General features: G+C 40.5%; 1 protein-coding gene across 2 annotated transcripts; it reads right to left on the bottom strand.

Moving 5' to 3' along the window:
• Window positions 1-31,827: 31,827 nt before the first annotated feature.
• On the bottom strand, window positions 31,828-71,775 carry CLCN4 (chloride voltage-gated channel 4). 2 transcript variants are annotated; one of them, XM_027735285.2, is made up of 12 exons: window positions 71,671-71,775; window positions 60,606-60,757; window positions 60,181-60,280; window positions 55,322-55,509; window positions 49,927-50,049; window positions 48,191-48,397; window positions 48,018-48,098; window positions 46,949-47,494; window positions 44,744-44,930; window positions 41,422-41,820; window positions 37,483-37,699; window positions 31,828-35,960 (listed from the first exon to the last, which is right to left on the bottom strand). In XM_027735285.2, the coding sequence occupies exons 2-12, from the start codon at window positions 60,747-60,749 to the stop codon at window positions 35,870-35,872; spliced, it is 2,283 nt and encodes a 760-aa protein (XP_027591086.1). In that variant the 5' UTR covers window positions 60,750-60,757; window positions 71,671-71,775; the 3' UTR covers window positions 31,828-35,869. The 2 variants fall into 2 exon arrangements, with proteins under 2 accessions (XP_027591086.1, XP_039235179.1); XM_039379245.1 differs by lacking the exon at window positions 71,671-71,775 and adding an exon at window positions 65,603-65,741.
• Between the last annotated feature and the right edge of the window lie 314 nt (window positions 71,776-72,089).

Here is a 72,089-nt window from a genome sequence, read left to right as displayed (position 1 = left end):
AGATTTTCCTCCACAAAGCAGCTTGGCTCAGTCTGCACCAGCAGAGAATTCATGCTTCTAGGCCATGTCAATACCTCTTGTGATGGCTGGAAAAAAATCTGTTACAAAACCAAGGCCACTTATAGAGAAAAGCCCTCCTCCTTCCCATCCCATGATCAGGGTATTTGTTCCTGTCTTTTTGTTTCCTCACCTAATTTTGAGAGGGAGAATGTGTGGGTGATGGGCAGATTGTCTCACATTGTCTGAAGGAAGCAAATTCAGTACTCCAGATTTGGAAGAGATAAGGAAGAAAGAGATTTTATAAAACATAAACTGCTTTTAGCCACCCTTTGCCTTCCATCCCTTCCCTGCTTCATCCCTCCGGAGCACAATCCTGTTGTTTCCAGGTGCGGGGAACAAACTATTTTTAGATGGTGCAGAGCACTGCCTGGGTCCTCCATGTTTATCTGTAGCTGTCCTGTTATCTTTCCTGATTGCAGAAACACGACTGTTTCTTTACTGGCTGCTCATAAAGAATTTCCCAGGCTGTTATGTTCAGCAGTGACTTCTACAATCCTGTCCTTTCTGTAATCAAGGTTGAGTTTGGTTGCTCCAACTCACTCCATGGATCAAATGGGGCTCAATCACAAATGGGGCTGCAGTATTTTTAATGTGACACTGTTGAGCCTTCGTAAGTACTCAGTCTGAAATACTGAAGGATGCTTTTTCTCTAGTGGTGTAATGGTTGTAAGGGAGATTGCATGGTCACAACATCCATCAGAGTTCTTGGGTATTTTTCTTTACAGTTTGCAAAAGTAATATAAAACCTACTACAATATTTAAGAACATGTCTTTTTAAGACAATTGAAGAAAGTAGTGGTGTCTAAATATGCTCCAGCTTATTTAAAAATTGAAAACAGTCCCACAGCTGCTTTTTTGCCTCCCCCCTCACACTTTTTTAGGTTGCCTACGCACAAAACATAGAGGTAACCCAAACCACAGAGTATTTAAATATTAATGTCAGCTCCTGCAAATAAGATGCTGAATCTCAAAAACCTAAGGCAAACACTTTTGTATGCAGAATTAAAATAAATAAATAAATAAAAGGACTCTCCAATTATAGGTCATGTGCAATTACCTAGAATGTCAGACAAAAAGCTGTTGAGAGAAACTTGTAGGCAGTGTGGATTGTTGGGGAAGGGATCTCACTTAATGGAGCCCCAGAGCACAAATGTGTGAGGCTCTTTGTGATAACCTTGGAGTGTTTGATAAGAAACATAAGATGCTTTTGCTCTGAGCTACTTCTGCAGCTCACCCCTAGTTTACCATGGAGTCAGTCCCCTGTATGAAAACTCTGAAAAGTACACAATAAATTGCATCCTTTCAAAGGTCCCCTGCAGCCTACCTGGTTGTTCCCTCAGGATTTGAAAGCTGTATAGCAAAAACACCTCTGTCCCCTTTCCATGTATTCTTCCCTAACACTGTCTGAAATAGCTTTCCTGACCAGCTAAATGAATAGAACTAAAGAAAATCAGAGACCACCAGCTTTGTCCCTGATGCTAACCAGAGGAATTCTCCAATCAATGGCGCTTACCGACAGCCAAGATACATGAAATTCCAACATCCAGTATGTGCTGGATATTGAAGGCATTTTTTCTGCTAGTTTCAGTGGAGTTAACCCAACCTTATTCCAACAGTTAATGAACTTCAGTCTTCAGGATACTCCTTTGAAAATGACCTCTTTTGTCTGGTGGGGTACCATGAGATGGAATACTGAACCATGGAACATGACAGAGGAAACAAATCTGGGCTCTATGTGCATGGGATGTGTAGGTCGTTCCCTAATGTTTCCAAATGGTTGCAAAACAGAGCTATGTGAGAACAGATCTTCCCTTTTCATGAAAAAAATCCTTTCAATTAATTTATTTTTTAAAAAAAAAGCTTTGGAACAATTTTCACCCTAATTTTTCTTCTTTATCAGATTAATTTCCATGATCCTTCATCTTTTTACTTCTCAAGAGAAAAGGAATCCTTTGTTGTTATGTTCTTTGAAGAAAAATAACCTTGACCAATTGAGGAGTAGAAGAACATGGAGTGTTCAAATGCAGTTCTCCAGAGACACCACTGCTACCTCAGATTTTTTACAAACAGTCTTCAGTACCAGATATACTATTCTTAATATGAACTTTCAACAGACATAAATAATCAACATTCTGCTTTTAAAAATATACAGATTAAAAATGTTGTTGATCTTTATTTCTTCTGGAATAATAGCTTAAGGAAAATTCCACCTCCTATTGCAGCATTTTCTCTGTGTCTCACTCTCTTACAAATTGTTCTTTCAAATTGTCAGAATTGTATGGCTTTGGCATAGCTGCATAATTCCTATACGATCCTTTGAGAGTAATAGGACTGGATTGCTCTGAGCAGTTGTTCACCCTGAGGAAGTGAGTGCTAGGTGGAATGAAGCAGAAGTGTCCATTTCTGGTGGCTCATGCAGGAAAACAAAGTGAGTGCAAAGTTGACAAGACACCTAAGTGTGTCTGATTTGCCAAGAGACTCTGCTGCCATCAGATAGCTTCCCCATCAGTCAATCTTGCCTGCTCTTACAGGGTTGATATCTCATTAATTTTAATAGGGTTGCTTGCTTGGCTGTGGGGGTCAACACTGATTAAAATTATTTCAGGCTGTTGGCGATAAACTGGAGCCCAGCTCTAATCCTAATGAGAGGTCAAGAAAGGTCATGAATCAGATCCTACAGTTTTGGACAACAGTTGTCAGAAGAGGAGAGACTGCAACCAGTAAGTTCTTACAAGTGACCCAATAAACAAGTTACAAGGAGGCAGCAGAAGTACCCTATATACAAGGATCACAGTCAGAAATATTAGTTATGAGGCCTGAAGTACCAGTACTGGCCTTTATGTTAGAAGGCATTATTCTAACACAATGCCTCTTTCCCCCTTCTTTGTTATACAAGCTGTAGCACTAGGTAATTACACCTCAGGTAAACATTCTAGATTCACCTTGCAGTCAATAGAAAGAATGATGTTCTTCTAAGTGCAATTCATCATTTTGTAAAATCTCAAATAAGCTGAATGAATCACACCCTAGATGATTTCTCTGTTGGCTGTAAATGAAGCTTAAGACAATTCAACATCTTCAGGTGCACATATCTTCATTGTTACTTTCCAGAGTCAGGAGAGAGGAACCTCACTCAAAGGTTCAGCACTTGTGAAGATGCTCAGTTTTTATTAATGGAAAGGCACAGACTCAAGCCAGAACAGACTGTTCTGGTATTAAAGACATTAATTTCTAGCCAACTCTGACACCCTGTATAAACATTGACATGAGGAAACATGTAAATACAGAAATAGACCAAGCAGTTGGAGAAAAATGGTGCTTCTGAACACCAAATTTTTGCACAAGCTCCATTAAAAAGAGCTGGGTGAACCTGGAGAGACTTTCACTGATAAGCCTATGAGGTTTGTTTTGCCCCATTTGCCTTCCAGAAAGCAAAGGCAGCATATAAAAAATAGAGGGTAAAAATACCTTTCATTGACATTACTGCCCAAATAGCTATTTTTCAGAGACCCATACCTTCAGGCTGAATCATAGCAAGTTGAGTTCCAGATGGGTAATTAATACATCAAAATACAAATAAGATTTTCTTTTCATGAGCTATTGTAAATTATTAGCAGAGTCACAAAACCAGTACAAAAAGTAAACTATTTATTATTCCTTTTTATTTTTTAAAGGCTAGGAGATGCAGAGGTAATAGATGGACTTCCGAAGGGCACAGGGTACAGTGTTTGGATGCTTTTAATTACACTAATTTTGTCTTGTGTGAAATAATTTATCTAGCCTTGACTTCACCCTCATTAGTTCAGTCACATCTCTGTTTTTCAGTAGACACCAAGTACCACAGAGGCGTTTGGGCCAAGCAATAATTTTATGATAAATTGATAAAATTTCAATGCAAAAAATACTTTGATTCTGATATTAAGAACAAGATTAAGTGATCAAAGACAAGAGAGAATGGGAAATGGGAAAGTTACCTTGCAAAAATATAGTAAAACCATTGTAGCAATGCTTACATTCCTTTAGGTTGTTAGTGTCTGATGTACATCTGGGGACAGTGATGTTTAATATGATGATTTACAAGACAGCTGCAAAAATGAGTTTCTCTAGCCCTGCTCCAAGCTGTGGCCATGCTGGAGGTACCAGGGAGCAGGATGAATATACCTGAATGAGGACAATCTCCTATGTTCTAATGCTTTGCAGTGATAGAGCACTATCATTTCCATATATCTGCATTGTTTGTCCATTTTTTTGCCCATTGTTAAAGCAGTAATATTTGAGAAATAAATCTCCCTTCCCTAACATTTGTTTCCAGTAGCCCAAAGTGACCTTGGAAGCTCAGTATAAACCGTGACACCAGACTTTTTCTGTTTGTCTTCTGCATCCTTTCTTTTGACAGGTTTATTAATTTCTAGTTATCATATATACACACAGCCAAAGTCAACACAGCTGGTAAGGCCTTATCCATGCCCTTTTCAGCACGCCCAGGTTGTTGCTTTGGACTCCTTTCTCTTCTCTGCCAAAGAGAACTCCAAGTCAGAGACACAGGGTCTTGCTTCAAAGTTGTTCCCTTGATCTGCTGTGCATCCATGTGACATTGCTCATGGTTCTGATAGCAAGTCTCCTCCTGCAGCTTTTGGCTGCTGTTCAGCAGACAACATTTATTCCAACTTTTTTCCTTTTTTCCTTCACATCAGAATTTGTACTTGAAACAACTGCCTTCAAGTATTTTATAGGACATAGGAAATCTTGATCAGAGGTTTAACAACTTCTGGTCTGTGTTGGTTTTTTGCATTTTTTTTCCCTCTTTTAATATGATACTTAAAAGAACATCCTTGATGTCCCTGCATGGATTTGTGAAACATTTATGGCACTAAAAACACTTTATGGATTCCAGCCACTATTGCAATATCTTTGATCTGGACCTGGGACTACTCCAATAAACACATTCTCTGTGCATGATGCACTCTATTTCTTTTTCACCTGGTCGCTTTCCTTTAAAAGTTTTCCTCTCTGCACATTGCTTTTAACTCTTTAATATTACTATTTTAAGTGTTATGCTCTAACCAGTCCATATTTATTTTTATCTGTTTCTTAGTACAGTGATATCAAGCAAGAAATAGTATAAAAAGTTTATTGGGAAGACGCGAAAAAAACTGCTTTGAGATGAGAAGAAAAAGTAGCCTAAATCTCTTGGGTCTTGCTTTGGAATTGTGTAAGGTACTTTTTGGTTCTAAAGCAGTGCACTGCTGTTGCAAGAAGTCTCAGTGTAGGATAGAAGTGGTTCAGTAGCAAGTGTTACAAAACATATAATGACACCAGGATTTGTGTCCAATACTTTCAGGGCAGGCACAGCAGCAAAATTGCACTCTATATGTTAGAAAAAGTATTCCACATTCAGAGACTATATGCAATGTGTACAACACTGATCTGTCATTACACCAACCATTTGTCTACTCCATTTGGATTCTGGGCTTTAAATTGAGACAATAATCACAAATTAAGGTTATCACGCAACAAGTCAGGAAAAAAAGAAAAGCTGTAGGAGAATAGGAATACTTTTGAAAAGAAAAATGATGTAAACAATTCAGGGGCACAACAGCCACTGATTCATTTCTTCTTGACGTGATCCATATCCAGGATAACATAAGACATTTTAAAAAATATTGAAATGCCTTCTACCAAGAAGGAAGACTTTTTTCTAGTAACTTGGTTTTTGTACTCTTAAATGAGGTAGGCATATTTGAAAATTCCAGTTACCTTCAAAACCCTTTAATCTTTTTGTAGACATCAGTGCATTTTTTTCCATACTACACCAGAAATTCAGTCAACAGGATGCTCAGATTTATCTGACCAGAGGCAGATGTTTACATCTGAGTTTGCCATCTTGCTGTATTACCTAGCAAGGATTTAGCAGGTGAAATTCATCTGGAAATAAGTACCTCCTTTCACAAGGTATGTTTCTACTAATACTACATGAGTCAAATGCTATGAGTGCCTCTTTCTTTTCTCTGACTGTGAAAAGAGGAATATGTGAGCAGGTATAAATGTTTTTATGACAGACATTTCAAGTCAGGTAGGATGAATCCCAATTCCAGAGTCACTTCCAGACAACATATCCACATTATCCATATCATACCTTAGAGCCACCATCAGTCTTCATTTCATGCTAAAACAAAGACAGGAGTCTTTCATGCCTACCTTTTATCTTTTTTAAGCAGTGATGGTAATGCCATGACAGAGAGCATATCTCAGACAACAAATCTCATTCAAACAAAACATACACCACTTTTCAGGATGAATGGTAAAAGCAGTATTATTTTTCAAATAGAAAAGTCTTCTTGACTCTCTCAAGAGTCTTCCTGCCTAATGTGTTTCAGGTCAAGGTCAAGAAAAATCAATACATTAAAGTTACCTACTACCAAACTTTCTGTCTTTGAAGCTATGGCCTTTATTTTCCCCCTTTCTGACAAAAACTATATGTTTGCCCAAAAAGCACAAACATAACAGGTCACCTTTTTTGGGGGGTTTTGTTTGTCTTTTATATTAAAGACATGGTAATACCAAATAAATCCTAGTGGATAAGGGGTTTTATGCCTTCTGGGACATTGCTACTATTCCCAGCTCCCCTTTGGTTAAAAGGTGTTCAGCTGCACTCGTTGAGATGTCTGCATCATTTCTGTTAGTATTCCCAATTGTTGCCTTTTAAGCTTTTTACCTCTTTTAGCACATTTGACAGCACTGTCTCCCTTTCAGCCTCAGAGCATTAGTGAGGTTGTTTTGTGCAACACAGTGAATTTCTTTCTGTTTTGGGATATTTCCTGCGTAAAACATATGATGATTTGTCATTCAGACTGTGCTACAAATTAGAAGCCTAATTATACCTGACAGCTGTTGAAGACGGAGGCTGTGACAAGAGAAGAGCTGCCTGGTGTCCCAGGCTTGAGGGAGAGACCCGGGGCCAGCCATGCACACACGGCCACACCTCACTCCAGGCTGATCCAGGGTTGTGGTGGTCCCACTACACATGGCTCCTGCGCCCCACTGCCACTGTGTCTTTTAACTTTATATATTGCAATGCATAAAACTAGGATTCCCTGTTGAACAAAGCAGGGACAAGTAGGAAGTACTCGGGACTGTTTTCTTTTCAAAAAGAGACTCTTCTTTCAAACTCAGTAAGTTCCAGATTTTTGAGAATATGATACACTTGCTAGGTCCTTGTTAGAGGGTAACCATTTTGTCCTTTTTCAAAGTAGGAATGAATCCAAGTATGAATTTTTAATTTTCCAGTAGTAAAGTGGCTATAAATATAATGCTATTCCAAACAATAGCTCTCTTTCTTTTAACTCAATGCCTTTTTTCCCTCTGCACTAACTGATAGGAATGAAGCTCATATGTCTGAAAAATATGATTATTGATACATGTATTTTTGGGAAAATATAGGTCCTTGAAGTAGCATATTTCGGATACACAGTAAAGCAACTGGGAAATGACTGTTTCTCTTCCATATCTTCTCTGGAATACATTTATTTCTCCATGCATGATTGCTTTCATATGCACTGCTTGTGATCTTGATCTTGCTTTAAGTAATTTATTCCCTGCTCAGAAAACATGTACATATTGCCTGCTGGCTGAGTGTTAATTTAAATACATAAAATAGAAGAAAGCTGAACAGAACAAAATAGAATGGAACAGATTGAATGTATCAATGTAATTAATACAGGTTAGTCTAACATTTATTACTTTTTAAAATGCACTTCAGTCATATGCATATTTTACCTTTTCTCTGTAATCATAATGACTGAAATACTATTTTCTCTTATTTAAAAAAATTCTTGCATATTGGATCATTTCAAGACAATTGTAAGTAGTGTGAATTCCTGAGCTCCATCAGAAATTGTGAAAGTTGGCAATGCAGTTTATAGTGCCAAGATGTCACTAGTTTTTTGCAAATGATAAGAAATAAGACTTCCTCAGTCTTCTTTGTTATTTGGAACATAAAAAACCTGAGATTATATGGTTTATACCAAACTTGTCTAAAAATGCAAAGGTGAAGATGTTTCTTAGGGAACAGTATTCTTTATTCCCAAATCCTTTGTCCGGTCTGCTGAGTGTGGCAGTGCTGGATAACAGAGTTTTTGCAAACGCTGAAGAAATAAGGTTTTGTCTTTTTTTCAAATTGGCTGATTTTGTCTGATCAGACTTCATCTGTATGGTCTCCCTTTGCATTCAGCAGAGAGAAATAATCACCTCCAGGCACATCCTATCATGTCAGCTGAAATGTTCTTGCTGGGTGCCTACATGTCTCCATGGAGGGTGGTTTGATGAGTACAGTGAATAGATAGGCAGCTTTTACAGAGGAAAAAAAATTAGATGAGAAGGATTCCTCCTAATTGTTCATAAGGGGAAAGAGCCCAGCCCCCATCCTGAGCAGTGAAACCTGCTACAATAACTCATCCAGGCTTTCAACAGTCAAAGTGCTGGCAATCCTGCATTCCTCGGGACATGATGTGGAGAGCTTCAAAGGGAGTTTGTTCTTCACTCAGACTTCAGCAAAAATACCAGGTCAAAGGTTGAGGGTTTGTAAACTAATATTCCCCAGATGACAGGACAGGAACCCTTACCAGTATTCTTTCCCTATTTTTTTTCTTATTTCTTTATTTCAAGGGAACTATGTCAAAAAATAGTCAAAGAAAGAAGAAGAGAATTTTCAATGAAAACAACAATGCTGCAAATATCTTTGTTGAGGGGGGAAAAATACATGCACATTTTCACACATACATTTTAGAAACAGAATATGCATGAGCCTAGAAGAGGCTTATGGTCCAACTCACTGAACAATGTATTAGCATTTGCAATAGTGTTAATTTTTGGAGTTTTCTGTCTATCTTCTTTTAATTGTCTTGGAGCCACCTGAATTGTGTAATAAAAAGAAAAAAGAAAACCAAAAATTCAAGGAATTCAGCTGATATCCCCACTTTTTTTTTTTTTTTAATGAGCTATTAAAAACTACACAAGACAAAGCAGATCATGGATGAAAACTTCCGTACCCAGTCTATACACAGGTCTGCTTTACTAGCACAAGGCTTATAAGTTTCATGTGGGAGACTTTGTAGGCAGGAATATAAGGACCTGAGGTGCTGAAATAGTCTTCAGGAGAGCAATTTCCAGCCAGAGGTATCCGCTGTCTCTCAACCAGCAATCCCAACCTGTGCAAGATCAGAAGTTTATCTCCATGAAGCTTTATCCAGCTCAAGTTCCCACAGCCCAAGTACCCCCAGCTCTGAAGAAACATGAGATAAAGCAGCTCACTCCTTCACCCCTGGTCCTTCGGTACTTGGTCTGTGAAGGAATTTCTTTAATGAGGTTTCTATATATGTGTATAGATAATAAAGACATTTACAACTGCACTAACTGGAAGTAAGCAGCCAGAGAGCGAGCTGTGTGAACAGCAATGCTTTCCCAATGTACTGTCACACTTCTCAACACATGTAAGGTGCTGCAGAGAAGAGCAGGAGAGGAGGACAGCCACTTCAGCAACTATTGATGTCAGGAAGGCATGAAATTTCTTACCTGTCCATCAATAGGACAGAGGTCAAAAAGATTGGACTGACTAAGACCTGACAGCACATATTGAAAAACACTGAATTCTCCCCACAGCTGGTTTTTGACTCCCACCACAGACCAATCAGTGGTGTTCCCCAGGGCTTGGTTCTGGGGAAAGTCCTTTATCGATGATTTGGATGAGGAGATTGAGGGCACTCTCAGTCAGTTTGCAGATGACACCAGATTGAGTGGGTGTGTTGATCTGATGGAGGGTAGGAAGGATCTGCAGAAGGATCTGGACAGGCTGGATCAGTGGGCTGAGGCCAATTGTATGAGGTTCAACAAGGCAAAGTGCAGAGTCATGCACTTTGGTCAAAACAACCCCATGCAGAGCTACAGGCTGGGGGAAGAGTGGTTGAAAAGTTGCCTAGCAGAAAAGGACCTGAGGGTACTGTTTGACAGCCACTGAATATTAGCCAGCAGTGCACCCAGGTGATCAAGAAGGCCAACGGCATCCTGGCCTGTATTAGAAACAGCAGGACTAAGGAAGTGATTTTCCCCCTGTTCTCAGGCCACATCTCAAATCCTGTGTTCAGTTTTGGGCCCCTCAAGACAGGAAAGACATTGAGGTGCTGAAGCATGTGCAGAGAAGGGCAGTGGAGCTGGTGAAGGGTCTGGAGAGTAAGTCATGTGAGGAATGGCTGAGAGAGAAGGGTTGTTTAGCCTGGAGAAAAGGAGATTCAGGGAAGATCTTATGGCTCTTTACAACTGCCTGAAAGGGGGTTGTAGGAGTTGGGGATCAGCCTCATCTCCCAAGTGACAAGTGGCAGGACAAGAGAAAACACCCTCAAGCTGTGCCAGGAGAGATTTAGATTAGATATTAGGAAAAATTTCTTCACTGAAAGGATGATCAGGTATTGGAATAGGCTGCCCAGGGAAGTGATGAAATCATCATCTGTGAAAGTGTTCAAAAGGCATGTGGATGTGACACCTGGGGCCATGGGTCTAGCAGTAAACATGGAGGAGCTAGATTAATGGTTGGACTTTATGATCTTAGAGGTCTTTTCCAATCTAAATTATCCTATTATTCTATGATCATGGATTCTGTCTATGAGAGATATACAACTGTCACTCTGCATATGGGATTCACCAAGTCAGCTCACAGGCTTTCTTGTAGCTAGAAATATGAATGAAAAATGGACATAACCATACCAGTTTAAAAGTTAGATGCCCAGTCTGAGCTGGTTATCCATACTTTACTTAAAAATACAGAGGTGAAGGAAGAAGAGAAAAGAATTTTTTTAGTAGCTCCTCTCGTGCCATCTGGGAATTATTAATTTGTAAGCCTTCATACTTTGACTGAACTTGTGCTTAAGTTTAAGTGGGGAATAGCTGCTTTGAAGCTCTTCCTCAACTGCTATGACAACCAGATCTCTATATCTCAGACTGGCTAAAGCCCACATGAATTACTGTAGCAGGCTTCATCAGTTTGGGACGGGTTATTTATGCCCATACTGCTTGCTCCAAGTGGGAACCATCCTCATATGCCTAAAAACGGGCAGGCTTAACCTTTCAGTCCCTGCTTAAAAGAATGCCACAAGCCTTTAGAGGGGAATTCAGCCATTTCTCTTGAACACCTGTTTTAGGATCTGCTGAAACTGCCCTCGAGTTGCAGCTCTCTGTCCTTCTGTCCCTTTTGCATTGACCGCAGGCCAGCTGTGGGACCCAGCTCAGAAGAGTCATCTCCTCTGAGGACTTCAATGAAACACTCAGAGAAAATGGTGAAAAAAGGTGTAGAAGAGGAAGACAAGAAGAGTGGGCATAAAGCTGAAGAGTAAAAGGGTTATGACATGTAGTGTTTCACAAGAGGAAAAAAATAAACTGTTCATCCATTCATTTAATCACATACAACTGCTCCCTATGCAGTGCTGCTGGTTTTTCTGCTGGAGGTTTTTTTCTATTCTCCACCCAAAGAAAAACACATCAGTTTTTCATAGAAATAGCTTTGTCTGCAAAATTTTTGTCTTTGTATGAAATGACCAGAAAAAGTCGAAGGTAAAGCCACAGCATAGTGGTCCCCATCCACATATTCTACCTCCAACATAGTCAGTGTGGTTTTCCTTAAGAATAGCAAATTTGCCATACAGCAAGTACATGACATGCTCCTTATGGCTTATCATAGCCAAAAATACATGACAGAGAAAAGAAAGAAAATGCTTAGTGTTACAAAATTAACAGACCTCATGCTCAGAAAAAATGTAAGTAATTTATTACTAATCTACCTGGTATCATTCTGCATGATTGTAAGAAAAGAGGGGAGTTTAATTGTTGGGAAAAAAACAATCAATCTTTTACTGGAATTTGAAGGATCAAGGCAAAACATGGCATCGAGCCCAGCTTTAATAAACTCCAATGACATATGAGCCTTAATTTTCTTTAGTAGAAAGGTATTTTTTTCTTCTAGTACTTTTTTGCTTCTTTTTGACAGATATTTGACTACTGTAGAGCACATAATAAACACAAGCTGCCTTCAATCCATTTATTTTGTAAAATATGTGGTGTCCAGTTCTGGATTAAGAAGAACATTTTTGGAACAACTGGAGAACTCTAAATGTACACTTTAACTTCTTTTTTTTTAGAATTTTCTAACCCTTCTCTGAAAAAAATATATGAATTAATTAAAAACTAATTACATTGGCTTCTAAGGAAATAATGAAATTCCCAGCTCTCAAGCTGTAAAACTGCATTGCCCAGTATTTGATAGATCTGTGATCTTTAATTATTTTTTCCAGTGTCTCTGTCCCAAATTTCCCCTCTATTTTTTTTTTTTTTGCACTGGCTTATCTCCTAGGAAAATCCCAGCTGTTGTTAAATCCAAGTACAAGTGAAAAAAACAGACCTTTGCATTTTCCCACAACACTTTGGCTTCTGCATTTCCTAAATGATGGATGAGGATTGGTTTCAGTTCAGGAGTTTTCCTGTACACTATGACATGAAAAGGTGGGGGTGAAAAAAACAGGAGAAATCTCAGCTAGGTTTTGTTGTTGGGTTTGACCCAACAAAATGGACGGCTCACACAAACAGGATAATTTTAAACCCCAGGAAAACAAAAGGCAGCACAGAGAAATGGAAAAATGTTTTGCAATAATAGTGTTATATTAATTCTTAAACCAATTGATTTCAGCATGATTGTACCCCCATAAAGTCCAAAGACGTTATCTGATAGTATATTCTATATGTTCTCTATTCTATTGTAGTAAACAACTACCAACTCCACATAAACTGACCAGTTTGACAGCCTCTGTTTTGAAACCAAATCTTTGGAAGGTAAGCTTTACCACTGCTAATTACTGCCCTTAAATTCAACTGAAAAAATGACATCATGCTCTCATAGAGGCAATTATCAATGTTTGTTCCAGGGACCTTTGACTTTGAGGAGAACTAAATGATATGGTTGTTTGCATGCATAGTATCCTAATATTTGCACAGGCTATATATATATTTGCACAGAACTGTGTTTATATAGTCCCTGTCTGAAGTGGCTAGCTAAAATCAAACTCTCTTCCCAAACCTATACATTCGTGTCAGCATGGAAAGATGCCAGGTGTACTTTGTCAGGCAAGGTACTTCATAGGCTTTTTGGATCGAAGCTGTTTTCAGCTGTTTTGGCTGCCTCAAAACAGGCTTGGCTGCACTTCTCTCTGCAGACAGGCCCCAGTGGTGTAGGGAGAGCTCTTTGGAAGCACCTTGGAGAAGGGGTACAGGCTGCTGTGTGTTCCTGTACCCCACTTCCAGCTCGACCTGGGGTGTGACCAGTTTAGAGGCAGCCATTACGTTTTCACTGGAGGCTGAAATTATCTGTAATGGCTTACAGATTTAGCTTGGATTCTGTGAACACTGAAACATTTGGGAACAGTACATGATAGTGGTGATGCTGGAGCAGCTCTAGTGCCTGCTGGGGGTGCAGGGCCATGTGAACAGCAGGGACAGTTGAGCTCCACATTCCATTCCTCCAGCCCAACAAGTGCTGATCTGGTGCTGAGTGAAGAAATGAGCACAGACAACATCCCAGGAGGTGAGCCCGGGGAGGTGTACTGGGGCAATGTGACAGCTGGCTGTGGTGGGGAGCTCTTCTCCTCTCCCTCCCACTGTGCCCACCAGCTGTCTGGCTGTGCTCCTCAGAGACAGACACCCATCATCTTGAACTTGTTAAAAATGCCTTCATCTTTATGGCTTTTTTTCCTTTGCACAAACAAACAGTGTTTACCCTTCCTTCATCTACAAAACAAGGTGGTATCTAGAGATCTGGTAACCCTGCAAGATATTGATTTTAATACACTGGCCTTTCACCTCTGAAGCTTAGGGAGTCCTCTAGGGGCCAAGAAAATCCTGACAATGAAAATCAAAGGGACCTGGAAATGCTTTGGTTGAGTTGGACCTGCTGGAGTGGGTCCAGAGAAGGGTCATGAAGGTGATCAGAGAGCTGGAGCACCTATGAGGACAGGTTGACAGAGTTGTAGTTGTTCATCATGAAGAAAAGAAGGCTTCAGGGAGACCTTACAGTAGTACCTTCAGTACCCAAAGGGAGCCTACAAGAAGACTGAAGAGGGACTTTTTACAAGGGCACATAGTGACAAGATAATGGCTTTAAACTGAAAGAGGTTTAAGAATATATATTAGGAAGAAATCTTTCACTGTGAGGATGGTGAGGCACTGGAATGGATTGCCCAGAGGTGTGATGGATGCCCCATCGCTTGAACTGTTCAAGGCCAGGTTGGATGGAGCTTTGAACAACCTGGTCTAGTGGGAGGTGTTCCTGTCTATGGTAGGGGGGTTGGAATTAGATGATCTTTAAGGTCCTTTCCAACCCAAACCATTCTTGATTCATTACATATCTTCCACATGTGAAAGATTTTATTAGTTTTTCCAGTAAGACCAACACAGCACATTGTCTTCTGGATTGGAGGCATTTCTTCTGTTAAAAACATCTGTCTGAATCATAGGCAGATGGATGTTCTCTCCATTCCAAGACCAAATACCCAGTGGGGAGGGCTATGCATTGAGGGAGGTAGGGAAAACTCTAGGGGACAGTATAGATCATCAGGATGTGTCTAACATGTTCCATGGGCAACTTTGCAAACGTGCCCCTCTGAACTCCCAAAATGCAGGGAGCAGCACTGGCTCCAGGACAGCCATGGGCCCTGAGGATGGATTCCTTCCCCAAGCCTCCCCTGCAGCCTGGAGGCAAGTGTGCAGGCTCTGGTGGTGATGCAGGAGGGACTCTTCAGAAACACTGGAACCGTTTTAGTGTTAGAAATTGCACCTTTTGGAAATTAAAGCTGTCACTGTTCCTTCTCAGCTACAAACATTTCAGGTAATGAGTTTGGCAGGAGCAGGTACCCAGCTAGTCAAATAAAAGAGAGTTTGAGGGCCCCTGCATTCAGCAGAGATACTCAGGCCAGGGATGAAGAAATTCAACACAGTTTAAAAAGTAGTTTTGGAGAACTGTAAATACATCTACAAAATCCCTGGCAGATTCTCTGGTTAAGAAATTAAGATGCCTCTTTGTCCCCTGTAAAAGCTTTATATTGTTTCTGTCACTCAGAAAAGCTGCAGAGATATTTCTTTTTTAAATGTGATATTAATAAAACAGAGTCAAAGGCACATTGGTGGCTTTTCTGTCTGCCTGCTAAATGGCTTAGAAAGTATGCAGCTCTATTTTTAGGGAGGAAATGCTTTTAGGGATTAAAATTCAAAGGATAAGGTAAACAATTGCACATAACTCTTTAACGCAAAAGTTGATTTTTCCCTTCAGTGCAGGTTAGTGCTTTCACAACAGGCTGATGAAAGAGGCCCTTGCTGATTTTTTTCCCCTGCATAGGCTACAGAGGATCTCAGATGAAGTAATGAAATATGGAAGAGCAGTACAAGTGCATATGGAGGAGCAGGGACAGGGGGAAGGTAAATCCAGCAAAATTAGCCTCTGATAGTCGACTGCCCCAGCTGGAATTAGATTCTGTCATTTGTGAATATTTCATAGTTACCAGCTGAAAGACATCTAGTGAAGCAAGTAAAGCCAATCAGTGGAAGATCTGAAAGTTTTGCTTCTCAGCCAACTAAAATAAGCCACAAGTTTTATTAACATTTTAAGGAGGGAAAAAAAATGAAAACCAATATCCTCTTTCTCACTGGCAACCTGAAGGAAATGCAGGTATAATTTTGTTAGTGAGTGTGTGTTGCTGATTGGTAACATTCTCCCCTGGCTGAGGGAAGAGCTCAGGGACTCCTGTGGGAGGCAATATGCCAGGGGAGTGTGGGTGTGGGTTTATGGTGCCTTGGTCCATGCAGGGGGGCATCAAGGAAAACTCCCTCTTCCTACCTGGCTAAAGCATATTGGGTTGTGTTTGACTCGCTCAAGGTCTTCCCCTAAATCACGCCTCTATGCTAAGGTCCCATTTATGTCAAATATAATAGTCTGAAGGAAGCAGCAGAGACAGAGCTTCATGTTGTAACCCAGTCCTACGTTTTTCTCCCTTTTTTTCTGATGTGATGCTAGGGCTATGGAACAGATTGTTTCTGCTCTCTACTGCAAGCAAAGTTCTTGTTTCCTGAGCACCAGGGCATCAGAAGAAATTAAACCTAAAGTTCATTTTCTAGAACAGCATTAACTTCTACGTAGAAATGGCCTCTTAATCTAGATGACAGTTTTATTACAATTAAAATATCACCTCTAGGAGGCCCTTTGTTTGCATTTGACAGATTTTATTGTGTTTATATAGGCTAATGAAGCAGAATTAAATTATGCAGCTTATATTAAATTTAAATGACTGATTTATTGTATTTAAAATCCAAAATTTATCATGCATGTTCTTTAATGCCACACAAACTACATTACTTCATGCTGGTTTATATTCTACTTTGGTGTTTTGCCCAATTGAATGAGGTTTTGTAAGCGCACTGAAATGTGGTGTCCAAAATGTCCAAATAGCTAAAACAGGAAAGACTGTCTTTAAGCATTTTAAGCATTTTAAAAGAGTAAAGACATTGTGATGCTAGATCTAGCCTGTGCTTCAGGTCAGTGGTTCTGATTTCATGGGTTACTATTGGTGATTTCACTGAAGTGCTTTAATTTGAGCCTTTGCCAACTGAGATCAACTATCCGCATGCTCGTTTCTGTTGTTGAGATTTCTTGTTACTTATTTTTATTGATCTAGCAAACTTTGTTATTCCCTGTTGAACATACTGCTCAAATAATCCCTACTGCATACAGCATTCAATAGAAAGGAGCACTGAGTGCTCAGATTTCCATGTAAGTAAAGAGCTGATCACCTATAAATCTGAGTGTAACCTGATTCACGTTAGTCTTTTTATTTTCTGATCACAGAATTCCTCTCACTTCGCTTTAGATTTCTGTCCCATAGATGCTTACAGCTCACCTCATTACTCCATGTTTCTTCCTTCACTAACAGAAAAAATTAGATATGTGGTGAGATTCACTGGATATGTATTTTAGATGCTGACTTTAGGATGAGATGTGTTGTGCTGTAATGCCTCTATTGCCAAAGGCAATTAGTTCAGATACAGCAGACATCTACAGTGCAGATATCTGTTTAGTTAGATTAATCCCATGGCTAATATCTGAAATATTGCTAAGATAGATTCCAATTACTGTCAATATTGGTGCTTTTTTTTTCTTTTTTCTTCTCTTGACAACATAAGGACAAATGAAGGGCTTGGGATAAATTTTTTTGTAAATCAATGTGAACAAAATGAACAACTGGAATCACTGCTCTTAGGGTATATCAGACAATTCTAGGAAGCTTTAAGTAGTCCAAGAAGCCCTATTTAAGAATAGCAATTTTGCTGAAAATTTGACTTTCAGGATAGAAAGTAATTCATATATCAGTTGGAATCTGATAATCAGTTTTGGCCAGGGAAGTGACAGAAGTAGAATTTCAGAAAATCATTTTTCTTTTTTAACAACAATGCTTGGTGAACTCATGACATAATGATTTATTTTACTTTGTAGTATTGCTTGTCTTCAATTTGTCTTTCCACTTTGGCTATAAGCTCACAGACATATATTGTTTCATATGTAATACTATGGGGAAAGATATTGGGGCTGTTTTTCTGCTCAATTATTAAGATGGTATCACCAAGGGAACAACTTAAATGATTTCTGTGATTAAAGATATTGTGTAATGACACAGATGTTTGTGGATATGATTAAATTGGAACTAGGAACCAGTTTAAGTTTCTAGGGCTTTATGCACTGCTTCATCCTTCAGCTCTCAGTTGTCTGTAGGGTCTCTATCATATGAATTTCTCTTGCCTGTGGGTGTCATCCACCAGATTCATCAGCAGAAATCTTCATGAAATCTTCATGACTCAGCTGCACCTATATCAGTTTCCATTCAATGTAAGGAAAGATTCATTAACTTGCATCCTTTTGTGATGTGTATTTGAACTGTAGAAAAGAATGTCTAGGCAAGAAGCAAGGTGGGAATAGGCTTCTGGCAGAACAGTCCTACATGTTGCTAGCTCATTGTTTCAACCACAGCATCATAGAATGGTTTGGGTTGGAAGGGACCTTAAAGATCATCTAGTTCCAATCCCCCTGACACAGCCAGGGACACCTTTTACTAGACCAGGTTGCTCAGAGCTCCATCCAACCTGGCCTTGAACACTTCCAGCCATGGAAAACATGTAGGCTCACAGACTTGTTAAGTACCTATAGTGTACTGGGATTTGGCAACTGCCATGCACCAGAGGTAGGGAATCCCAGCAAACAGGATCTTCTTTAAAATACAGAACCTCTGATTCTGAAATACCTATTTTGTTTATTTTACACGGGGAGCAGCTGTAAGTTCAACAGGAATTTTCCACTGCATGACTCACTTTAGGAAAGAACACTTCTCCCTTCACAGATTTTCCATTGAGAAAAGTTAACATATCATGTTAGAATACACAGAATCCAATACTAAAAAATACAGTTGCCACAGTCATCCTCCCTAAAATCAAGGTGACAGGCTATGGTCCGTCCTGCAGCAAGGGTCTAGGCCAAAGTCCCATATGTCTCCCATTTCAAAGTTTCTAGCTTGAGGATTTATTCTTGTCTCTAAGATGGGTCTAGGGTCCTGCTATGGATTGCATGAAGAGTCCAAAAGCCCTGGTAATTCTGGAAAGTTCACTAGTGAAGAATATGAGTTGCCATGGGAGCTTTTCTTATATATATAAAAAAAACCCAAAACCAAAACAAACTAATATGCCTTTGAGTATGACAAAAATGTATTTCCTCTCTGGAGCAGCATCACCTGTTCCTTGCTCTCTGACTCATCTGGCTTTTGTTCTTTTTGCTATACTTAAATCACAGTGATGCAATGATCCTTAAAAGCAAAGTTGTTCCTGTGTGCTAATGACACGCTTGTCTACTTGGTGTTGCTAAATGATGCCTAGGTAAGTTGTTTTTTGCAGCAGATAAGTGGTTATAAAATAGATATCAGTTTGCAATGTGGAAAAATATGCAGAATTTGTGACAAAAGAAGGAAAGCTTGTGTAAAGAATATCTGCCAAGGAAGAGTCTTGTCTCTGTGTATGGATCAGCTATAAGTTGGATACTCCAACTAAACTACAGGAGCAGAGGACCACAAAGATGATTAGGGATCTGGAGCATCTCTCTTATGAGGAGATACTGAGAGAGCTGGGCCTGCTTAGTCTTGAGAAGAGAAGATTGAGAGGGGATCTCATCAATACATGCAAATATCTCCAAGGTGGGTGTGAGGATGGTGCCAGACTCTTTTAACTGATGCTCAGTGACAGGGCAAGGAGTAATGGCCATAAAAGAAACTACAAAAAGTTTCACATCAGCATAAGGAAAAAATTCTTTCCATGGAGTATGGAAGAGCACTGGAACAAGCTGCCCAGGGAAGTCATGGAGTCTCCCTCTCTGGAGACATCCAAAACATACCTGGATGTGTTCCTGTGTAACCTGCTCTAGGTGACCCTGCCTTGGCAGGGGGGTTGGACTAGATGATCTCCAGAGATTGCTTCCAACCTTAACTACTCTGTGATTCTCTACGATTCTCTCTGACTTAATGCTGTAATTTTCATTTTTCATTAAGTAATTTGAATTAGGAAAGGAAAATATTCCATTCAAGCAGAAATCTTTATGTTAGCGCATTTAATAGGCCTGTTACAACCCTTGAGACAATGCAGCCTAGGTTGTATATGGTGAGACTATATAGAGCAGAAGTGAATATGCCAAAAAAGCAGTCAGCCCCTACAGTTGCCAGAAAAGGTGTTAATATTTTTCTCCATTCTAGTAGAAGCTCATTGGGATATGCTAAACTCATTCGTTAAGTAACGCTGCAGAGTGACAGATGCTGACATATATAATTTGACAGCTGCAAATACCAGGTACTAGAAAGTGTCATTTCCCATAAGTATAAAATAATGGGTCATTATTCCCTGACAGATTAAAAACCAAGTACTATGAATAAATGAATTGGTAATCCTGCATACTTTAAAAGAAAAATAGAGCATTATTTTTCTTCTTCCAGAAATAAAGGAGATTTCCTTTGTTCTCCTCTCACCTGTGTGTGTTGCGTCCAATTGCCAACTCACTGATGAGGTGGAGCAGAGGAGGGAGTCTCCCACACAATCTACTTAAAGCATTTAAGACCTTTATGTTTCCAGACGGGGGATGCTGCCTCCCTAGGAAGCCAGTGCAGAAACAGTATGTGCATCCAGCAGACAGCTCAGAGGAGAGGCTTACTGTCTCCTCGATTGCAAAAGGATCCCAGGAGGGCAAGCACCCAGGTCAGGTGCCTGATATGAAGGGTGCAAATACTTGCCTCTCAAGGGTTATCTGTCTTGCCTTGCACTGATCGATAGGATGCATGTTGTTATGTGGCCCCATAGGAGGGCCTCAGCTGTGGCTGCTTCCTGCCTTTAATTCTGAGCCCATTTTCCTACTGCTGGGGCCACAATGACCTTCCCCAGGTAGACTGCTAACAGCAGGAGACCCCTGAGATTTCAAGAGCAGCAGCACTAGAGATGTTTGTCTTCCTCAGGGCAGGAGGAAATCTGCGCACTGGCTGAAAGTGAAGTGCAGGAGTGCAGCACAGACAGTTCATTCAGCAGAGCTCTGCTGAGCCTGCACTTGCTGGGCTTGTTGGAGGCAATATATCTCCCTGGGGTCTAGAGTGATGTGGCCTGAATCCTAAAACAATTGGCACCATTCCCAATATGAATACATTTAACAGGAATCTAGTTGATGTCAAGTTGATTTCCAGTGCCTGCTGTATTTAGCCAGCCTTGCACCTACAAGTATGGTTATACTGTGCCCTGCGGCTAGCAGTTAAAACATTGCTATGATATATCTTCTGTCCTCTCTCCTATCTGATTATCAAACCCATCATCACCATAACATTACATTGCACTAGATGATGCTGGGACCAAAGGCTGTTCTCCAGTTGAGACAGTGGATATTGTCCAACTGCAGTAACTTGAATGTTGTTATAGAAAGGAGCATAGCAGAAGCTATGCCAGTGCCTTTGAGTCATTGGAGACACCACTTGAAGAATCACAGAATCGTTTAGGTTGGAAAAGACGCCTAAGGTCATAGAGTCCAACTGTTAACCCAGCACCACTGTGTTCACCACTAAACCATGTCCCCAAGCACCACATCCACATGCCTTTTGGATACTTCCAGGGATGGTGATTCTATCACTTCCCTGGGCAGCCTCTTCCAGTGCCTGTTCACTCTTTCAATTTTTTCCTAATATCCAATCTAAACTTCTCCCAGAAGGAGGACATCTCTTGACATCTGACATCTAGTTAGGCAGGCTCTGATAATCCTTCCTAGCAGCTCTGCAAAAGCCAAATAGCTGTTTGCTACTCAAGAAAAGTGCTTTTTGATGTCTCTTGGGACAATGTTTCTTTTGTGTATTAGGTACTTTCCAAAAGAATCAGTATTTATTCATTTATTTCAGTTTCTTTAAATCTGCGTGCCTCATATGTAACACAAGGCCATTATAACTGACAAGTTTGCACTCTTGTATAATGGAGGACCAACAGAATTTCACCCATATTTCTGCATTAGGGACTTGTTCTTATTATTGCTCACATTAAAGACAAAATAATGCCTTCGCCCCTTACTTATTGAACCTGTAGTTGTAAGATTTTTAACAAAATACTTTTCAAGTATTTTATTCAAGCTTTTCAATGAATTTTAAAATGTAACTTGTATTTAGATGCTCTGGCAAATCATGCATTGTTTAAGATCTGGTTTTTGTTGATTTTTAGTAAACTATGCTTGCTACTGTGGTTTTTTGTAGCAGATTAATTAGAAGCATGATAAACCCAACTGGAAAAACAACACTGGATTTTTTGAGTGGATTTCCTAGCATCTTTGTGGTTCGATATGTTTTTTTGCAAGTCTTCTATATTTAACACAGTAGCCTTCTGATCTGTGACTGGGCTCCTAGAAACTATTATCATATAAATAATTAGATGTAAGTTAAAAACAGCATGACTGTACTGAACAAATACACATGATTAAAAATGTGTTTGTATCAGTGGGAGAGAAAGAAAGTGAATCTGCTTTGAATGTTCAGGTTTTTATATCTCATTACTCAGAGACAATAAGTTATTGTTTAATGGATTGATTAAATGGAATTTTTCCCCTTCCTCAATCCACTTGTTTCTTCTCCTGTATTTAACAATTGACTACAGTTCAGAGACCTGCTGAATTTGTTAAGGTTTTCACATATTTCATTCCTAGAGGGTTTTATCTTCAGACTGCCGATCATCAGGTTGAACTCATTAAAGGGAACATTTCTGGGTACCTCACACCAGTATTTGCAAGCTCAACCTGATGCTATCCATAGCATAAGACGCAAGTCTTCCAACACTAGCTCTGTTTAAAGACAGGCACTTGGACTGTCAGCAGTAGGGTGTATTCTTGGCTTCAAGAACATACTTTTGAGGTCTTTGAAGACAGGAAGTGTCAGAACAACTTTGCAGATAGGAGATTATGGACAAAACTGTGTAACCAGCATTGCAGAGATGAAATGAGTGCTTTTCTCAGTCTCTTAAGCTACACATTAATCAAGTCAAGTATTAAAGAGCTGTTAAATATTGTTATCAACAATCACTTAGGCAATGCCAAACTTCTATACATTTATAGTATATGTGGAGTTCATGCATTTACAGTAACATTGGTTAGCTTTCAGGGAATACAGGTAACTTTTTCTTAATTCCTATATCATAAACAATTGATTTAGGGCCTTTTTATCCCTTCAAGAGCCAAGATTTAAAAGGGGAAAAAATCAAAACAAAGTATAAGGTTAAAAGTTTTTATTGAGGGGCCTGGGATGCATGCCTACATACTATAATTTTCTTCTTTTAGTTCTAGGTGTTGGTAACTGAAATTTCCCTTTGGTGCAGCATATGGCTGTAGTAACAATATGTCTGTTTCCTTAGTATTTGCTGGCAGTCTAGTTTTCTTTTGTTTGTATAAAGTAGAATGGAGCTTTAAAGGCAGTAGCTCAGGATGTGTGGTGCTTGGAGCACTAGTAAAGTGGTTGAGACACTGCTGGCAGCAGGAATCTGCAAAGAAACCATCAGATCGGAACAAAAACAGCTGTCTGCCAGCACCATAAACTTTAGGAAATGTTGTGGGTGATTAGTTGCTGCTCCTAATGTGTGAAAGTTGGCCTGTCTGCATATAGGCAAAATAAACTCCCTTTTACTTCTTGCCACTCATACATAGAAATCACAGGACATTATGGGATTGATTATAAGCCATAAAAGACAGGAAGTTCAGTCTTAGAGTGAAAACCATGGCAATGACTGTCTCTTTCTATTTGGATGTCATTGCGTGAAAAGCTAAGGTGAAATGAAAAGGAACAGGAAACAAACCTCAGATGGGAATGGGACAAAAAACTCTAATGGGAAAAGTTACTCGGTCAGGAAGGAACACTCAAGCATATAATATAAGGCACCTGGCTTCTCTGAAACTTTGGGGCTTTTAAGTAAACTTTAGTGGTTCTGGAACAATAGTACAAGAACAGTCCAGCAAACACACTGAGTGCCACAAAGACTTTTTCCCCAAAGAAAGACATCCTTCCCATTTCCACCATCCCACTAGCTGGAATATTCTAAATAAACACCATTTCAACAAAAGCAAAAGAGAATATAGATTGATTGCAAAGAAGAGATTATAAAAAGGTACTTTTTTATGAAACTCTTCAGTTACATTTGTTTGGGATAAACTGTTTCAAAGGTCATTTCAAAACTGAATTAACAGTGAGTGTAAATCTGAGAATTTAACATGAATTAAAATTAGCCTTGTTTTGTGCTGCAAGGCAGTTTGAATATTTTCTTTCTGTGAGAGATTTCTCTTGCTGAATTGGTTATGAAATAGATGTGAAAACTAAGGGCAGAACGTGGGGCTATTTTATTTTTTCTTTTATATACTTCTGAGTCTTCTGCTTTATGCAATCATACAAAGATAAATATTTATATAGCACCTGCCAGTATATGGCTTAAAAGCACTTAACACACTTTAATATATACTATTGCTCAGAAATAGAAAAAATACAGTTCTAGGGCTAAAGGTAATTTCCAGCTGATAGCAATGCTGGAAAACGGAAAGTAAACAAGATTTAGAGCAAAGTAAACCAGAATTAACTCCTAGTACGAATAAGCAGAAGAGCAAAGCTAATACTTCCACTCCTGCAAAATTTGTCAGTGGGAATTTCAAAGCCTGATTTTTCTTATCTTTCATAAACAGCCTGTAAATCTTAGGCCCCACAAAATAAATGGATGGTTTAGTACTTACTCTAACAAAGGACAAGACTTTATTCCCACAATTTAGTAAGATACAGCCTTGGCAAAAATAGGAAGATCTAAGTGCCTATAAGGGGTTAAGAGGAGCTGTAGAAATGACTTGTGCTTTTGCCTAAGCAATAAAACCACATTCTTGGGTGGGGGGAGACTGCAATATTTTGGAGTGCTTTTTCCGCACAAAAACGTCACAAAAAATTTTTTCTTTCAGAATGATCCACTTAATTGTATTTGCAAGGAAAGTAAAGGAAATGAAGGCTTTTGCTCTCAGAAATGCCATTTTTGCTTTTTAATCCTAGTCAGCAGCCCAGTGATTTAGGAGTTATTCTCAGGAGAGTACCAGGATTAGCAGACGGGTATCAAAACTTTGGTTTTGTTTTTTTTTTTTTTAATCTTACTGGTCAGCATTGACTAAATAATTAAAAATTTACTAAAGAAATCTAGGAAGCAGCAGAACCAGAAGCTTCAGGTTAAAGTCCTAGAGGTTTCCCCAGAATCATAGAATCATTAAGGTTGGAAAAGACCTCCAAGATCATGGAGTCCAACGTTTGACTGAACACCAACATGTCAACTAAACCACAGCACTAAGTGCCACATCCAGTAATTTCCTGAACACTTCCAGAGATGGTGTCTCCACCACTTCCCTCAGCAGCCCGTTCCAATGCTAAAGTCATTCTCATACTGTGAAATGCATATTAAGCATTTGTGGAAAGTAGGACACCTCCAGGAGGAAGGCATGAAAGAGCCCTGCCTCCAAGTGCTCTGTCTCATAGGACAGATTTATTTCATAAACATAAGCAAACTTCTTACTTTTGCATGTGTAACCTTAATTTTTGCAGAATTTAACTTTTTTTTTTCTTTTAAGACAGTTAGGAGATTTTCTTCTTGCTGGAGAGACTATTTTGAGAATCAATTTAAACATCTTCAATGGTTATGCATATATAGTATAGTATCGCCCATCTTCGCGAATGAAGATTTGGGAAAGGTCTTTACCCTTCGAGCCTGCACAGTGGATTTTTTAGGTGAAACACAGTGTGTGCTGAACTGAGCCCACCCTTTAATTCTAAGGTTCAACTGCCGGGGCCGAGCGAAGGTCGGACAGTGGCAGCGAGGTCCTCAGGACGTAGGTTTGTTTAGAGTGACCTTCTCTTGGATGGATGGCCTTACAGGGCTGACGAGCTCCATCTGCCCGGAGGAGTTCCCTGACCGGGAATCAAACCTGGGCCGTGGAAGTGAGAGCGCTGCATCCTAACCAGTAGACCACCAGGGGGCCCTGCATATATAGTACAAATATGTTAAATTTAACCTTTGAAGTAGTACTTAGCTCTTTCGCTGCTCTTTCACTTCCAAAATGAAAACAAATTAATAAAAATTGCTCTGGATTAAAGAGGCATATTCTGTGTTCCGTTCTTAGCAGAGAGATACCTCAGCCCAAGGTTGTATAAGTACCTATTTTGTAATAAACAGCTTTGGTCCATTACAACTTCAAATGAAGTTTCACAAATTCTTCATCATCTCTCTCAAATCCCTCGGAGTCAGTAGAAATGTATTTACTCATTGCCAGATACATTGTTCCAAACAAGCCGGTACAGGGCAATACGTACTAGGTTAAGACACTAAACCTGGTCCTGGGGTATTCTAGTTCTGTAGGCACAAATACTGCTGATCTTTTCTCCATACTTTCTAGGAGGGAGGGTTGTTGCTAGTCCAAGTTGCCTCCTGTTATGTAGCCATATATTTCAGAGCCAGCTATAGATCTCTAAACAAGCCACGACTCCCTAAGCTTATGGAGTCAGCACGTGGGAGAGCTTAAACCGGTCTGTCTTAGCCTCCTGTCACCCACCTCATGCCTTTTGGCCTCTCCCCAGCCTGAGATGGTGCTCTGGCACTGCTGGATGTCACAACCTACTTACTTTCAGGTAAGTGATCCAAGGAAGAAGTGATACCCTGGAAAAGCATCACCTGGTTGTAAGATCCTCCTCATCATGGAGGTCTCAGCAGCCACAGCTTCGTCTCTCAAGGGACTAGCCCAACGTTCAGGCCAGGAGCAGAGAGAAAAGCAGTCTTTGCCCATCCTGTTGAAGATGAGCCAGAGGAATGCATGATGCTGGGCCTCAGTATGCAAAGGGAAAATCTCCAGCCTAATTGCTTCAGAGGTGGGAAACTTCCATTTTGTCTCTGTTCCCAAGCCTGGTAATATATTGTACATTTAAGAAGAGTAAGTAAAATACATAATCAGAGTTGGGAGAAAGGGTAGGAATGCAGAGCTTCCTTCTCCTACTAACTGCAGCAATTTCTCTCTTCTCCCTCCTGCCTTTCCCACGTTAATTTTGCCAGGATTTGAAGGATGGTGTCAGCCTCCTTAAAAATGGAGGGTGGAAAGACCTGAGCCCTCAATTTCTGCTTCCCTGCTCAACTTTCTAAGCACCACAGCATCAGAAGCATTTCCACAATTTCTCAGACATTTTTCACAAGAAAAAGAGCAAGTGCTCTGAGACTCCTGTGATCACCAGTATAGGGAAAAAGTAAGATTTTAAGGTCTTCTCTGGCATTTTTCAGTAGCTAACATCAGCTGTTGCCTATTCTTTGCAGTGGCTATAGTAGAACCTGTTCCTTAGCACTTAATTCTCATTATACTTTTAAAAGGATATTTAAGCACCTAACTTGGGGTTGTAAATTGCACAGAAGCCTAGAGGTTACATATGGCAAAGCTGCCCACCAAGGAGTCTATGCTTTTTTTCAACATCTGACCAAATGTTTTACAGGGAAGGCCTTTTACTCAATTCTTTAATGTTGTTTACATATATTTTAGAATTGTCATTGCAAAATAAGACCTTTCAGTGTTCTAAGGGCCCTTGTGTATTCCCTACACAGATTTTGCTATGCCAGGGGAAATGCTTATGCAAATAGGAATGATGGTAAAGAAAGTGGAAAGAAAAATATCAGGTCAGGAGAACAAAACTACATTTCTTCTAGCTCCGTCAGCTTGGCTATATTTTCTTCCTGACAGCAACTTTGAAAAGGCAAAGGAATTCCTTCAACCAACTCTTCCTGTGACCTAAATGCATAATTGATGAAAATGTATTGGTTACATGAAAGCCTTACAGAAACCACCAGGAAAGCATTGCAGATTATTTTTTCCTCCTTTTGCCACTATGTTTTTACAGATGTGATATGTGGTTTAAAGAGCCAAAGCAGACAGTCATGCTTTAGCCCTGCCAAATAGTCCAAACAAAGAAAAAGGTTTCTGTCTTTCCTCTCCCTTTCCTTTTCCCACCAGAATATATCAAGCTAAAAAAAAAAATAGATTTTAATTGGCATATCTCAGAAAATTCATGAGAAAAATTACACTTTTAGAGCAAACAGTTGTACAGCTTTGCTTCCTGCAAGAATCAGAAGTCAGTGGACAGCAAGGACACCCTGGTGGCCTCTGTCAACCTGAGCAAGCTGGTGGCACTGTTGCTGCCTCCCGGCCATGTCGAGGACTGGAATGCCACCTAGTGGCCCCCGCGGCCCGAACCCATCGGAGCTACTAAATCCCTGCTCATTTTTATCCTGACGCTGATTAACAAATATTGCAGCTGAATTTAGACCCTGGAGCAGTGGATCACTAAATACCTCGAGCAATCGGTGAAGCACGGAATGGAATCATAGAACCACAGAATGGTTTGGGTCGGAAGGGACCTTAAAGATCATCTAGTTCCAACTCCTTCTGAGACAGCCAGGACCAGACCAGCTTCTACTAGACCAGATTACTCAAATTTCATTCATCCAAGCCTTGAACACTTCCAGGGATGGGATATCCACAGCTTCTCTGGGCAACCTCGGTGCCTCACTATCCTCACAGTAAAGAATTTCTTCCTAATATCTGACCTAAACCTGCCGTCTCTCAGTTTAAAACCATTACTCCGTGGGGAGTGTTTGCCCCAACATGTTGCAGGGGTACCTGCAAGTGTTGTCTGCTGGTTCAGAGGCAGCACAGATCACCCATGTGCCACTGCTAGCTCTCCTTATGCACATGAGGACTTTGGCCTCTCCCAAGTGTGCTCTGGTACTTGAATACCTAATAACTGATAATATCTTCTCTTTGAAGCTCACAGAAAATCTAAATGTAAAGACAACTATGAGGCCCTTTGGGCACTGCAGGAAAGATATGAGGATAGACTATGGCTGGCTGCTGTGATAAAATGCCAGCCTATTGTGCTCAGTGGAGATGGAGCTGTGGTAGACACAACAATGGATTTGCTTTTCATTGATCTGAGAAAGGCCGACTTTGTGCATCTGTAAAAAAATAAGCTTACTGCAGTTCCTGGTGCAGCTGTGACATGTGATGCACTCACTCACTGAATACTCCTCCCCTGACAAACTGTGAGCTTAGCAGGAGGGAGCAGTGGGAAGGAAATGGCCAGACAGACTTTCTGAGGACCAGTTTAAAAGTCAGTCCCAACAGGGTGGATCCTCAGCCAAGTATCACAGTTCTCCACCTTTTTCCTCTGTGCATTCCTGTTCCCAGAGCCCCACAGTGCCAGGACAATGGAGATGGGAGGAGATAGTGGTGGCAGCAGCCTCCAGCTCTGCTGGGGAGGAGGTGTCTGCACTGCTGCTCTAACTGCTGTTTGTATATCACTGTAGAGCACCTGGTATTTCTTGGAGTGCCAGTGGTTTGAGGGAAAGGAATGGTGTAGAGTAAACATCTGTAAGAGAATGAGAAGAGAGGGCTCATCCTTTCGTGGAATCACACTGTGGGATCCGCAGAAGAGCTGATCCTGTATTTGTCTATGAGCAGCTGGCCACCAGGCAGCCACACGTACTCCACGCTGGAGCCGCTTTGCCGTAGGAAAACATTTTAGTCTTGCCCTTCACTCCTGTGTCTATCAGCCAATCACAGCTACTGCAGTTTTTTACACTAGAGAGGATGGTCGGTGTCAAGATGCAGATGTGAAGACCTCACACATCCTATATGATGTCTGGTGTAACTCTGGACACCTAAAATAGGAACTGTAGGATCTGGTCATCTTGTTGGAGTGCTGCCTGTTAGAAACATGGAGAATTAATGTGTATTCTACCTTTCCTCTCCACAGGTTGTCCTGGGCTGAATGTCCATCTGCATCTCACAATGCCTGAGTTAGGCACTTACACCACCCACTTCTCACAGTTCCCTCATTTCCCTGCACATACAGACTTACTTCCCTTAATATAAAGTCTCCATGATTTCAGCAGGAAGGCGGATGGCAGGCAGGAGCCTTGGCTTCAGTTCTCGCCTCTCCATCCAGTGAGCAAACATAACTGCTGCTAAGAAGGCTGTTTTCATCCCTGGTCTAATGTATATGTAAAGAATGGAACAGCTTTAGTAAGAGAGGCAAAAAAACTTCATAGTCTCATGAATGGGGCATTCTCCTGAGGGGAGGGATCTTGGCAAAGGAACAATTCCTCCTCTCCCCTATATTATTGAAGCTTGAACACCAAGAAGGCAGAATTCTAACACGGAGTCAGAAGAGGAGCAAATAAGACAGTATATGTTACTGTGGTTTGTATGTACCAGACCATCAGATGAGCAAGATGACCTCTGGTTCTGGTCCCTCAACAGCATGTCTTTCACAATTCACCAGTACTGAATGTTTATACAGTGGAAATAATGCTGGGAACTAGACTGTAGCTTAGCTAATGACTTTGTTCCTGAAAAATTTGCATTCTGTGCAGAAGTTCCATGTGTTCAGAGAGAGCAGATGTGTGGATTTGTTTGTGGGGTTTTGGGTTATTACAGAAAAGCTGCAGGAAAGAGGTAGAATGGGTTGGGGCTAGAGGTGGAACAAGGAGAAAAACAGGGAAGTGAGAAAAGGAGGATGGGATGAAGATGTTGGTTACCTGCCTACCTGGTTATCCTTACACAGAGGGAAATCAGGTACTCCTTCAATGGTGCCTGTTTATCTGGAAAGAGACAGTGTGGCATGGAGAGATTTACTCAACAGGAGTTGCTGTAGCCATCAAATATACAGGGATTTCTGTTACCTAAACCTGGCTTTAAAGAGAGAAAGGTAATAGTTTCATGTGTGTTCCCACAGGCTTGGAAAGAAGAGGTGCAGAGGAGATTATGATTTATTCTTTGTCTTCCTGTGACTAATGCTTTCTAGTAGTGTTCCTTAAAAGTTGAAAAGGGGCCAAAACATAATTCAGAGTCAATATTAATTATATGTGATGTGGAAAAATGTCAGTCAGACCATTTATACCTTTGTTCTACCTGTAATTATAGTACCACTTGAATTAGTAAATTGGGAAATAAATAAATAAGATTATGAAACGAATGCTTAAATGTAGGAAAGAGATAAAAATCATGAATTAATAAAGTAATCTAAATGATGATTGATCTCAAGCAGTGACTGAATAGAAGATGGTTAAATATTCTGGTCAATGACAAATAGATGTTAGGTTTCAACTTCACTTACATGAAGCTAAGTACTGTGTTCAGGCTACAGCAAGGCCTAAAAATGTGATGAACCCCCCAGTATGCTAATTACAAGACTATAAGCAGAAGCCTAAGTTCCCTATGACATTCAAGATACAGAATCTGCATCTCAACATGACTCAGAATAGCCAACTGAGTTATCTTTAAGTAGAAGTCTACAAATGCTTGTAGGACAATGCTCCTTCTGGCTTGCCAGAAAGACAACTAGAGCAGCAGTTAGCAAAGAAGGAGCTGTACCATAGTAACTAATTGAACTGCACAAGACCTGTATTGTGTGACTTAGGACATTCACTTAACATTATAACTGGATTCCAGCCCTACCAGATCCAGAGTCTCTAACCATGAGGCTACTGTAAAAAAGGAAAGGACTGGTGATGGCACCTCCTGTGCTTTGTTTTTTTTTCCTGGAGCTCACTACTACCTAGAATTTATCTTCTGACAGAGATTTAGGGGATGTTTCATCCAATTAAATGGGTATGATTGAACCTGTCACTTTAAGTCTTTGATCTTAGCTCTGAATTAAAGTGCAACTGAAAAATATATCCAGAAGTGAAACCATAGGGCCTTTGCAACATGTAGTTTTAAAGAAGTTTCATGATTATTGTAAACAGAACAACCTAGTAAGATAACTCTTTTTTCTTCTCTTTTTAGATATCTAAGGGATTTATGATGCTGAAGTAAAAAACATTTTTTTCTGAAAATAAAACAGCCAGCTGTCAAGGCTGATTCTTTGAAGTCCACTGTATGAACTTTACTAACTCCTTACTTAATGTTACCTAACCCATAATTGAATTGGATATCCTAAATCATTCATCAGGCTTGAGTTAGCCCTATAGGTAGAAAAGGAAACATCAAAATCATACAGAAGCATTAAGTGAAATACTTCTCTAATTAATAAGATGACCAAGAAATATTTCCAGTACTGTCAGTTTTATTTAAAAAATAGAGTCCAAACATCATTTTTATAAGGTGCAACATACACACTGTTTTCTACAATTAAAAAAAAACAAAACCCAACAAATAAAACCAAAGCAAAACTGTAGTCATAATTATAGTGTCATTCCAACACGGAATCCACGAATTTCTGGTACTTCTTAAATATTCTTTTTCTGCTTCATCAAAGCATAAGAATTAATAATTAGTATCACTGTGACAGCCAAAGTGTCTGTCTAATGTCTTTCATGTTCTGTACTTTATTATTAAACTTTCTGGTACAGATTGCTTCAAGTACACACCAGAAGCTAAATGTAACTGAACATAGTTCATGCAAAACAAAGGTACAATACTGAACTTGCATCATTTAAAGGTTTTCATTCTCTTGTTTAGTTCAACACTTTTGAAGGCCACCTGCTTGAACACAAGGATTGAGCTGAGGTTGCATGAAGTGAGCAGTATATACTAAAGTACTTATGTAACTCAGATTGATCACACTATGTGACTATCTTGAGCTCTACAAATTCAAATATGTAGTTAAGGCTGAGATCTATGCCTCTTGGAGTCTATTCAGTAATTTCTGAGACATATTTAGGAATACAGATGGAAAACAGTGACTGACAATGGGCTTGTTATGGGGAAATAAATTAAATAATTATATCATAACTGCATTTTTTGAGAAAAGCTTGTTATTCATTTATATTAAGAGTGTTTTCCTTTCAGACACTCATGTGAAGAGCAATGAAGACTGTAGCATGGAGAAAGTTTTCTAATTAGCAAAGTCTATCCAGTTTCAAAGCCCTCCATGTCATTCTGGCATCAGCCTTGGCCTTGATGATAATGCCAAGCAAATGAAGTTAGCCATGACTGTGCCATTTCTGGACAGCTAGATATCAGACCCTGCTCTAAGGGGGTTTAACATATTTTGAAAAGACACTGGAACAAGGAGCAGCAGTACACAGTTACATATCTAAAGGTTTTTCCCTTGACTTCTTAGATATTTTAAAGCATTCCATCTAAAAATGAACATGTTTGATAGAAGAGAGCTGTAGACTCATTTACCTGCTTTTTACTTGAGTGATAGTCCCAGGGTCAAACTGCACCCACAATAACCGCATGAATCTCGATTCCTTCTGTTGTTGATTCTTACAAACCACCATGCCATTTTTTGGATCCTGTTTTTAAGCCCTGAGGGCTCCTCCTAAATAGCCTATTAAGACAAGGTGACAAGCTATCACAAGGGTGACTCTTGGTTTTAGTAAATCAGGCCTCTGAGTATTAATGGGAATTAACCACACAAGTTTATGCCTATGCATAGCCACTGAGTTTAAGCTGATAAATTAAGTATGTGAATTCATATTCATAGCCAGATTAACCTCAGTTAGGCAACTCCATGTCTTTTTCTCAGAAAATTATAATGATTTTCAGTGTTGATACGCCATCCTGGTTGTTCTTAGCAAACATAGCCCTCAGTAGTATGGATGCTCTTCAGAGGTAGCCTTCCATGAACTACATTATAATGCTACAAGGACTGAAATTTCCTTCACTAACAGAGAAGACTTTAGACCTCTGCTTTTACCTGAAGCCTTGAATTTGATTTCAAATAGTAGTTGAATTCACTTACCAACTTACTTCTCTTGGCTTATGTACAAAAGTATTTTGGATTGCTCAGATGGGGAGAATACACTACATAAACATAAAGGAAGATGGAGAAAGTGTTCATCAAATGTGTGTATTAACATCAACAGCTACAAATGTGGAAAGTAGAACACAGTTCTACAGTTTTAATCTAAGAACAAGATCGTTCTCAAAAGTCAGCCTATTCAGCTTAGTCCAAATCCCTTAGATTCTAGAAGTTTTGGGTAGAAACTGACATTTGTACAAAGCCTCACTTGGGTCTAGTTGTGGTAATGAACTGATTTTATTTTATGATGGCATCTCTGTTCAAATGAGGGAATCCAGTGTTTATGAGCTTTGTTGTTGACTTGGTTGGTTTTTTATGAGTTTGACTGCTCACAGCTTCACAGAAAAACATAAGAAATAACCATATTATGTTGTATTTCCTATTTTCAGAAGGAAGGATTTGCTCAGTTCTATAGTTCATATAGTTTTAACAATATCCCTTTAATAATACATTGTACTGCAGATGTTCAGTTAACAAAAAGTATACACTGAAATATTTATGGGCTTTGGCAAGAGCTATATAAATTTATGTCAATCTGTTGCAAACACTATTGTTAAATGGAGTACTTAGCAGATTAAAATTATCCCTTTACTTCCGTTTCTTTTACTTCAACAATTTGGGCCATACTACGTGTGAATGCAGTGGGACACATGCCAGAAGGAAGCAGGGTCATGGGAGATAAGAGGAGGAATTTGTGACATGTAACTTCAGCCATCTAACTCAGGGTGCACCTGACTAGTTCTCTCAGTTCAGGGACACAATAATCATGTACCTTGCCTACATGTTAGACCAACAGTCTGGGTTTGGTCTGGAGTAAGCAACAGGTTGCTCTGGCATGAAAGGACATGGCTCGTCTCTGTCCATGAAGACCATCTGGACACAACCAGTTATCTATATGAAATTGAACAAAAATACAAGAGGTTGTAGATGCCTAAATGAAGGGACCAGACTCTTGGGAGATCTGAAAGGGATTCAGGGCATCCAAGTTAGGATGCAACCTTTCTCCAGTCTTTAAGCTCATAGCTATAAAGCAAACGCTGGGCAGCGAACTGAGAGTACAATTTGGTATTCTGTTATTGAGAGCAGTATTGACTAAAGGGCTGACTCTCTGTATCTCACATAGGACCAGAACAAACGTTTAGGAAAATTTAGCATTTTTACCTGAGTGACTTAGAGTTCCCTACCAGGGTCTGTTAAATATTTTGCTTTGGGTGCAAACAGATAAATACTTAAAGCTTTGTTATCATCATTTGCATTCGCAGTCCCTCTGATCTTATCCAGTCATAGTGTTGTAGAGAGGAATTCCACAATCCTATGACTGACAGATGGATAAAGAGTAGATCTGTTACAGAATAAGTGCCAAGAAAGAGCAATGACAAAAAGGACCTAAATGGAGGACCAAGAATCAATGCAGAACTTCATCAGTTTGTGAAAAATGATGATGTACACAAGGAGACAGGTGAGGTATTCAATCTCTTGTCACTAACACTGATGAGAGATGGATATCAGCATCCTTTTAGTGCTTTAGAAAATTCCTTCATGGGTTTCTATGTTTTACACTAATTTTGATAGTACCTGTATGCAAAATTGCATAGAGAAAAAATAAATCCTTACAAATAAGTCACATTTTAATACTAGTAAGGGGAGTTGATTGAGACAAATGCTAAATGGTATAAAATTCAAAGGACTAAAGCAGGGAGCAAGGGACACTACATTTTAAAGTGAGTTGAAGTGTACTCTTACTCCCTTCTGAAGACTTAGCTACAGTCTTAATTCACTTAACATTTACAAGATAAATGAAGATGACAAAATCTTTCCTTTAAAAATATGACAATTTTTTCCCTTATGAAAATGGTATAATTCAGTAGCAAATAAATAGCCATGATTTCAGTAACAAAAGCAACTGACATTACTCAATATACACTCTCTAGCTTGGAACACAGACCTTTACCTCTCCTGGCAGCTGGTACATAAACAGTGTCTCCTACCCTTCACACCTGCCTCACAAGTTACTGTGAACTTGAAGCATCCCACTGGTGCTTCTGGCTCTTTGTCTCTAAGCACTGCATCACTTATACCCACCAACACTCCAACTGAGCTGTTGGGAATCTCATTAAGGAAACACAGCTTGATCTCTGCAGCTGCTCAGAGCTTCTAAACCGCCTTCCTCATTAAATAAGTGCTGTCCTGCATCCACTCCCTCTGTCAGAGGCATATCAGGCCATTCCTCATACACATTACCTTTTTCTTTTTAAACAAGATGAAACACCAAACATAGCCTTTGTGTTAATCTAGAAGAGATTCCTTTGGGGTTACTTTCTTCTTCCTTTACCAGTCTAGTTAAACATGATAGATTCAGGGTCCTGGTTTGCCATTTGAGCCATATGTCTTAATACATCCTTTTTAGTTATGATACCCAGCAGCCTCCTAGAGGAGAAAAGGAAAGGAAAGGTCAACAATCATCTCATTTATCATCCAGGGTTTTTTTCTGTTCAGCTGCAGGGACATTTTGTGCATGCTTCCATATAGCACTGTCCATCTCATCCATTCCCCAGTGATTATCTTTTTATAAAAGTATTTTCACCTCATGTATTTCTACTACTCTGGCCATGATAATAAAGTGAGATACTTTGGCTTGTTACCTCTTTTTGTTGGGAACATGACTGAGTGAGGAGCTACAACAACTAACACTTTGTGCAACAAAATAATGAGTTTCCTTAGGCTCAAGCCGCAGAGGACCAACAGCACAAAATGAAGGCATCAGTGCTTGGTACTACACAAAGTAAGCTAAAGCACAGAATTTCTGAAGCTCTTGCTGTCCAACAGCATAATTCCTTCAAATTTAAAGGGTAATTTCTCATTTATGTGAACCTAAATGTACTATACCCATCAAGAAAGACATGGCCTATGGGATGTCTGATCCCAACAGTCAAAAATTTCATAACCCTCAGTATTCAAGGGCTTTTACTTCCAGTCCTTGAAGACCATTAGGCACTGAATTTTGAAACAATGTCATCGTTATAGTTTTTCCACTTTTCATTTCATGTAAGTACCAAAACTCAAGGTCAAAATTTCCAAATCCAGGCACCTAAAATCAGGACCTAAATCTGCATCCTAATAATGATTCTTATTTTCTTAATGTTGAGGACACTGCATCAATAATAACAACTGACACATGATATTTCTGCATAACAAAAAGTTATCTTGACAGAAGAATAAATTTTAGTCTTCCATATTTGAAAGCGACGGTTCTGGCTTTGTTATCCTGTTCTAAAGTTTCTTCTTACTACTGGATCCTGGGATGAGCCACAATGCCCAAATATCTCAAATCCCATTGGAACTATGGGATGTTATTTCTACTCCACATGGTGCAGCTTTTTACTCTCCTAATTTCATGTTTGCCCACCTCCTTCAGCTGTTTTTTTTTTGAGGGCCTTTGGTTTATACACCTTTTCATTATCCCATAAACAAAACTGAATAAGTTAATTTTCCGCCAGGGACACCTTTATCACACTCTTCACAAGCATCTAATCTAGCTGGATGTCTAGAAAGAGACACATTCTTTCCAAACAATACTACTCGCCGGATCTGCCTCTGTTGAAAACTGAGTGATAGTGGGAGTCAGAACAGTTTATTTTGTATTTATATTTACTTTATCTAAATACACTAAGGATTTGGGAAAACAGAATGAAACATAAAACCCAGCAAACACCATTTTGGTTCTGAGTCTGACTTCTTTTGCTGCCTTGGAGAGACTCTGGGTGATGTTCCCTTATTCTTCCATTCGTAAAATAAGAAAAAATAAAAATATTCACTTGACTGTCTCAGAGGTGGTGATCAATTAGCTACCGTCTATACTTGCCTTTAAATAACAACAATGGTGGTTTTGTTAATGCTGAAGAAAATCTCCTCAGGTTCTCTAAGTGTGCTTGACTCAGCAACTACTCACCCACTGCGAGTGACAAGACACTGCCGGAGTCCAAGTTTTCGGAAAATATCTACCACAGTCTCCATTGGTGTGTGGTCAGTGACAGTGAAAGGGCTCAGGTTGAGAATACGACGCAGTTTCAGTGGATGGGGACTGTTGGGTGGCAGTTCTGGGGGGTCCTCAGTGAAGTACACAATGGAGTTGCTCACCACCCCATCCTGACGCTGTCTTGCATTCTCTGTGCAACAGAAAGATCAATGTAGACAGTGAATTAGGCTTGATAACAAACAAACAAAAAAAGTCCTCCTTTGGAACACAAAGGTAGTAGTTTGGTTTTGTCTTTAACATACTTAATTCCCAGAAGCTGGGGTTACTGAGCAAACTTGAATTTCCTTGAGACATTGCTCCCTTGAAGCAAATATAAGTGATATTTTCACAGGCACTTACTATTCCTTGGTTGGCATAATGCTTTTTCTGAATAAATATGCAGTTCACTGCCTTCATGAACATCACTAATCCAATTTCTGTCAAATTCAAATGACCATATGTGATTTCCTCCATTGTGAGAATTGCAAAAGAAATTTTATTATATGCCTGAATGAGTGGATTCAGCAGCTGTTGTGTATGGTCCCAGCTGGCTTGGAGAAAAACTTCTCAGTGGAGTTGGGAAAATGTGGACATAGTGAATGGATTTATGAATGCAAAGCTAGGGAACTACAAACTCACATCCCAGGGATTCGAGGCGGCGTGGTATTGTTCTAGACCAGCACACCTCTCTGGCATGCAGCATAAATTTTGTAGGCTTACTCTCAATTCCTTAAATAGAGTTTGCATATATAGATTTTAAAAGAGAAATGAAAAATACTGTCCTACTTAAAGGAAAATAGTAAAGGGAGGAACAAAATATAGGGATGAGTTTGATACGTTTTTCTCAATAGCATATATTTGACCACTTTTAAAAGTTCAAAAGCTATCATTAATACTTTGATCAAACTACAAAGCGAACATCACCCTGCATCTGGAGTTTACGTCATCAGTATAAGCCTTTTACTTTAAAGTATGCTCCAAGAAGAATTCTTAGCATGGGAGTAGTTTATTTTCTTTGTAGCGTTTACCTCATTTCTACTCAACACTATAGGGTATAAACAATATATGAGACAGATATCCAAACAAGAGACAACTTCTCTCTCCCCAGAATAAGCATATCACATGTTTGGCTCTGCGGGTTTAACTCTGTCTCCTTTTCCTTTTTTTTTTATAAATTCTTGTAAATAGTTAGAACTACTATCTTTGATAAACACAGGTTGCTTCTGTTCTTAAGAGATATAGCAAATCAGACATACTCAAAGCATATGTATATATTCTTGGAGCTCATTGCCATCAATCAAAGTGCAGAAACCTGCTCCTGTGACTTTTAATGTGTAGACAGTAATTGTTTGCAACATATTCCAGCTGCAATTTTTTTTATGTTTAACGATCATTGTCTTGTAATATTTCTGGAACTGGAGCAGTGCTGGCTCAAACCTAATATCAGCACAGTATATGATTTTCAACCTTCTCACCCTACATATTACAAGCCCTATTGCAATTTATAGAAATGATGCTAGCTTTGTCTCAGCTTGCTTCGATTCATACATCTTATTTCAAGTGTGAATATGCCTGCATAGTTCTTTGATGTATGATCTGTGCCAAGAGGTAACATTAATCAAACTGAAGGTAACTCCCACCTTTGATAAAAACCTTTGACAGCAAGGTATTTCCTTCCCAAAGCTGCACCCAAAGAAATAAGGCCAAGCGCTTCAGTTACCACATTGCTGTTCCCAAGACAGCAATGACCCTGAACAACAGTGATTAGCCAAAGCCATGATTTCACTCTTCCATGTCAAACATCTCTCTGGAGAAATTTGAACGATGTAGTACTACAGAGTAAATTCAGTGGCATCAGAAAAATGGTGGATTTTGTACACAGTCTCACTGGACGGGGAAGTAGGAGTAAAGTAAAACAGAATGGATCACTTTTGCAGTTGGTGGGTAGGAAAAGCAAATACAGATTAACAGAAAGAGCAAAGCAAATGGATGACGATGTCTAGTTTTAAAGAGTAATCGATGCAGAAGGTTCCTGTCGCAGCTAGAGAGTGAATTAGTACTCCCAAATGTGAAACAGCCTCTCATATTCAGGAGTTCACATTTCACAGCCTACATCAAATATGTTGCTCTCTCAACTCCACGCTGGGAAAAGCATGTTATACAGGCCACCTGGCTATTGTCCAAGGCTCTGCCTTTTGTACAGTGCCTCTGGAGCTGGCCAAATTTAAGAAAAGCTTTACAGGGTCAAATACTCCCCTCTGTAAGACTGTAAAGTAGGTGCCATCTAAAATGTAGACACCTATTCCCAGAGGGTGACTCTGCCCACCTGACCTGCCTATCTACTCAACAAGGATCAGTGGAAAGATGCAATCCTCCTGAGGATTCTTCTGAGCAATTGGAAATGGCATTGCCATTAACTCTACAGGTACTGGATGCATTTCTAGAGCATGCTCAGTGCTCTGCTCAGTAACAAATAAATTATGTAGGGGCAAATCATGAGGCAGATAGCTCTGTGTGAATGGGTATTTGATGCAGGACTCGGTAGCTATCACCATCATCCAAGAATTCAGATGTCTGAGGGAATTGGAGTACTTCCCCAGAGTATTCCTTGGACCACCAGGGAATCAGCATACTGCTGATGCACAATTAATTGGGCCTGAGAGAGAAGCTGAGGATTCTTGGTTGAAACAGTATCTCTGTGAAATCTCTGTCATCTCTTTTCTTCTTCTGCATGTAGTATTGATGACTTTATTCTGTGAGATGAGAAGAGGGGAATCAAGTAATAGTTGAATGTCCTTAAATAAATTAATATAAATTTTAGGTCTAAAGACTTAGACTGAGTCTTTTTTTCATCCCAGACATGAAAATAAATAGGCATTAAAAAAATGTCTTTAAAGAGCATTGTTATTTCAAATTTTATTTTAGCTTTGTGAGAAGAGAGCTGTAAAGTTACCTTCAAAAATAACCCAAATTTTCCATTTATTAATTTTCTCATCTGAAAAATATGGGAATTTTCATCTGAGAAAACAATTTTTTAAAGGTGCCTGAAGCAGAGGGATGAAACAAGTCCAGGCAGAGAAGAATAATTCCAAGTCATGGAGATTTGGATATACCAGATCTTCCACTCCCCTGCAAAGTACAAGGCAACCATGTCCAGACAGCAGCTTGCCTGCCTGCCCATCTGGGCCTCAACAGGACTGCCAGAATTGGGAGCAGACAGTGGGGTTGATTTGGCAGCCTTGCAGACCTCTGCAGTTCTGGATGCCCAGGATATGGAAAAGCTGGGAAAACTTGCTTTCATCCAATACACCTATTTTTCAGTTATCCCTACTTAGCCATCAGACCAACCAGAAAAAGGCCTGCTGGGTCAAAGCCTTTGATGGCCTGGATGTGGGCTCTCAGGTAACCAGCCAGCTATCCACTGGATGCTAGACAAAACTCAGCAATTTTTACCAAACATCCTCCACTGAAAAAGTTTCCACCTGTAGGGATAAAGGCCTACATGTGAGAAAAACTGAGATAGTACAACAAAAAGAAGCACAGGGATTTATATTTCATCACAGGGTGACAAAAGTTTATGATTGCTCTAGCTTCTTCTGGTAGTCCATGGGGACTGCAGGAAGTTCAGCATTGCACTGGCTTTTGATCTACTTCTGACAAAAATTCTGGCCATATGAGTTGAGTTTCTCTCTGTTGTCTCTAGCAGAATTGTATTGTACTGGTTTTAGTGACAGCAAAATTAAGCCTACAAAGGTCAAGCCCACAGAATTCTACTAGGTGGTATGAAGCAATAGAAAAGCTTCCAGGTCCTAGCAACTAGTAAATTAAAACTCCTTTCAAAATCAAACTTCTGCACACTGATACTCTACTCACTTATTGCAAGAATCAGCTCTCGTCTCTGTGCAAATCCAATAAGTCTCTCCGAGTCTTTTGAAACCACTACTGGAAAGCCATTGTAGTCAGTCTCTTTGATAAGCGTCTCAACGTCCTCCACCGTCATGCTGTCCTGTGTCAGAACAGAGAGAGGAGCTTCCCCACGTCTTGGTCTCATCACATCAGTTGCCAGGGTTCGGTGGGTGAATTCATCTTTCACGTCCAGAAATGGGTAGCCATTCAGATGAATGTGAGCTTCATAGATCCCTTCTTTTCCAAAGGCATCTGCCACCCACTTGCTTGTGACAGCTGCAGCCATAAGAGGTACAATGTACTCCAGGCCTCCTGTTAGCTCAAACATAATCACCACCAGAGAGACCGTCATTCGAGTAACACCACCTGCCAACAAGGAAAAGAGTCAAATTTCTCTCAGTGCTGGTATACATACTAAGCAACTCATTTATATTTTTGAGTCTTACACTTGTAAAGGCATGTAATTATTCATACTGAGTACTTTGCCCTTATACTTTGTGAAGTATTTTTGGGCTTATTTCACTGAAGAAACATATTTTTCATCTACTGCAATTTTCATCAAGAAGGTTGAGTGAACTTGCTGATGCCAAAGATGCTAACATTGAAAAGTAAACAATGAATGCCAAGACAGAGACTGAAAACCAGAAAGGATGCCAAAAAAATAATCTCAAACTTGAGAAACTAAAATTAAATCCTGCCATTACCCCTCTAAAATGACTCCAGGAATCACGTTAAGTACCATGGCTGAGGCAGGTAGGAGCATGGAGAGGTGGCTTTCACACTGGCCTATCTATAGGATTCATGCTGAAGAGAAAGCTAAGCATTATCTTTGGGCACAACACGGTTACAAAATCCTATGTTATAATAGCTTAGGGCTACTGCAAGAGCTATGTTATAGTTAAAGCCTAGCTTTTGATATCACTATAGTAATACAGTTTGAACTGTGTATAACTTGGTTTGAGGCCATCTAGGCATGCAGCCACAGACAGGGTTGTAGCTATATTTTTCAGTCTAGTCTTTCTGTATTAATTTCATAAGCAACCTCGTTGCTCCATCAGTTTACATTAAAGGATAAAAATACCCACATAACTGCAGACAAGTGTGTATATATCCCTGAATTATTAGGTAACATTTCTTTGCCTCTGTTCAAAAGGTAAGTGTAATGAATTGCTATTTTTAGGCCTCAAAATGAAGTACCATTTTAGATGAGAGAAATCAGAAACAGGTCATTAAAAGATGCTGTTCATCTAGCAGCATACAGGAAAATTAGATTGTTGATTACTTAACACAACGATCCAGATATGACTTTCATCTGAGGAATGCCTTAAACTTCTGGCTCTGAAAAGCTGAGAGCAGATACCAGAGTAAGGATCATTTAATACTTACTCCATATCTTTTACTCTAGACAAGACAGGTCTTGGGCTTAAGTACAAGCTGTGACCATTCTGCTGTATGTCTCACTGCACCTTAATTTGGACCTTTTAAAAGAAGAGACTACTGCGGTCTCACCTTGAGTACTGTGTGAAGTTTTGGGCACAACAATATAAAAAAGACTTTAAGCAATTAGAGAGCATCCAAAGGAGGCAATGAAGATGGTGAAGGGTCTGGAGGGGAGCGGCTGAGTCACTTGGTCTGTTCAGCCTGCAGGAGACTGAAGGGACACCTCATTGTGGTCTTCAACATCCTCACGTGGGGAAGCAGAGGAACAGGTACTGATTTCTTCATTCTCGTGACCAGTGACAGGACTAGAGGAAATGGCATGAAGCTGCACCAGGGGAGATTCAGGTTGGATATCAGGAAAAGATTTTTCACCCAGAGGGTGGTTGGGCACTGAAACAGGCTCCCTAGGGCAGTGGTCGCAGCACCAAGGCTGACAGAGTTCAAGAAGCATTTGGACAACACTCTCAGGCACATGGTGTGACTCTTGGGGTGTCCTGTGCAGGGCCAGGAATTGGACTCCTTGGTCCCTTCTAACTCAGCATATTCTAAGATCCTATCATTGTATGCAGACTAGCTGATCAACTGGAATATCAGAGCAACATTTTTGTGTATTATTTCTATTATGAACATTAAGATCATTTATCAAGAAGTGGAAGCATTTTACTTGTTTTGACAGTAAGATTAATCCTAGCTATTTTAATGTGTCTACACTGCTGTAGGTGTTCTCATCCAAAGGGAAGATCCAGATTGCCTATAAAATTTCTGGAGAAAAACGGGTCCTTTTGAGGCCAAATTTATCTCTTCATTTGCCCTGGTTTTAGATGTGTGTTGCCAGATAAGACTGATCTTTCCAGTGTCTCATTTTTCTGGTTTAACTGTGAAGGGTATCAAGACAGCTAGCTCAGATGTTTATGTCTACATTACAGACATTAAATTTTCAAGCAAATCCCACCCTTCCTTCCTCTATAACTGATCACACAAATGATCCTGCTTTTCCAATATAAGCATCCAAATATGAAAATTTTCCAGTTCTTCCTTGAGTACATCTTTCATTTCAAACCTACCCAGTCCCATTTAATCATGTGTTATGCACCCCACTACTTTTTCATCAGCTAATGACAATATCAATAACAACAATTAAATGAGACAGACCATACAAGTACAGAAGGGAAAGATATGATCAGGCAAAAAAATGTTCAGATGGTATGCTTGTAACGTTCCTCTTGCATCTATGGATAGAAGTTTGATATGTGAGGTATTATTCAATGATCTTGCTTTAATAGTTAACAGATCGTCGCTGTTATATCCAATAAATCCTATTAATTGAGTGTAATCTGATATTGGCTTATGGTCAAAACAAAAACCAAAGTACAGCTCGGTTGACCATAGCACGACACACAGCCAAAATAAGACCCAGAATTTCTACCACTGTAAGCTTAAAATTTTATCAGAACCAGGAATTGTTTTCCCTGCACTGAGAGAGAGCACAGTCTAAACAAGTAAATAGTTTTAGTCCAGTTACAGTGAATTTAATTACATCAAAAGGAAAAAAACCAAGCAAAAATACTGCTACGTGGAAACTTGCAGCCTAACTTTAGGTTTTTTATTTTCCTTGTCTGTGCTTTTTGACAGATTACAAGGAGTAGCCATTGGTGGCTGCAGGTCTCTCTGTTGCTGACTACCTGGTAGATCACTGGAGGTCACTAGAGGCAGCTGCCCATTCTTTAGACCATCACATCTTGATTTCAGCCTCTGTTACATCCAGAAATGCCAGAATAGCACCTGACACAAATACAATTTGTATGTCACCAAACATCAGTGTTTTTCATGTGTACATGTTTTTTCATACCCAAGCAAGCTGCAGCTCCGACCATTGCATAAAGTCCTGGTGTGACACAGTCTGCCCCAGGTCTGCACCAGTTCCTGAAGATGATCCAGTCATGATGGTGATATGCCAGCTGCTCTACTCCAATCCCAACCATCCTTCCAGCCATGGCTCCAACAGCCATGCTAGGAATGAAAAGGCCTGAAGGGATCTGGAGTGAAATAAAGACACATGAGCACCTTGAATAAAATTACTAGTATCAAACAATTTTTTATTATGAGTAAGAAAACCAAGTTTCCTTATTAAATACTGGTTCAGAAGGCCATAGCCTCATGGCGGCCTGCAGTGCTGATCTCCATGGTCTGACATAGGTTTCTGCAGTGACTGAGTTTATGTGGCTGCGTGCGTATTAATAGCTTTATAAAATGTTAATGCATTTTTTAAATTAATTTTGAATCCTACCTGCTGCATCACACTGAATTTGGGAGATAAATGGTGTTTCTGAATAACAGTCTGTTTTTGAAGTCAAGATGCTCCTGGCTTTGCCTTTTTTGCTTTCTCAGCAGGAAGTCAGGAACTGCTCATGATTCTGTCATAGGCTTAAGAAGGAGCTTAACAGAAAATAACATCTTGATTTCACCCTCTATCTTTATTACTACATTTTCAGGTTAAATCAGACCAGATTTTAAATTAAATGTCAAATGCAGAATAAAAATTCAGAGAAAAGAGGTTGACTGCTCAGATACAGCAATTTCTTCATCTCAGTTTGCTACGTATTTTTCAGGAAGCTCTATGAATCATTACTTTGTTGTCTGCTATACAGACAAGCTACAAATCATTAGGACACAGTATTGAAATGAGAAGGAAAAAACCAAGAAAATAAAAATTCACTTTGCCTTGACTAAGTGTATTTCCTCTTAGATGTCCAATGTACCTGCAAGTTGGAGATCTATTCCCCAGTGGAGAAGACAACTCAGATGTTTGACACAGGCTTGTATGGTGTTTTGTTGTTTTTAGAGAGGAAAGCTTGTTGTATCTTTTTAAGTCTGAAAATATACCTTGAGCTTTCTAGAGAACTAAACTAACCGCTTCAGCATGGCCCAGAGGCATATAGGACTGATAACAGCAGATGTTATATCCTACACCATATAGTGTTAACTTTGCTAATACAGTTGGATTGAGTCTTCCAGATTTAGTGGGTAAAGCTATTTTGTCTGTTATTTTACAAAATAGTTGAAACTGTCAACTGCTTTTAACATATTTTAAATATACTGGATAAATAAAGAACCACATGTCAAATAAAGAAGCAAAGGTTTTACATGAACAAGCATAATAACTGGCTGCCAGCCATAAATCTGTTTCCAGAGTGAAGGGCTAAAAGATGGATCCTCAGTTCAAGTGTAGTGTTCAAGAGAAAGATGAGACACTTTACCTTTGAGTACAGTATAAAATATAATGTAGAACCCAGAAAAACTTCCCATCATCTGCTACCATCAGATCCAGAACTAAGTGCTCAGATAATGGGAGATGTAGACAGACAGATGTGTGGTTTTTTATGGGCTCTAGCAATCAGATATATAGAGCTCACCAAAAACATCTTAGTACATATTGAAAGCTTGGATAAATTGTTCTTGAACCTTTCATCATTTATTTAGGGGGAGGAGGAGTTGTTGAAAGAAAAAGTTGCAAATCCAGAATAATCAAATCATATATTAGTCCTCCTATTCATTCCCTCTTTTTTCCAAGCTACAGTTCTTAAAAAGATTCAAAAATAGACCTTTTCAGATACTTTTATATTTTTGTGATGCTTTAAATGTGTAAAATAGTCAATTTAAAATTATTAATTCCCTGAGAATAGTTACCTTGAGGCACATTAAGACATTAATCTACCTAGACAAACAACAATGTAAATAGTCCATATCCATGACAGAGCTAAAAAACAGCTGCAGTGGGAATCATCTTGAATTTGCTTATTGGCAACAGCAGATTTAAATTCCCATACAGATTTCTTCTTCACCTAACAAAAGCACAGATGACTAGAAGGTAGGAAAAGCAGCGGCCCACAGAGCAAGGTGCTGGCAGGCAGGTGAGCCAGCAGCATCTCAGCAGCACCCATGTGCTGGGCGTAGGTCAGAGGCACACAAGCCCTGCCAGCCAGACCAAGGCTGCCGACAGCAACTCATCTGTGCCTTGTGCTCACGGCAGCTTCTGCACTTGTCCCCGACTTACCTTCATTCCAAAAGTGAATATCGTGATGACAATTTTAAACACCAAAGCCAAGGCGAGCTGCCACATGGCAGAGTAGACTCCAGGGCCGGCAGGTCTGTCAGGAATGTCATCTACTGGCCGGGTCATGTTGGGGTCATTGATGTAGTCACAGAGCTGTGAGGACTCCAGGGCCCCACAGTCATTGAAGAGCTCCGAGATCAGCTCGCTGGTGCTCCTCCGCGTGTAGGGGTTGGGGTAGGCGATGATGGCAGTGATGGCTGTAATCACTATGACCTCCAGCACTGGGTATTTCCCAAGTCTGGTGGTTTTTCGCCTCCTGCACCAAGCGATGTTGCATCGGATAAAGAGGGTGCCCCAGAGGCCCCCAAAGACGCCAAGTAGGATGAAGGGGAAGAGCTCGGCCATGTACCAGGGGGTGTGGTACTCCACGTAGAACAGGACCAGTCGGCTGTTCCCAAAAGGATTAATGGACCTCAGTGTGAAGGCAGCCACAAGAGCAGCGAAAAATGACCTCCAGAGGGTTTTCAGAGGAAAGTAATAGCTGACCTAAAACCAAGAAGAGACCATAAACATTTCACTGAGTGTGACAGAGGGTGCTCCTTTTAACTGCCATCCCCACCTGTTTCATTTTACTTTACTGGGAGCACTAGTCCTTACCAGAACCAGAATATGTTCACAAAGGTATTAGAAAAGGCATTTTCAGATTTCAGACAGGGAGCAGCAACTAGTTAAAAATCAATAAATCTAAATTCAGAGTTGCTGTCTAGAGAGTATAAGATGGATGCTTGACAGCTTGGCCCATGCGTCAGCAAGCAGAAAGCTGGAGAAACCTCAGCCCAGAGACACGTTTTCAAATTGAATCATCTAATTTGTTTCCAGAAAGCCAGTGCTGCTCTGCTACTCAAATTAGGCTAAAATATCTGGTTATTTCTTATTACTGGAAATCAAAGGTTGTTTTTGCTTTAGAAGAAAAATAAGCATATAAATACTTGGGAAAAAAAGAGTAATCTTAGAAAAAGGTGCCAAACGAAAATATATTTATTGAAGCAAGTGAACTTCCAGGTCTCACCTCTTCCAGACTGAAAAGCACACCTCCAATTGGAGCCCCAAAGGCAACAGAAACTCCTGCAGCAGCTGCAGCTGAAAGCACCTACAAAACAAATGTTTACATGCAAGGCATGAGTCCTTTGAAGCCCCAAGTAATCAAACAGGGAAATTAGAGATAACGTGAGCCAACCTCACCTCTCTTCTCTTTCCTTCATTCTTGCTGTACTTTGAGAAAAGGCTGCTGAAGAAGTTTCCACAGCAACAGGCCACGTGGACTAACGGCCCCTCTTTCCCAAGGCTGAGGCCTGAAGATACCACCAGAACCAGGGTGACTGTTTTGATTAAAAGTGTCCACTTTCCCAGGTAGCCCCTAATAATGAACCCACTCAAGATGGTTTTTATCTGGAAAGCAGGAAGAACATGTTGAAGAGATGAAGAAACCTTTTCTACTCTGAACTTTCAAATGGAGTTAAAACTCCAGTGGAGTTTAAAAAGTTGCAGACTGCTTGAAAAGAGCCAGTGATGGAGAGAAAGAAACCACAGGTAGGGCAGCTTTCCCACAGCAATATCTGAGCAGGGGTTAAGCAGACCACACTTTTACTGCTGTTATGGGTGGTCCCCATAACAGTCAGTAAGGACTCTCACAGAGATCAATAGAAATATGAAACTCTTATATATCTCCTTGGCTTACAAGATCAGAGTTAAACTAGACTCAACTTTAACAAAGCAAGAAAAAAAGCAAATAAACAACCACAGGTTTTTTCCAGTTAAAACACATAAAAAAAGTTCTAAATATTTGGAATTGCTGCACCACAAAAGCATGAAAGTATGATGAAATGATAAAGTCCAAAAGATCTTATTTGGATGCTTTTTCTCTTAATTTTGCACGTGATTGGTTAGGATAGAGCACAAGGCATGTGCATGCCACATAGGGTGGGATTTGGGTTTGACCTCTAGGCCTGGAAATGGGCTGGAGCTGAGCATCACCTCACATGAGGGATTTACCACTCAGAAACTAGCTTTACAGTTAACTATGAAAAGTTTTTTAAACCACAGATATATCAAACATGTAACAAAGACACACATGACTACTTTGAAACATGGAAATTATTTAAATACCTCAAATTATTTGAGGTAGGGTTTTTTTAAACGTTTGGATGCTTTTCTTAGAGATCAAGAACAAAAGCATGCCAAGATTTCTAAAATTTGGGCTGTTGATTTTCTCTGCCACATTCCTAAATAACACTTCCAGTGGTTCCATAGCACTTTTAACAAAAGACTGTTCTGATTTCAAAGATTTTGAGTAGCTCTGCTGATTGAATTACAAGGTTTTTCATTCTAACAGCTTAAATATGGACTGAGACTCAATATGTAGAATATTGAAAATCAAGTAGATATTTTGGCTGCTATAACACTGTCATGCTGGCATAATGTAGATGACATTGTGTACAGGGACACAATTTGCAAAAGATGTGCACCAGACACTTTTCAGGCATTCCAAATGATGGGCATCTCAGGAAACCTTAATTTTGTAGCCCTCCCTCTTTTTTTTTTTTTGCTTTTATTTAGAGCCTAGCCTAGAAAATAACTGGTTTTGTAACTGACCCAAGTAATTTCATTCAAGGAAAATTCTATATGATCTTCTAGTGAGTATGTGTTTCTTGGAGACGTTGATTTTTATGTCAAGCTCTGGCAATGAACAAGTATGTGCATTAACCTGTCACAGTGACCTTCAAATACTTTATACTAAGAAAAATTTAGATGAGCACCATAAAAGCATAGACAAAGGAATGAAGTCAGATGAGATGGAAAGACAATTTTCTTGTTTCTATGCTATCTCATAGTATAGTTCTGGAATGGGAAAAGGTGGTAAATCATCATTTTTTTGTTTTGTTTGGTACTTGGATATTCATGCACAAAGAGAAACTCACCTCTGGGATTCCAGAGCCACAGGCATAAGGAGCAAACACTCTGACCAAAGAGACTGCCAGGAAAGCAAAACATAGAGCCCACATAATGTACAGAAAATAGTTTAGAATGTAAGCACTTGCACCCTAGAAAAATAACAGTAACAAACATTGTTAGACAAATGCAGATTGGCAAATCTCACACTTCTACTAGGGGTCATGATGGCACAGAGCCTGATCTTTTCATTTACATGTTAACTGTGGTTTTTCCTCAGGAAGGACAAATAACTTTATATACTCCAACAATTTTATTACTCATGGAAAGAAGCAGCATACTAATATATACTTAACCTAGTCCATACAGTCTGTTTGCAAGGGACCCAAACACCGAAAGCTGAGCATCGTTCAAGAAAAAAAATTAAACTAACCTACAAAAAGTTCCAAAACATCAAACAAATACGTCATAAGGGCAAAAGCAATTGGTAATAAAAAGGCACCTAATGAAGGAATCTGATGTGTTCATCCCATTGTGGAGGACAGAGGATGTGACCCTGATATATCTTTGTCTGAGGGCTGGTATTCAAAGGTCATTTCTCCAAGCAGATGCTAATCTTTTCAAATGAAACACGTGTGTATATCATTAGCCAGTTCAGTTCACAAATGGGAAGGAAAAAACCATAAATAAATCCTTTCCTTCTATATGATGCTATCTAAGATAGGGTTGAAAACAATTTGAAAACACCATAGTTTGGCGGAACCCACTCAGACACACCTCAGTCAATTTTGCGCTATTTTAAAAGCTTTCCAGTCAGGAATTAGCCTGTCTTCAAGCTGAATAGCTTTACTTTTCTAACAGAATGGACATGCTAATGATCATTAACAACAGTTTACTGTGCAGTGCCATAGTGAAAGCACAGTCAACAGTGACCTTCAGGTTTTCTACCTGTCTCCAACGGTCAAGTCGAAACTTTTGTTAAAAAATCTGCCTTAGGATACCTCTTCCTCTTCTCGTGCATAATTTTTTTAGAATAATTTCAAAAACCCTACCTACACAGACAAAAGAGAATTTAGTCAGAGGCATCAAATTGATACAAGGAGCTTAAGCCTTCAAACAATATCCTCTAGCAACATGACACTACAGAACAAAAAACCGATATAGACCTCAGTCATGAATTGGTATGAATCCTTCACCTCTAAGTGAACTCTTCCTACCGGATGCAATTCCAGCTGCTCAAGAACATCGAGGCCCCTGTCTTTGCTCTGCAGGACAGCAGCCTGGATATCAACATTACGATAAATCAAGCAGGAAAACAGGCATTAATCAGTTGTATCGTGTCTTCAGTTAACAGAGCTGGTCGAGCCCTGTTCCCAGTCATAAAAAACCTAGAGCTGAGAAGTCTCCCTGTTTTCAAGCCTGCAAGGAATCAACCTTTAACAGCATAGACGTTTGCTAGTTTAATTTTCTAGGTCTGCCCAAATGAAAATACAGTAAGGAAACCACTGCCCTTGTCCTTATGGGTATATTTGAAAGAAGTACAATTTGTTAAGGTCCTCTTGTGCTTGCTGAAGTTGGCAGCTGGCTTTGCTGATAACAGCAGAAGAGCAATACAATGTTATCCTCCGGTGCCCTGAGACTAAGCAGTCATAGATCCCACACTTGCAGTGATTGACATCCAGCTGTAGTAACCATGGATCTTTGTTGCTACAGCTGAAGACAGCCTCGTGAATGTCTTCTCCTAGTGCTTTCAATTACAAGCAGCTATGACAATATTTACTCTTCCTCTACAGAAAACTCTGGATATCTTGCCTCAGGGCAAAATCCTCCTGTCAGTGTGAGCCTGGAGTACCTCCAAAGAAGGCCAACGCCTTGATAAAAATTTGGCCCTTCTACGTTGAGCGAAAGCTGTAATTTTGCTTCTAAATTCACTGGAGTAAAATTAACTTTGTTTCTTTTTACTTCTTCTTCTTTCACAACTCAGAAGTCATAAGAAAACTATGTCAGCTCGTTACTGCAATCACATATACACCTACAGCTCTGTGGCAGGACCCCACAAGAGTCTGTATGGCCAGTTCAACCTTATCCCTTGGGACAACTTTCATTGTTACATTTTCCAGATATCTGGCATTCTTCAGGTTCAACTGCAGCAGTTTCTAATGATTAATAATATGAAAACCTTTGGGAAGTGAAGTAGCAGTAAGTCAGTATAGCAAATGGCTCATTTCTTATCCACTATGTGCCATTACTAAGGCCCTGAATCAGCAGAAGTCTTAAGCATGTACACTGCAATCAGAGACCAAAACAGCTCACCAGGAGAGGTGATCCAGCTATGACCTTTCCCACTAGTGGCTTGAAAGACTCATCCTGGAAGCAATAGTAATGAAGCACGTAGGGAAACTGAGAAAAATTTTGTCTTTTAGTTTGCAAGACCAAGCAATATTTCAGATCTGGTGTCAGTCCAGTTTAGATACAAATGGAACACAATCGAAAATAACCCTTACTAATTCAGAATACTGAAAGAAACCAATGCCTCAGGATGCCATCCAATGTATGTTTTCTCCAGAGGTCCACAGCTCTACCCTGACTCTATGGGGTATCTCACAGTTTTCAGACTCCTTCCTACGGGTGTTACAGCAGTGTGTCTCCTCAAGACTGACAGATTCAAGGCTGCAAAATTGAGAATGGGGTTCCAGGTATAGAGGAGTTTCCTGATCTTGCAAGTCTCAGTTTCATGACAGGAGATACAGAAGCTCTGGGATGGGAATACAGTCCATTGCTGGGTCCAGTGTTATGATCCATGGAAGACACAAGGTCCTTTCCTCTACCCCAGACAGGCATCAGAAGTGAAGTCCTCAGCTCCAGTGAAGTTGGGGTTGGGACTAAACTGTATCTCCAGAACCGGGAAGGTCCAGATCACCAGATACTGGCCAGAGATCTGAACTGAGTGACATCTGATAAGCTTTTGATCCGCCAGTGAATTTGAGGTTTTGAAACTCTCTCACATCGAAAACCCTCTTCCCCTCCTCTTTGGAAGTCATTCAGAACCAGAAGGTTGAAGAGTATAACTGACCTACAAAACAGTGTTTAGGGAAGAAAACATAGCCTGGTAGGTGTCTAGTGTGCTATTATATTTTCCATAATAATTTGTATCAAGCCTCTGCTTTGGGCTCATTTTATAGGAGTACTAGAATGGAAACATTTTTCAAGAGATGCCATAGGAAATGTCACAATTCTCAGTGAAAACATATGTACAGGGTTTATCACAGCCATAAATTGGCAAAACCACAAGGAAGAACTGATCTAAATCTCAGTCCTCAAAATGTCAAATTTAGTTGGCTATGATGAGAAAGAATCACAGTCATGCATAAAAAAAGAAGACATGTCTAACTGGAGTACCTTCAGGGAAACTATTCTAAATACTTTTTGCCTAAAGTGTGCTCCAATGCACACTCCTGTTTTATAGGGCTGTTATGTAAATGTCAGGTACAAAGTGAAACAACATAGAAAAAAAAGGCAAAATTATTCTGAAACTCAGTCAAGTTCAGTGTATTTTGATACCTGCTAGAGTCTGCTACTACTACAGGAACCATATCATGCAAAACTTGTAAGCCTTTTTCTGTGAAACTGAATTTTTACTTTCCATATTCACATTTTTGTTGGGCTTTGCCTGGGATTTCAGTGTAATAGTAACAGACAGCTATAATATTAAAATTTACAGCATCCATCAGACCATGGCAGCCAGGAACCCACAGATCTTAGAGGCTCATTTGTTCTCAGAAAGAACCCAAAACTTAGCGAAGATGAACCTTTTTTTCCTACTTTGACAGTACACCAGGGGGTGAGAAGCCCAATTTGAATAGAAAGTGAGTAAAGTTTCACAGTGCCCACCTGGCTGATACCTCTCCTATAGGCCATGGCATACAACAGTTGTGACTGCTGCTTTCAAATAGCATATGAAAGCAATAAATTTTCTCAAGGATATGCATTGTTTATATATTTCAGCCAGAGTAACAGCATGTCAAACACATGCACAGGATTTCCAAATCCCCTAACAATTGTAACAGTCTCCTCTTTTTTCCCTTCTCACATTTTTTTGTTCTCTTAAATTACAGCATTGTCCCCAGTCCTGCAGCTTTATACCAGAGTAATATTTCTTCGCTGTCGCAAAGACACAACCACCCAAACTACCTGCTGATGAAAACCAGGGCGAACCTAGCAAACCACTGGCAAAGGGAAACTTGACACTGTGATCAGCAACTGTGCTGAGAGATTTTTGCCTCTGATTATGTGGTGGGAATATTCAGGAATAGGGAGCACCCCACTACTTCCATTATGGTTAGTTAGTGGAAACTCTTGAAAATTGAGCTACACATATTCACAGACTCTCATCTAGTACTACTTGTACTATAAACCTAAAGCAGCAGTGAAGGGAACATGAGTGACACACTTGTAAGGCAATGAAGGTGTCCTCAAACACTGCAAGACCAGACTACATCCACATTGGGAGAAGATCTCATACAACCTCTCCCACCTCCATGTCATATTCAGTTATTGTCAGACTCAAGTCAGCTGCAGAAATGAGGAGGTGAGAGGGACTTAAGACAATGACTTTGCCAAAAATTTGACTTGTGAAGGGATCAATTTTATTAAATACATTGAATAACTTAGGTTGAAAAGAAAATGTCCTTTTTTGTATGCTTTTAACGTGCCATCTGCTAAATGGTATATAGAGAGGCTTCTTTCGATTGTCTTCAAAATGAAACTTTCACCTGCTTTGCTTTGAAACAGCATTTTCTGTCCTTAAAATTACTACCATAAAAAAATGTAAGAAAAAAACCTTAAAATATAAGTTTCATGCCAGTCCAGATCAGCTTCTTCCCTTCTTGTCCTCTACCCCTGCAAATCTTTCACTTTCGCCAGCTTTTGGTGCTAGCTAAATATCATGATGCCTGATAGAGAAAATGATTGCAAGGGATAAACAAGCAGTTCTTAGGCAGCTCTCTCTACTACTCACAGCATCTGAATACATAAAAATCCATCTGCAATCCTGAAAATTTCCTCTTAAATGTATTTGTCAGTGCTCATCTTTTTTTGTCCCATAAAATTGTGTTTGAAAGGGGAAAAAAAAAAAAAAGGGCAGCTCAGGTCTCCTGGTAATTATGTTATGCGTATGATGAAACCCTTTTAGTTTAATACTGATAAAAAGAGAGTACAATCTCACAGTTTTCCACTTTCCATTACAATGAAACAATAGGATCTCTTCCAAGTTAAGCAGATTGCTTGTGGAAATGTCTTTTTTTGCAGTGTGCTCAGTTTATTACTTTCTCTTTCAGAGAAACTCTCTGGAGGGAACATCAGCAAGTATGAAAAAAGGGCATTGCCTGGCCTGCTGTGACCCCAAACTAATCAGGTCTCTCGTACCTCAGACTGGCTTACAAGAAGTTCAGACCATTTCTGCCACTGGGGACATTTGTCCCTGTCATCGAATGTAGTTTCATTAGACGTCCAGCAGCACTGCTCATGGCTGTACCAGAAGGCAGACAGGCAGACACCCTCCTTCAGGTCTGTCATCCAATCCACAGCTAAATCTATCACTCCAGCTAATGTGCCTGAGAAATGAAATGCAGAAAAAGAAATATTGGCATTAAAAAATATTAAGTTGCAAGGAAAATATCTTTCATTTTAATATGGGGGGGGAAGTGATTTGGGGAAGTAAAATTCTTTGGGGACACCTTACTGCAGTCCTCCAGTACCTAAAGGGGGCTTATAAGAAAGATGGAGACAGACTTTTTAGCAGGGTCTGTTGCAATAGGACAAGGAGTAATAGTTTTAAGCTAAAAGAGGGTTGGGTTAAACTAGATATGAGGAATAAGTTTTTTACAATGAGGGTAGTGAAACTGGAACAGGTTGCCCAGAGAGATGGACACCCCATCCCTGGAAACATTCAAGATCAGGATGGATGAGGCTCTGAGTAACTTGATCCAGTTGAAGATTTCCCTGCTCATTACAGTAGGGTTGGACTAGGTGACCTTTAAAGGCCCCTTCCAACCCAAACTATTCTATGATTCAATAAATACAAATCTACCAAAGAACTGGGGGAATTAACAAGTTTGTCTGACCCTCAGTGCTTTCTCATAAGTTTTTATTTTAAACATTATCATTTTCATACTGACTGATGGCCAAATAGGGGAGGCATAACCAATGTCAGGCCTGATCTTGCAACCTGTCCCAGGCAGGTGCATGACCTGGCTGAGATACGGAAGACTTCATGTGGGGTCTCTACACACACACTAAGCTGCAGGTCTCAAACCATGCTGTGTATTACAGGGGTAGTGGAGGAGAAGGATAGGTTTGTTTTCCTACAGCATTTCTGGTCCCAACACAGCAACCTTTCAGAAGGATGATTTCATTACAGAGACAACATGGATGCCGAATTTTGACTTATGAACTTAACAGAATGGGGCTTTCCATGTGTGTGTACATTCATTAGCAATCTGGACATGCAGAATAAAATTATCCTTCAAATCCTCCCTGTATCAAACCAACCCTTATTTCAGCCTTTCCCCAGTAATTACACAGAGCTACAGTGACACCCGGTGGCCACCAGACACAGACACAGGTAAACTTGCTGTGCCCAGACACAAAAAAAAGAAAAATTCTAATTTTATAGGGCATTTGCTCATCAGTGATAACAATTTGCCCCAGTATCAGCTCCCTGAGAGCAGATGGGTCCCCACAAATGCAAGAAGAGCAGGAACAGGAGGCTGGGAGCAGCCAGAACACAGACCTGCGTTCTGTCCTATGCCCATACTTTCTGGGAAGAATTAAATCACCAACTTATAGAAGAGTCATTTAGTGTTTTCCAAACCCCTCTCATATACAGTGGAAAGCAGAATTCATATTATCTTTATAAATAATCATTAATATAATTTCAGAAAACCAGTAATGGATTTGAACAGAATTTATCAGTGCACTTCTGCGGGACTAAAACACTGGGGGGGGGGGGGGGAAGCTCTGGAAAATGCGAACTGGTTTGGTTTTATGTTTCCAAAACTTTTAGCTTCATGGCTCCTGCTAAGAATGTAATTACATGAAGCAGGAGTGGGGGCTGATCCCCTTTCCTCTAGCAGCTGGGGGACACAGGTGGGTCCAAGAGCTGGTTTATTTGACCTGGAACTAAAGTTTTCTGCTTTTCATTTCTGTAAAAGGGGGGGGGGAGAAATATATTTCAAATAATTCAGGCAAGTGGAACCTGGTTTTAGTTCCAAAGAACAAAAACACCACCAGTCTTCACAGAGTCTTGCATGTAAGCATATCTTCTTATACCCTTAAGAAGGACACTGGCAAGGACTGGTCACTAGGGTAGCAGTGAAGACTTTTTGTTATATGGAAATAATCTGAAGAACTATACAGATATACTAGACAGGATCACACATAAAAGAAAGGCTGCACAGCACAGTGATGACATCTGTACCAATTATTTTCTTTCATGAAGACCCTCCCTTACTCTTGCTTACTCTCTTCCGTTTTTCCCAAGTTTCTATGGAACCATATTCTTAGATGATGATGAATCATTGTGTTGCTAGCAACTTCAGATTGCATAGCTTCCTGAGTCTTGCAGTAAGCTCTAAATTCTTCTCCAGTTTTCTGAAAGTTTCAGGAAACAAAGAATCCTCATCCCTTGGACATGAGCACCAAATGCTGTGCCTCTTGAATCTCTCGATGGATCTTTAGCATTCTCTGTAGTTACCCCAATCTTCAAAGTTTACATTACTCGTAACCAGGCAATGCATATTAATGCTACCTAGCAGAAGGTGTAGAGGAAGACAGGCTTTTGACATTATTTTCCCCAATAAAGTCAGTAAACATAATGAAGACCAAAAATTCAATTTTCTAATATAAAAAGCTCACAGGAACCTCAGCACCTGTAAGACTTAATTATGCAGCTGATATAATCCCTTTTGCCAAATACTTTGTAATCCACAGAAGGAGGAAAAAGCTATATGCCATATACTACACATGTTTTCCAGAGAAGAACCAAGATTTACTGGCTCAGTGCAGCTACACATGCACAGAGCAACAGAGCCCAATGGCAGGAACACTGGAGAACAAGGATTTCTCTGATTGGCCTCAATGGCTTGTGTTGACTGTGGAGGTGCTGCCTTTGAGGTATTGCACGATCTGAAAGATACAGTTGATAAAATTGGTGGGATTTAGGTTTGTAGATCAGTTAAGCTCACTTTAAACTCCTGGCTGGGTAAATCACCCAAGTGCATCTGGAAACATGTTGGAAACTTTGGCCCCTGCCAGCCCATTCCCCATGAGTCCCACCTTGCTGCTCTCCATCGCCAGCACAGAGGCAGCAGGGTCAGGATGTTCCACGGGACCCTCACACTCTGGGTACTGCTGCTGCTACTTTCCTCTTCCTCTCCCAATCCTTGCCACAATTTCTCCTTGCCTTTGATAATGCGTGGACCCAGCTGCCCAAGAGCTCACCCAGTGTCCATGTGGCTGAGCCAGGCTGCTCTCCATGGAGCAGCAGTAGCTTCTGCCTGTGCAGCAGAAGAGGAACCATGGAGGAGCCAGGCTGGTCCACGCAACCTGGCTGACCATATAGGTACCCTCATAGCAGGCTCTCCTCTCTGAGCAGGCAGCACAAGCAATACTTCAAGTAGAGAGGAAAACAACATGAGGTGCCTCTTGACGGCACCATCAACTTCACCTCCTCCCTCCCCAAACCTGGCTAAGAAACCTCATCCATTCATCAGTTATTCCCCCCCACACTCAACAAAGGGGTGTTGACCCCTTGCTGAGGCTGAGGTGATGACTCTCCATCTTTGCCCTGTCCCAGAAATGCTGAAGGCACAGAGCATGTGTGTCATTTCAATGGCAGGGCTCAGTACAGGTCATGGGTAATTTTTGTTCTCTGGGTGATTCACAAGTCCTTGTCCCAGTGTAAAAAATTACTAATTTGGCTTGACTCCTTGAGGTAAAGCTTATTGCTCTGCACACTTGTCATTGAAAAGGCTGCAGGAGCTAACAGAACTCAGCTGCAGCTTATCCTCAACCTCTATTCCCAAGCTGGAGGTATCAGCATTAGATCTTATCTGAGGTCAGCAGCTCTGGCTTTTGACAACCTTTAGGTTTCAGCATAAGGTTTCATTGCAAACTGGAACTGAATCAAACCTTCTGGGATATTTTTACAAAAATGGGAATGTGTGTATGTATACCACATTCTCTGTATGAGCCAGGGGATTACTGAGGTCACTAGAGCCCTGAAGGGCTTGCTCTAACTTTATTTGTAAGCAGAATTCTCCGTCCCAGGTGAAGCCAACCCTGGCCTTCAGGCAAGATTCAGCAGCCCTGGTAGTACACAATCTATCAAACTCTCTTCCCATCTCACCCTCCCACCAAAGATTTTGTGGAAACAATTACATGTCCACAAAATAACATAATTTGTTATTTCAGCAGTGTTTTCTTGAGTACTTCACTGGTACTTCTGAGGCTCCTAACAACTGTAATAAAAATGTTGATTTGACAGATGTTGAGAAGTAAATTCTCATCACTCCTTGGAAATTGTGAAACTTCACATCATGCTTTTACCAAGCAGCATGACACAAGAGCGCCCTGACCTCACTGAAAAAGCATAAAAAATGGCAGCTGTCTCAGCTTGCTAAGAGAAGTGTAGCTTTCCAAGCTGAAAGATGTGCTTAACTGAGGAGAAGACAGGAGAAATTGAGGAAATTAATGAATTTGCCATGTGAGTTTGAGCAGGCTGTTAAATATGTAATGTCTGTCTGGCCTGGAAGCAGATCTGAAACTGAGTCTGAAACTGTATTTTGCCTCACACATATATAAAGAAGATAACCCAGTGGATACAGCAATTTATAAAGCTTCCCTTTGAGTGTCCACAACCAACATTTTCCCCACATCATATTTTCTACTTGCAAAATTAAGTGATGACAAGAAAAAAAATCCTACCAATAAAATTGACTTCTGTAAATCAAAGATTCAGAAAGTCAAAGTAGCCCACTGAGTGTGAAGCAAAAGCAATAGAAAAAATCCCTCTACTGGTGAACAACATTTTTTCTAGGTCACCACTCAGCGGGAGATTTGCAAGTGGGTATATCTACTAGGGATCACAACTGCATGGATGCAAAGCTGTCTTTTTAGCTTGAAGCATCAGTGGAGAGACAACGAAGTAAAAACAGAAGGAGACAGCACTGCAGCAACTTGGGTGGGATGGTTCAGGCATAACTGTAGCACTAACACATATGTACCTGCCAGTAGTCCTATGAGAAGCATTACAACCCATCCTGACCAGGCGTCCAGCAAACTCTTGATGAACTCCCATATGGATTCTTTACTTTTGCTTGTAATCTGAAATTAAACACAGATATGTTGCTGATTCAGGCTGACACAGTTTTAGAGTACAATGTGTAAAATAATTAAACTCCCAGACTTTGTACACAATTTCTCTACTCCCCAATGTCCCAATCATTTTTTTAGAGCTGCTCTGCTGATTAAGTTGCAGCAGCCCTTTCATATTTACAAACTCAAGACATCCCACATCCATATCTTTAGAATTCCTCCTCAAGTCATACAACAAGACAGGAAGCAATAACTTCGGAAAACTGCTTGTTTTCCTCACTACCAGGATGGCTGTGACCAGGGACTGTGATGCAACAAAGCCTGACACCGTTACCTTTCGATGGCGGTCAGTGTCCCGTGATTTCTCTCGCAGCCAGTCAATGGTATGGAAATCTTCATAAGTTCCAACATCAGGGAAAGGCTCATCCAAAAAATCCATTAGGTTGCCCGAACCATTCATGTCGCCTGCATTGACCATATTAGGATCTGTATGTAGAGGAAAAACAAGTATGTCAATAAATTCATGCAAAAATGACTGTTACCTCCTTTAAAAGTCAAGTCCCAAAGTAGTGGCTACTATGACAAGCTCCAGAAAAGGCTGACAACGTTCCCGATGAGAGGAGTAGCATGAGACTTTGTTAAATGGGATAGTTTAGGCACAGAGGGTTAGATTCATACAACTTAACTTCAGCCATCTAAAAGTTTGGTAGGTACCACCTGGGCTGCTTCTAGAGACAGTGAAAGATAAGTGTAAGGGTGTGTGGCAGCAGAGCGCCTGCTCCTTTAAAGGTATATGGCCAAGGACCTATTTCAATAATAAGCATTCAATAAGCATAATGAGCAAAGGAGGAAGCCTGAACAAGAACATTCAGGGACACAAAAGAAATGCAAATTATAAGGGAGGAGGTGGTAAGAACCAAACCTGGATGAGGGCATGTGGGAGCGCGAGAATACCTATTCCAGCAAAGTTGTCTGGTTAGGGTTGTTGCCAGTTGGAAAACTATGGGGAAAAGGGGGAAATCAGAATCAAAATATACAGAGACATAGACCTGACAAAGCAAATGTGAAGACCTTGACCAGAAACAAACCTCACCACTCATACTAATTGAAGTGCTAATAACTGTGTGTCTGCCTCTGGAATACAGGCTCAGCTACCAGTTGAATCTGCACAAGAGAAACTGGCAGCCATGTTCCCCAGCATGGGCACAGACTCTGGGCCTGTGAGAGCAGCAGCAGCTGGGCAGGGGTCTCTTGGGTTGGGACAGTTGAAGGATGCAGCCGTGTGCCTCTAACAAAGTGTTGCTCTAAAGAGTGGTTAATCCTATCCATCCTAAAATAGGTGCCTGAGAAATGGGATCTTCCAGAGAATACCTAAGGTTTGTAATCTGAAATGGCACACCTAAAAAAGTCTGTTATCATGGAATTCCAAGGAAAAAACCCATGAAAACGCATGAGAAAATGGGGACAGATACAGACTTTAGAAGTTGTATAGAACAAATTGCAGAGCCTGTAGCTCCTTGACGGACATGAGATAACTTTGCTGGTCACTGATGAAGCCAGTATGGTACCAATGGTTGCTACCAACTTTCCTCCAACAAGTACAGGAATGGGGATGTCACAAGTAAAGAATTTGGATCTTTGAATCTGTGAGGAAATTTCCCAATTCTGTAATTGGAACAGGCAGAAACACGGCAGATAAGCTTTTAATTGACTGTCCATACACCATGATACTTCACTCGGCTCCCTTTATTTGCTGCCTTTTTTTCCCCACTCTCCCCATTTTCAACTATTTTACTTGAAATGCCTCCATTTAATTTTTTTGCCCTGGTGGAGATTTAACAGTGTAATAAATGTGAATATTCAGCTTTGTCAGTGTCTGCTCTTTGCACTTCACCATGTAGAAATTTTGGATGACACAATGTGCTGAGCACAAGCAGCTGAAAAAAGCATTATATTACAGGCAACCAGCAGGTCACCATTGTAACACTAAAGAAGCCCTTTAAAGTGTGGAAATCAAGTAATCTCCAAGTAACCTCGTGGCACGTTTGTCTGGAAGAGAATCAAGCAAGGGAGTAGCAGCCTGGGGAAGGAAACTGAAAGCAGAGCAGGTGTCCTACACAAAGCTGTGGAGCACAAACAAGCTGCTGCAGGACTGAGGTGATTTAAAAATCAGAAGTTAAAAGGAGTGACAATTGAGAACAGTAATACTTTGCCAAAGAGGTGAGAGCACACTCCTACATTTGCTAAGTGAAATGAGAATCTGAAGGTGGGATGATGTGGCTGACTGCAGGTAGATAAAGTTGCAAGAGGGCCTTGAGCCCAGTGTCTTCCCAGGACTGGAACAGGAAGCTGAAATGAGGTGAAAGGATTAGACTGTGCTATTATTTTGCAACACTGTGATATTTTGCAGACCAGTTAATTCACCTTATTCTTCCCATACAGCAAAGAAGGACCTGTAAAGAACATGCAGCTCGGACTGCTCACTTGCACGAGGCAGCCCCAACCCGCTAAATAAACAAACTTCTGGGAACTCTAGTATTGAAAGCACTGGCAAGTTTTCCTTCATACCACAAGAAAATTACCCAACATGTTAGTTATATCACATAAAAAATAGCTTTTTAAGTATGTTGTCAGTGCCCAGCACATGACAGTATTGTGATGGATAACACCAGGCCAGACCACAAGTATGTAGGATAATTACAATCTCAGCCTGAATCTACCCCAAAAATACGTGCTATACAACACGTCCAGGGAGAGAAAAAATGTGCTAGAGACCACAGGGCCATGGAAGACTAAGAAAACAAATAAGCTTTGAACTCTAGATAGCATATCAGTACCTGGAAGTTGCAGTGAACTGGATGATTATCAGCCATAAAGTTCACTTCAGGTAGTATGCTTTTGAAAGCAGAGATGTGATATCTGATTATGCAAAATCCAATTTTAGTAAAAAAACCACAGTTTTTTAGTACTACAGAGTGTCCATCTTATGTCCTAGCACTAAGCACCGTAAGTATCCCTTTCTTTCTCTTTATTTTGCATTTATTTCTCTCACTGCACTTCAGCATTCGTAAAAATCTACAAAGTTTATTTCAGGATAAGCTAACTTGCCCTCTTAGACAAGCTTGCAGAGATGCTTTCAGTTCTGCCAGCAGAACTGGAGCCTTACTCCAGTTACAGATAATAATTTAATAACTTAGTTAGAGATATTTAATACACAAAAATTAAGGGCCAATTAATCTCATCCAAGCTTGAACTGTAGCCAGGTGTACTGCAGCAATACACTCTGGACACTAAAATCTAGGCTGCTTTCATAGCTGAGGAGAGGAAGTGAATTATTTATATTAGAATGAGACAGATTGTTTCCCAGAAGTGATAATTTCTGTTTATTGATCACAAAGAGATGTCAGAGGTAGACATCTTCATCTGATCACTACCAATTGAAAAGAAAACATTGCAACATAATGACATGCAGAATTAGTAACAAATGCATCTCCTCACACTTGAGCATCTAAGAGATTTGGATGCTCTGACAGAGCTTATATACACTGAAAGGTGTTAAGTCTTGCTGAGGAATTGTCTGACATATGCATTTTGCCCCTTTGTTGTTCCATGTCTTACACGTCCTTGTTGTCCTTCCCACTACTTTTTCAGATGCTGATGCAACATAATTTGTGCAAGGGCTAATGTTTCCTGCTTAGTCCCCATATTCTTTTTCTAATAATTTCTGGCATCCCACCAACTTTTCCTAGGGCAGACATCCAACATTTTCACTGAGCAGCCTGCCATGACTCCCTGAGAAACAACAGCCAGTTTGGAGCCCATCATTCTGTGATCTCTTAGGGACATTTTCCCCTTTGCTTAGACTTTATCAGTTTTGAATTCCATCGGTCATTTTATTCCCTACAATACAATAGCTCTTCAGCTCTTAAGAGCCAGCTCTCATTTTTACTGACTAGTTTAGTGTATCTATAACTGAACATTTGCGTCAACACTCCGCTTTAACAATTGCAAATAGGTTCTTTCTAGAAACTGAACTAGAAAACAAAGAAATCTGACTGAACTACATACCTCTAGAACTCAGAGGGTTCAGATTAACAGATTTCCCTGGATTTAGACCCATGCCAGACTACCATGATCCTGTAGATGGAGCAAGGTCCCGGCAGGGATCCATTCACAAATCATGAGAGGTCACAGTACTAGTCCAGCACTTGTGCCTCCTGATAGATGCTCTCCTGGCTACCACATAACCCTAGATATCTTCTGGAAATCTTGGGCCAGATCAGCTTGATGGTCAGTCCCTGATCTCCCAGCTAGCCATGCCTGGCACACAGTATTCTGAAGTCAGAAAGAAAGAACTGTTACCCTACAAATGTCAAATGCATGAGAGCAGCTGGAAGTAAGGGCCAAAAGAGCAAGTCCAAAGATTAGCCTGTGAAGCTTTATGACTGCAGAAAGCCAGATAATTTTTAAGTAATCACTGAAACCTCCTACATAAATAAAGTCAAGAATAGATTCATGCAAACAGCCTAGAGAAGCCAGGGTGTGAACAACACTGGGAGCTGCTGATGGATCGGGACATGCCAACAAGCACAGCAGGTACTGCATGGACACAAGGCCTGTTCTGTTACATTTACTCACTTCTTGTTCAAGAACCAAAAGGTAGTAGTATTATTATATTAGGGTCACGTTTTTTCTGCAAGTCTCACAGTGAGGAAACTCATCATGTGATTAGGATCAGCTGTATGATACACTGCAGCTTGGAGGTAAGTTTTATACAAGAGCGATAAATTGCATTTACAGTGAAAATGCTGACAAACTCCCAGCTTTAGAGCACTGTTACAGCATGTGCAAATGTAAAAGCCACAGCTAGAAGAGTTCTATCAGTGAACTGACATTCTAGGCAGTATGCTGACTGACTGATCAGATCTGAAATGTATTTGACATGGCAAGAACAGACTAAAACATCCCATGGTTCAAAGGGGCAGAAAAGTATACTGATGGAAAACAACTAGCTGAACAGTCATCAAAGGAAAAGTCTTGGCCCTGGCCTATGGCTCCTAGACATGCTAGTTCCATGCTATGTTCTCCTCATCCTGTTTTCTGTTTTAATTGGACACATTCACTGAGGCAGGCAGTATGATTTTTAATGCAATTCCAACAAGTTTCAAGTTACTTTCAACAGATCACAGTTACTGAATTACTTCAACACTTCAAATGTTTCTAGCAGATGAATGTCCACCTGTGTGCTTTCATCTATAGGCTGTTTTCCTTGAAGATGGCAGTGGGGATGTTCTATGTGAAACATGACAGTATGCAGGCAGCAAAACATACCTCTATTCTGCTGTAGCATAAGGAATAAGTGAACGTGGCAAGAGGCTAGGAGAAGAAAGCAGAAGCATAAATGCCAGTTGCAAGTTCCTCAATTCACATTTGGAGTGACTTTTTCAGGGCGTCAAAAGCATCACCTGCTCCATCTCTTCCAAACGTGTCACGCATCAGCCAACACACAAAAGGAGAATAAGGCACATCTCAGGGCTTTTCTATGCTCTAGTACCAATATACCTACAGTGATGAAACAGAAGAGATGCTACTCCAGATACAAAGCTTTTGAAGCGATTCAAGGTCATGTCAATCATGACTCCATGAGAGTTGAGCCCACCACTGACCTGAATAGTTGGATGAGCTGTGTTCATGTGGCATGACATGACAGCAGCTACTGCACAAATGAAGGAGCACGGGGGCTGTGAAAATCCTTGGGATTTATTTTCTGTATTACTCAGTAATGAACAATGCAATTTTACTGGCAATCATCACAAGATGCCTTCATACTGACAGATGTTTTGCCACGCTCTGTGCCTTTAATATTTGTATTGACTATTCCAAGTACCAAGTTCTCAAAACACCCCAGCATGGTGCCCCAGTCTCATGGCCATTAACTGCTCAATGTGATCTGTCAAGCAAAGGCACCTCATCCCGAGAGCCGAGTGCTCTGCCAGCATCCATCCGTCCCCCATCTCAAGGGATTCAGACCTAGTCACAGAGACGGACACAGAGCACTCTCCACCCAGGGCTTGAACTGAATAGGATGTCAGTGCTGCCAGCAGAGTGAGCTGAATCAGAGAATCATAGAACAGTTTGGGTTGGACGAGTCAGCGTTCAGAAAGAGCCATAAAAGGATAAGGCTGAGGGAGAAAGTTCCTAGAGCTGAGCATGGTTACGCCACAAGTCTTCACTACCACCTAGCCAGAGAAAATGGTCTGACAGTTTAGGAAGTAGAAAGCAAGATTATTAACAGGGTCACCATGAAAGACATGAATGAAAAGTACAGAGAGATGATTAGGGGTGTATGTCTTTTGGGGAGGGGTCAGAGACCAAGATCAGGAGCCAAGAAGGCCAAGGGGGTGTGGATGTAACTCCCCTTCCACCACCTGCCATGTAGGAGATGACCTAGAAACATCAACACAACATTGCACAGGATATAGGAGGTAGATAAACAGTTATGAAACAAGAAGTAAGATGCTGTTGGGTGATTTTACAAGGAAGATATCTTCAGCAAAGCAAGCAGGCTGAATCCCCAGAAAGTTAAATGAGTAATTTTCTATAGAACGAAAAATATCTACAGGCAATTTAAGACTGTTCAACTTAGAAGCTTCAGACTGAACAAACCAATTGAGCTATTGACCTCGTGTCTTAATGATGGAGTTTTAAAAAGATGTTAAAATCTTGAATCAGAGAAATCTAGTTCAGACTCCTGAAAATAATCAGAAAACGCTGAACCCACTTACAGACTTTTTTGGAAACATAATATGGTACATAAAAAGCAACAAATAGTTAAACTGGGAAAATACAGAGGGAAAATGGGTATTAAAATGCCTTTCCTACAATTCAAGGGCTAATTTCACCACCTCCATATACAAGTAAATAGCCCTGCAAACCCTCAGACGCCCACCACACTAGCACAGGCAGGCTGTAGTATGGGAAACAGTACTGTAAAATATTGCAGCATTTTACTGTATGGCCCCACCACCACATATTAGACAGTTTCCTGCTATGATAGTCTGGGCAAGCTAAACACAGTCACATCTTTGATGTGCAGCTTTACCCTGCATAACCTCTACAGAAAAAATCATGAAGCCAACAGAAGAGCTCAAAAAACACAGGGCACCAGATCACAAGGGAGAGGGCCTGGGAGAGAAGAGGAAGGTAGGAGGGAACATTTGAGATAAATGGCAGAAAACTGAGGCCCAAAAGACTCCTCCAGAACAAATCACGGCCTTCAGCCACTCCTCAGTCACGACACAAGCTTACAGAGTGAACACAGAGAAGATAACAGTGCTGTCCAGGAGCACAGGCAAAGGGAGGCATGAGGGGACTTGGAGTGCACCAGTACACCTCAGGAGCTGATAACCAACTGTCAGGGCTTCCCCACCCTCCCATGACAGCCTGATTCCCTCTACTCCTTTTCTCCTACTGAGAGGCATTCTCTTCCTCTGAGGGGCAAACCTCACCCCAGCATCCTGCTTCCTGTTCCTTCCCGTGATGACTCTCCTTTTAGAAACCAATTCTTTCTGATATGAAATATCATGTGCCTGCTCCCCATTTGAGTTTTCTTGGAAAGTCTGAGCAAAATTAGTGCAGCTGCTGAGTTATGTCAGAAAGAGAAGGGAAAAAAAAATCCCAGCACTTTCCTACCAGCTTCAAGTGGAACTTTTGCCAAAGTTGGCTACATATTAAAAAAATGTTAAACTCACATCTCTCTTTCCAGCAAGTCTTAAAGGTCCCTCCAATAAATTTACTTGTTAGTGCAGATGTTGGGGTTGTGGAAAAAGCAGGAGGGAAGCAATGCTGACTCTGGAACATCCATCTGCAGTTTTCAAACTGATTTGAAAAATGTCTATTACAAGACACCCCTCTGCTAACAACCCAGCAGCTTGGGCAGATGAGCTCCGCAGGCTGTATCAACCCCCCACATCCTTAGTTCTTGAAGGAAACAAGATTTGATTAGGAAAACTCTGAAAGCCTTCAGCATCTGGGGTAAACTAAAATTCAGGAGACAGGACAGACTGGAAATCAGGCTAACAGTGTAGCAGCATGTATGGTTTCTATTCTTGGTTTCCCTCAAGTCCTCTGCCTCACAAAAAGAGGGGAATTTCCCTTCTGAACCAACTGGTTTTACTGCCACAGAGCTCTAAAGCCATAGCTGTAGGGTCATGGGTGCTACCCAGTTTTCCTCCTCGTGCCACACACAGCTGAACTTTGCACCATCAGATTTGGGTTTCCAGTGCTGCTCTTTGCCTCTTCATTCAGAAAATTGTAAGACTATGGCAGAAAAAAGAGTAAGAAAGGCAAATACTTTCAGAGAGAACAGAGTTGCAGTCAGAAGGGAATGCCCAGGTATGTAGTTACTCCTAAACAGCTCTCTCCTTAAATGGGTGTTCAATGGCATTAAACAACGCCTCTCACTAAAAACCTTTTTAAGCCTTCAGTGTGAAATAAAGCTGATAAACCTGCATTAGAAAACCATTAAACTGTTCTAACATGTCACTTCTCATGATTTGAGTGGAGGCAGTGAGTCACTGACACACAGATGGAGGGTAATGTTTTCCTGTTTGCAGGGCACTGTTTTTCACTGCTGTGTTTGATGCTGATGGGCTGCACAGCTACAGACAAGTTACTTCATCCCGCTGAGAGGAAGCTCCCATTTCTGCAAGATGGGGAAACCTTTTCCTTGGGGTGATGCTTAAGAGCAAAATGTAAGAAGTGTTTTAGGAATAGCAGCCTACCGTAATCCTGCCAGAGTTCTCTTTCAGCATTAACAATCGTGTGTGATTTTTTTTTGGTTCTGCTGGACTAGAGATGAGGCAAACTGAGAAAACCCAACATCTGGTGTGCATGTATGCACATACATACACAAAAATGAATTAGACACCTACTCTACAACCTGATCCCATTTCACTAAATGGAAAAATGAACACGTAACCCCCTCCTGGGTACCCAGCAAGGTGCAGTGTGATGGCAAAAGCAAACTGGAAAAGGACTGGTACCTACAGGCACTACGCTGCTGTTGGAGGACTGTGCACCATGCTGAGCTAAGAGCTGTTCAAACCTGAGAGGCTCCTGCAACACAACACTGGCCACTAAGACATGAGATGGCCCTGAGCCATGGGTGAGATGGAGGTCAGGAGCCCTCCCTTCCCCCTGCAATAGCACTGGGTTACAGTCATGATCCTGCTCACTTTCCCCTCCAGGCCAACAAACAACAGCTTCATGATGAAGCAGCTCCCAGGCCCAGGAGGTTACAGCACTCCAGAGAGCCCAGTTGCTCCAGGCAGATAGGAAGGACTCAACCTCAGGGAAAATGCTCCCCATCTCCTTCTTCTCCTCTGGGCCCTGCTTAAAAGCCACCACCACTACCTTTGAAAAGGTACAATCTTTACAAGGCAGGCCCCAATGAGCACAGGGGCTGAGCACGCACAGCCACATGTTGGAGCCCCAGCATAGCATCCTGGTGCTGCCAGGGAGAGCACCTTCCAGCTGGGGATGTCTCCAGGGTCACCCTTTTATACTAAGTAATTCTTAAAGTCCTTACAGTTGACCCAGCATACATAGAAGGTTGGTGCCTTCTCTTGTTCCACAAAGGATGTCTGACTCAAATCGGGAGATCAAGAGAACCACTGCCTGGAACATATTTCCATAGGGCATTCAGACATGATCTAGAGCAGGAGAAAACCCATCACACTTGGAGAACCCAAGGGTGGCAGCCCTGCTGTGCTGTTCACATAGGCAAAGAGCCGAGCCTCAAATGTGCCTGGTGAGCAAGAGCACGGCTCCACCCACAGCCAGTGCTGGAGGGAATTGAGCCAGCCTTGGCTCCAGAGGGAATCAAGGAGAAACCTAGCATAGGCACCAATGCAAACCATGCAGCAACACCTTTGCACTTCTATCACTTCAGAGGCTCAATCTTGAAAAACCAGGAGAGGTTCTGTTGGAGAAAATATAAAATTGAAATTCAGTTTTCATTTCTGTTTGGAACAACCCTTGTCCTTTCCTACTTCATTTCAATAATTCATTAACTACTTTCTCCCCCTGGCCCTGCCTTATTTTCTGATCCTGACACTACTGCATATCTGATCACTGGAAACCAGAATTCATCTTTCACTAGGATGTACAACCTACTTCAGCATGGGAGAGCAAAAATCTCCCCCCTGAATGTATAGGTGAGCACAAAGAGATTCTAGGCCTGCCAAATTTTCAGATTTTTCCAATAGTGGGAAAAATTTATTTGAACAAAGAACAGGATTTTGAAGAATAAGAAAACTTCCTGCAGATTGGGAGTGAAAAGTCACCTGACTCTCTGCCTGGTGAAGCTGTGGCTGAGTCATCCTCTGGTCTCTGGCAAAGGCACAGAATTATTTATCAGAATTGTAAAAAAAAATTACAATTTTCTTTTCTGACTAGTAGAAGCTCAAAAATTAACTTAGTTTCTCAGATTGTAACATTTGCATTAGAATGAATTTTTAGAAGTTTAAAAATTTTAAACCCCTTAAATATTTTTAAAAAGCTATACAGAAAAAAAAACACAGAAGAGTCACCATTTTTTCCTTCGCAGATATATATTCAGGTATTTGAACAGAGCGCACAATTAAACATCCACACCAGGAAAACAGACCCTGGACTTTGCTTCCACAAATATAAATTCCAAAAACACAGTGTAGCATGGATTTTTCAGCCATTTGGTGATTGGCATTTTGCAAAGAAGTAAAAATCTGCTTGTCACCTCCTGTGTTCCTTTTGGGAAAGGATTTCTCATGTTTCTATTGGACAACAAGGAAAAACCTACCTTACAGTACAGCAAATTATGCAGGAAACCTGCCGGACTAGGTACTCTGAAACCACATCAGCAAAAATTAACAATAAAGGAAAAGCCTCTTTCCCCAAATACACTTCTTAGCCCCTCAAGCAAGTTAATCCTCATTCCTTTATAAGCTTAGATACATCTATTTGTAAAAAAACAACTTCCTTTAGGCATCCAGGAAAAAAAAAAAAAAAGCAGGGAATGAAGAAAACACTATTGCTGCTCTCTCTTTACACGACTAAATGATGGCTGCTCACGTAAATACAGAATTCTGCAGACACCCGAAGGAGCCATCAGAAAATACAGGGAACAAAGGGCCTTCTTCAGCTATAAAGCTCCATCTGGCAGCATTTCTACTGGAGATGTCAGCCGGGAGATCAGCACAGAGCCAGCAGGCAGCCTCTGCACCTGCAAACGCTCTGCCTGCAGAGAAACTGTGCCGCTTTATTTTCCAGCAGAAACTCTGCCCGACAGAGCTGGAGCTCTAGGACACTAGCACGAGAGCAACCAGCAAATCATTTTTCCGAAGAATTATGTTGCTTACCTGCAATGCAACATCATTTAGCCCAATCCCAAAGATTTTAATAGCATCCTTTCTGGGGTGGTATGGCTGCAACAGCAGTGATGTCATGGGGAGGAAGCGGTAACAATCATGTGACTGCATCCTCCGTCTATAGGATATCTGATCAGAGGGAGACGGACCAGCTTGCAATCCTGCAGGATTAAACTGCAAGCCTCTTTACCCTGCCCTACCTATTCAGTCACCATTAGAACGTGTGCTGCTTTTTTCCCCTCCCTAGCCCGAGCTAATTGTTCTGTGCATTTTTTTTTTCTGCAACAGCAAAAACATTCACGTTTTCACGAGGAAAAAGCACGGTGAGTATGCTACGTGCAAGCCAACAAGTATTCCTCTTGACTCTGCAGCAACACCCAGGTTGCTGCTCTATGAAATATGTAATCACA

Source organism: Pipra filicauda, unplaced genomic scaffold (assembly GCF_003945595.2).
Source record: "Pipra filicauda isolate LSUMZ 115617 unplaced genomic scaffold, ASM394559v2 scaffold160_size1671714_pilon, whole genome shotgun sequence".
NCBI classification, from domain to species: domain Eukaryota; kingdom Metazoa; phylum Chordata; class Aves; order Passeriformes; family Pipridae; genus Pipra; species Pipra filicauda.
This window is presented reverse-complemented; position numbering and strand designations above follow the sequence as displayed.

Excerpts from the sequence above, each read along its gene's own strand:
- CLCN4 (XM_039379245.1), bottom strand. Across the intron at positions 55,510-60,180 it reads TCTCATAGGACTACTGGCAG|GCACATTAGCTGGAGTGATA; the intron begins GTACATATGTGT and ends TTCATTTCTCAG. Across the intron at positions 41,821-44,743 it reads CGGAGCTGCAGCTTGCTTGG|GTGGTGTTACTCGAATGACG; the intron begins GTATGAAAAAAC and ends CCTTGTTGGCAG.